The sequence below is a fragment of the Glycine soja genome, chromosome 7 (genome assembly GCF_004193775.1).
Source record: "Glycine soja cultivar W05 chromosome 7, ASM419377v2, whole genome shotgun sequence".
NCBI lineage: Eukaryota > Viridiplantae > Streptophyta > Magnoliopsida > Fabales > Fabaceae > Glycine > Glycine soja.
This window is the reverse complement of record NC_041008.1, coordinates 43,161,234-43,233,322: the sequence shown is the minus strand read 5'-3', so window position 1 is coordinate 43,233,322 and position 72,089 is coordinate 43,161,234. Positions and strand designations below refer to the sequence as shown.

Below are 72,089 nucleotides of genomic sequence, written 5' to 3'. Positions count from 1 at the left end.
AATTCAAAAAAATACTTCCTATCAGTATCTGAAGATCAATCGATGCAATGAGCATCCAATAAAACATTCAACATTGATTTAAAACCACATAATGGAAATCTGTTCAAACCTAACAGCAGCATCATTGCAATTTGCAAGTAACAAAATAACAATCTATAAAAATTTTCCCCATCTAATGTTGAAATACACACACACAGTCAAATACTAGGGCCACCTCCATGAACTAAATCAAAATGGTAGTGCATTGAAACTACTAGTAAGTAAATGCTAGAGACGACTTTGACTATCACAAGACTTAATATTGAATCCAAATAATCACAAGATTTTAATTACTGAATCCAGGTTACTAACAAAGGCAAGATAGAGACTGGCACTTGAACATTAGACTACTGTTAAAAGTTATGAAGACATCAATGTACCTCATTATTTTTTTTATTTATATTATATCCATGCACTCCTTTTCTGTTCTATATCAATTTTAATCACATTTTCTTCTTAACTTTTTTCACATCACATATATCACTTTTTCCTCTTCATCATTTCTCTTTTTCTTTCCATATCCCAGTTCTCAATTCAGCACCAAAAAATTTCCATTTTTCCTTTCTTTTTTGAGTGTGCAATTGCACGTATGTACATATTTTCTTATTCTTATTAGTAACTTAGTCATTTATACACACAACCACACTCCACACTCCACACATGACCAATACACACTAGGCTGAAGAAAAATTAAGCATGCAATTGAAATTATAATGTTTGAGGAGAGATATTTTAAGTGAAAGTGAACTTAGGGAAGATATTGGCACTTAATAGAATAAATAAGACAATAAATAAAAAACTATTCCTATTAATATATTTAATAATGTAAAATGTTAACATGATTTGAAATAATAGGCAACTACATAATAATATAATATATTATTATTTAATACTTGTAAAATGTTAATATTATATTCAATTTCAAATAATAGGCAAATTTTATACCATGAAGAAAGAGTTTGGTGACTGCACAAGACGCTTGAGCTTGTGCTTTCTCTTTTCCAACTCAGCTGGAGGATTCAACAAATCAATATCATTCTATAGAACCTACTAAAAAAAAATTTTTCATTTAGAAAATCTAAATTCAAATAAATGATATCACATTGTTCCATCTTCTAAACTATAATAACAGAGGACGGTCGTCTAAAAAACTAAAATTGATAATAAAAAAATATGATCCTTCTCTCTATCGTTTGTTTTTTATTTTTTTGCCATTTCAAGATAGAAAATTGCACACATGAATGGAAGAATGGAAAATTGGAGAAACAATTGAAGATCTAATGTGAAAATTAAGAGAGAGAGATAGAGAGATGAGAGTCACCATTGTAAGAAAGAAGCGCTAAAAACCTCAAGAAAAGGCTCAACCCTAAGTTTAGCAGCAGCAGCAGCACAAAGCAGCGAGGGAAGAAATGAAGAGGAGAATCATTTATAAAGCTCTCTTTATCACCAACAAAGTATTACACAAATGCTATATACAAGTATCTTAGCATCATCTAAAAGCTAAGAAGCCAACTACATAATAAAAGCTTCAAATAAATTAATAATAACATGGCGCAAGCCTTGATTTAAATCCACTAATGCCAACAACAAAAAAGAAGAAGAAATTCAGAAACCACAAAATATATTACACAAATGGTAGAAGAGAACAGAGCAAGACGGAACATACCAAGCGGAATCAAACAATGGCACTTCCACCTCCACTGGAACTCAAAGCTCCGTTCGAATTCGAAGAAGAAGAGTTAACCACTCTTTCTTCCTCATATTCCTTATCATTCGCCGCGCGTCGTCAAATCCCTAATCCAAAGCTGAAGCAGATCGCGCATCTTTCTTCTTAGATCCTCGTTGTTTCTTCCATGCGGATCCTTGTTGCCAGAGCGATCCTCCGCCTCATCGTGTTCCTCGAACTCCTCATCGCCGTTATTGTCATTGTTGTTATCGTTGTCGTTCTCCTCATCGTTGTCCCAGCCACCGAGCTCAATCCTGAGGAAATCGTTCTCTGTAGAGCGGCTTGGCAGCTACGGAGGCGGAGGTGACGCGTCGTCGTTATGCGTCGAATGAACAATTAGGCGAAAGACCTGGAGGAACTACGAGTCGAAGTAGGGGTCGTCGGAGGAGGCGGAGGGGGAGCGAGAGTGCGACGACTCTAGAGGTTAGGAGGCACCATTGTTTTTGTTTACTGGCTCTAGAGGTTGGGAGACGCATTGGGTTTAGAGGTTTGGAGAGAGAAAGGGAGAGACTGAAACAAATAAAGGGTTTAGAGGTTTGGAGTGAGGGGGGATATGATGGGGCGTAGATGTACTTGGCCTAATTTTTTAAAACAAAGATGGTTCTATATAAAAACCACCATTGTACGCTTTCACAAATACATTCTAAGGCGGTTTTATAAATGACCATCATAGAACAGCTTATTTAAATCTCAATATTTACAAAATGCCATTGGTATGCTTTTTAAAATGGTTTTATGATGACCGTCGTCGAAATCTCGTCGTAAAAAATAGTTTTTTTTAGTAGTGTAGGAATTGACATGCACTTTGGCAAGTCTCATTGAAACCCGAACTAAATTGAATACTTAATTGGGGTTATCTCTAGGGATAGAACAATCTTGGTTAAGCCTCGTTAATTCCCAAATGATAATGCTGATTGCTTGTGTTGGTTTGCCAATGGATTAAGAATCATGGCAAGTGATTTAGGGTTTATCACCTTAGGGATTAGGGAGAGAATACATTAATGAATTGGGGATGAACGATATAACGACGTAGAAGTGTGAGGAATTGCTGTAAATAGGGGGATTATGAGTACAATCTTAGCATCTCAATGTTATTGCTTCCATCTATAATTTAAAAGCCAAGAATATAATTATCTCTGCATTAGGCATGGATGAATACTTTAGAGTCTCAAATTGTAAGAATGCAAAAGAAATGTGGGATACATTACAAGTAACCCATGAAGGAACAACTGATGTAAAGAGAACTAGAATAAACACCCTAACACATGAATATGAACTTTTCAGAATGAACCAAAATGAGACCATACAAGATATGCAAAATAGATTTACACATATAGTTAATCATCTTGCATCATCAGGAAAGATATTTCCTAACGAGGATCTCACTAACAAAGTACTAAGATGTTTAAGCAGGGAATGACAACCAAAGGTAACTGCAATTGCAGAATCAAGAGATCTCACCAACATGTCTCTTGCAACTCTTTTTGGGAAGCTTCAGGAACACGAAATGGAACTTATGAGACTAAACCAACATGAAGAAAATGACAAGAAAAAGAAAGGAATTTCACTTAAAGCCTTATCTTCTATTCAAGAAGAAAATGACAAAGAGGACTTGAATGAAATAGAAGAAGATGATGATTTTAGTTTCTTCGTAAAGAGATTCAATAAGTTTCTAAGGAACAAAGGAAATCAAAGAATAACAAACTTCAATCCAAAGAAAAGAGGAGAAGATTCATCTTCTATTCCAAAGTGCTATGAATGTAATCAACCTGGACATCTAAGAGTTGATTGTCCTAGTTTCAAGAGAAGAATGGAAAAATCTGACAGGAAAACCTTCAAAGATATGAAAGCAAAGAAAGCTTACATCACTTAGGAAGATAACGATATGGATTCATCTGGAGACTCAGAAAATGAAGTCGTGAATCTAAGTCTCATGGCCAAAAACTATGAAAGCGAAGAAGAGGTAACATCTTCTAACAATAACTTATTTATTTCCTTTGATGAACTTCAAGATGCATTCAATGACTTGCATAAAGAATCAGTCAAACTTGCCAAACTAGTTTCATTTTCTAAGAAAACTATATCAAATTTAGAAAAGGAAGTTTTGAAATTAAATGACGAATTAGAAAATCTTAGAACTAAAGTCAAAACTTTAAAACCAATTGATACAAATCAATCTTCTACCATAAAAGTGACACAAGATAGTAATGAAAGATCTAACTCATGTAAATGTTGTAACAAGTTTAAAGAAGAAATCAAAGATCTGAAAAATTCTCTTGCCAAATTTACTATTGACAAAAATAATTTAGATATTATGCTAGGAAAGCAAAGATGTGTGTTTGATAAGGCTGGATTAGGATATTGACCTGGCAAACAACAAAAATTGTATAAAACCTTCTTTGCATCTACTCAAAAGAATAGTTCTCCTTTCTTGACATTTTTTACTATGGTAATAAAGGACATAGTGCATCTACATGCTATTTTAGGAAAATAGTAATAATATTAAAATGGTATGGGTTCCAAAAGGATCTTTTATCAAAACTAACATTCAAGGACCCAAGAAAATTTGGGTACTTAAGTCAAAAATATGATTATATGAATGAAGGATTCTTTGAAGAAAAGTTGGTACATTGATAGCAGATGCTCTAAACACATGATGGGAGATGCATCAAAGTTTACTCATATTTCTCCCAAGAATAGTCAACATGTGACTTATGGTGACAACAACAAAGGTAAAATTCTTGGAGTCGGAAAAATAGGTACAAATCCATCTACCTCCATTGAAAATGTTTTACTTGTTGATGGTCTCAAGCATAGTTTAATAAGTGTTAGCCAATTATGTGATAAAGGCTTTCTAGTATTATTTGATTCTCACAATTGTTTTATTGAAAATAAGCATGACAAGAATATAAAACATATAGGATATAGAACTAATAAAAATTACATGATAAATTTAGATAAAACATCAAATCATGTTCAATGTTTTTTAAGCAACGATAATGATTCATGGTTATGACATATGAGAATTGCTCATATAAATATGAAACTTGTAAATAAATTAATTTCTAAAGATTTAGTAATTGGGTTACCAAAATTAAGATTTGAAAAAGATAGATTATGTGATGGATGTCAAAAAGGAAAATAAGTAAGGGTCTCTTTCAAATTAAAAAATATTGTTTCTACCACTCAACCCTTACAACTTTTGCATATGGATCTCTTTGGTCCTTCTAGAACCATGAGTTTTGGTTGAAATTATTATGCCCTTGTTATAGTTGATGATTATTCAAGATTCACATGGACATTATTTCTTACTCACAAAAGTGATGTTTTTCATGCTTTTAAGAAACTTGATAAACTCATTCAAAACAAGAAAAATCTTAACATTGCATCCATTAGGAGTGATCATGGAGGAGAATTTGAAAATAAAGATTTTGAATTATTTTGTGATGAAAATGGTATTGAACACAATTTTTTTGCACCTAGAACCCGTCAACAAAATGGAGTTGTTGAGAGGAAAAATAGGGCTTTAGAAGAAATTGCCAAAACTTTGCTAAATGATATAAATCTTCCTAAGTATTTTTGGGCTGAAGTTGTTAATACTGCATGCTATATAATGAATAGAGCTTTAATCATACCTATCTTAAATAAAACACCATATGAATTGTACAAAGGAAGAAAACCAAACATTTCTTATCTTTATGTTTTTGGATGCAAGTGTTTTGTGTTAAACAATGGAAAAGACAACTTAGGTAAGTTTGATGCAAAATCAGATGAAGGTATATTCCTTGGCTATTCCTCAAATAGTAAAGCTTTTAGAATTTATAACAAAAGAACTATGATTATCGAAGAATCTATTCATATTGCTTTTTATGAGACTAACCCTATAAGGTCAAGAAAGGAAACACTTGATGATATTACAAATTCTTTAGAAGACATGCACATTCATGAGGAAGGGCACAAAGGCAAAGGAAATGGAAATGATGAAGACTCTCAAATTGATGAAACTAAAAAAAATACAGATCTTCCAAGAGAGTGGAGAACTTCAAGACACCATCTTCTTGATAATATCATCGGTGACATATCAAAAGTGTTAGACCAACGACCTCAATAACTTAAGAGGGATATGCTTAGAATGTAGAAGAAGCAGCAATCAATTTAATAATGTTCTTTAAACATGAAAGGCATAATTGATTGCAACAAAATAAATGAAATAAGGAAAGAGAGAATGCAAACACAGTTTTATACTGGTTCGGTAAATTTCGTGCCTACGTCCAGTACTCAAGCAACCCACTTGAGATTTTCCACTCCCTTTGTAAAAATTTGTTTACAATGTCTAAACCACACAGGGACAACCCATCCCTTGTGTTTAGCATTCCTTACAACTTAAAAGAAACTCGGTCCCTTAATCAATCTCATTGAATGAGAAGAAAGAAGAAGAAGTTTCTCTCTTTAAGAGAAAGATATTACAATTGAAGTCCATGGATGAACTCTTAATGGATTTGCAAGTGTTTGCCTAAGAGTTTCTTTTGAGAAAGCAAAACTCTCTCATTTTCTTTTTGAGAGGATAAGATATTTTGGACCAGCAAAACTCTTTCTCATTGAATTTTGTGTCCCCAGTCACCTATTTATAGGCCTTTGATGATCATTCAAAAATCTCTTGAACAGATGTGACTCTCAAGAGTTATTTTCTGAAGAGTAGTAACTCTTGGGAGTTATTTGCTGAATTTCTGAATTCTTGACTTGGATCAAACTTGAGAAGCGCTTATCTTTGGCATCATCAAAATCATGTATACATACATTCACATTCTCCCCCTTTTTTATGATGACAATCAAGTGATTTCTTTTCAACATCATCAAAACAATGCATGATCCACATTCTCCCCCTTTTTGATCATGACGCTCATTATCAAGCAAATTCTCTTTGACATCATCAAAACCTGCATGATTTACATTCTCCCTCTTTTTGATGATGACAACCACCTGTAGATTAGGAGCAACAACAACAAAAAAATATAAATTTGTATATAGTTTTACTCCTCCTTTGTTTTACAATGATTGCTTATATGAGACAGTTGAAGACTTCATAGCCTTCATATATAAAAAGTTGTCTCATAAAGATTTTATATATCTTTTATCTATCTCTCCCCCTTTGTCAACATCAAAAACAAATCATGAATAAAGAGGAGAAAAATGTTACCACTTGTTGCAATGTATGAGAATCGAGTGATACCAAAAGGCATTAAAACAAACTATTTTGCACCCACAAAAAAACAAATATCCAGTATAAAACAAGAAAAACCATCAAAAGTAATCAATAATCAACATAAACTTCAAACACAAACAAATACAATCAATCATCAAACATTTCAAATCAAATTAATTAAACAATCAACTAACTATGCACAATAATTTCTATTTTCAAATTTCAATTTTCAATTTTCAAATTACAAATTTAAATTTTCAATTTTCAAATTACAAATTTCAATTTTCAATTTTCAAATTTTAAATTTTAAAATTCAAATTCCAACTTCCAACTTCCATTTTCAACTTCCAACTTCCAATAACTTTCGCTTCCAACTTCCAACTTCGACTTCCAGTAACTTCCACTTCTAACTTCCAACTTCCAACTTCAACTTCCAATAACTTCCACTTCTAAATTCCAACTTCCAACTTCAATTTTCAACTTTCAACTTCCAATAACTTTCACTTCCAACTTCCAAATTTTAATTTCAAATTTCAAATTTCAAATTCAAAATTTCCTTTTCTAATTTTGAAATATTTTCTTAAAATATGAAACTAATTTGAAAAGTTTAATAGATTAGACAATCAGAAATTCAATAAAAAACAATCATAAAAAATAATCAAAACTCAATCAAGAACAATAATAAAAAAAAATCATTCAATATTAATCAAGCAAAAACAAGCACAATAACACATCAATCAAAAACACAATCAAACAGAATCAATCAAACACACAATCAAAAGCAATCATCAAAACACAATCAAAAACAATTATCAAAGACAATCTAAACTCAAGTAGAAAACAAGCATCAAAAGTAATTAATCAAAGACAAGTGACCTGTTGGTATCATTTGATATCACTTGTTGGGCTTGTTGATCAAGTGACCTTTGTTGTCTCCATAAATCACATATACACTTTTCTTGAGATTCACTTTTCTTGGGGAGAAATGTGGCCTATGTTTGTTGTCTTCATAAATCACATATCCACTTATCTTGAGGAGAAATATGAATAAACTTTAATGCATGCCATGTGTTTGGAGAAATTGCTATCAATGTATTGACTTTCCTCTTCTCCGTTTTCATAGTCTTTCATCATGATACCCAGACTTATGATTTTATTCTCTGAATCACTTGAAGGATGATGAAGGCCATGTTTGATTATGAATAGCTACTTAGCCAAAAAGCTGACCATATGTTTGAATGAATTATCCCTTGCACCCAGTTTGAGCTGAATGAATTGATTGATTGATTGAACCTGGAGCATGTTCAGTTGTATCTTATGCTACCTTATCTTAGGTTGTAGGAGAGCATCATCCATATAAACTGGGTTCAAAGCAAATTTTTCCCAAATTTGGGGTGGGCACTGGGTAAGGATGGAAATGGTAAAAAAAAATAGTATACACGCATTGTGTAAAAAAAAACTGTAACTACAAATGGAATTAATAAGTGTGTATGCTGCAAAATAATAAATGAAAGCTAAGTGCCTAAATAAAGGGCAAGTATGGGGTAGGAATGAATGAAAAGGTGAAGGTTATTCTATGGATGAATGTTCTCCTAGAACCTAAGCTTTTGAATCGTAGAAAAACCATGAATTGTTGGCAGCCTAACCCCATTACAAGCCTAGAAAGTCCTCCGAATTCAATTTTGTGTGTGCATTGCTGTATGATATGAGATGAAATGCAAAGGTTGGAACTTGTGTTGGTTGTTTATGATGGAATAAGCCTAAACACTTGAGCTTGTGTGAAACAATGACTGTGAGGTTTTGGTTTATGATCCTTCCTTGATTTCTGTCATGCTTACTAGCTTATTTCAACTGTGACTCTAATGCATATGCTCCTATCTTTGAAAAGCTGCATGTTTGTGAGAAGTAATTGATTTAAGCATTCCATGATATTCAGTTCATATAGTTGAATTCCTTTCTGAATCAGACACCATTTTCTTTTGATTGACCACTGTCTTTGTCACTTGATGACAAGTGAGATGTTCTTTCTTTGCTTGAGGACAAGCAAAACTGTAAATTTGGGAGAGTTTGTTAGTCGCCTTATACGACTAACTTTTGTATAGAAATTATTTTCCAAAACTTGTATAGTTCCCCAATTTATGGTTGTTTTGGAGTAGTCTTGTAAATAAATCTTGCTTTATGGTTAAAGTTGTCTTTAAAATATGTCCATTGGATTTAATGATGAAATGTGTGCATTTTCACGTGAAAAAGAGGCTAAGTCATGAAGTACAAAAAGAGACAATTAAACTTAGCTCAGCAATTGGGCTAAGCACGCATCCATCGTTAAGTGCAGCTTCAACGCGCTTAGCGCGAAGGAGAATCTGGCAGAGCATCAGCATCAAGGTCGCGTGCTAAGCATGAGATTAGTGCACTAAGCACATCAGGTATCTTCAGCCAGGCTCAGCGCACGACTGGCGCTAAGCTCGAATTCACTTACCCGCGCTAAGCGTGAGGGTGGCGCTAAGCGCAACATCGCGAATTCAGAGCTTATTTAAAGTCTGTCTTGTGCAAAATTAGGGTACACTTTAACACACACTTTTAGACAGATTGTAGGAAAAAGAAAGGTCACAAATTCCAGAGCACACCATGGTGCCTATTTGGGGAAAAAAGCCCTAGAAGCATCAAGAGGAGCAGCTTGTGCATTGAAACCTAGGTTTTGTAAGATTATTATTGTTTGGGTTTCTTTGTAATGGCTGGCTAAGCACCCTAGTTAGGGATTTCAAAAGAACAACTGATGTAAATTCCTAATATCTAATTGATTACGTTTTCTATGTTCAATGCTTCCTTCAATGCTTAATGCTTGTATGCTTTTGGTCTGATCATCCATTTGTGTGCATAGTTAGGTGACTTTAGCATTGGGAAATGTACTGTTGCCTTAGAACTTGATTGAAGCAGGATAGAAACTTAATCTTACAAGAGGGATCTACGGATTAAGTTTTGGTTTTAATTATGCTATTACAATAATGTTGTTTAGTCTAGGCCTAGTCTTACAAGAGGGATCTGCGGACGAAGCTTAGGCTAAATTAGGCTAAACTTTCGTAAGCTGGTTAAGCTGAGTCTAGTCTTACAAGAGGGATCTGCAGACGAAACTCAGTTTAAGTTAGTCTAAACCTAAGAGGGCTGTCTCAATTGGCCCTAGTCCAACAAGAGGGATATGAGGACGAAGCTTGGATTGATTCGGTCTAACGAGGGATCGAGGTTTAGTAATTTAGGCTACAACATAGAACATAAGAGCATGATTGATTAGAGAAATATATTTATATGCATCAGTTTGTTTGTGAGAAAGACCCAACATTTCTACCTATATTTATAGCTTGATAGAAGTTGATTGGATCATCCTCTGTTAAACCAACACCATTCTCATGTTCTTGGAGAAATATAATATAATCATTTGAGATGGCACTTCTCCTCTCTCTAATGGATCTCCTTAAAGGCACTTCTTGAGGTTGTTGAGGTTGCTCTAAAGGTATTTGAGGGAGAACCTCATTGTTGTCTTGTTCTGGAACAATGTTAATAGTTTGGGCATTGTCTTCTATTGCTGGAGTTGTGTCTTGAACATTAATAGGTACAAGGATTTGATCACTGTAAATAACAGGTTCTTCATCAAAGACAACATTCTTTATGTTCTCTTCCTTCCTAAACACAATTTCCTCAAGAAATCTCGCATTTCCCGTCTCGAAAAAGGATCTTAAGGTGGGATTGTAAAATTTATAGCCCCGAGAGCATTCAACATAGCCAACAAAATAGCAACTAATTGTTCTTGAGTCTAGCTTTCCTTCATATGGCCTATAAGGCCGTGCCTGAGCTGGACAGCCCTAAATGTGCAAATGTTTAATGCTTGTTGGCACCCTATTAAGGATGTAAACTGCGGTCTTTAAGACTTCTCCCCAAAGTGACTCTGGCAAAGAGGAATGACTAATCATACTTCTCACCATATCCTTAAGAGTTCGGTTTCTTCGTTCTGCTACACCATTCATGCTAGGTTTGCCCGACTTAGTGTATTGCAGAACAGTTCCACACTCTTTGAGGAAAAGCGCAAAAGGTCCTAGACGTTGTTCTCCTGATCCATCATATTTGCCATAGTAATCACCACCACGGTCAGATTTGACAGCCTTAATTTTCTCTCCAAGTTGAAGTTCAACCTCAGCCTTGAAAGTCTTAAAAATGTCTAGGGATTGGGATTTCTTATGTATCAAATATAGATAACCGTATCTAGAGTAGTCATCTATGAACGTAATGAAATATTGTTGTCCATTCCAAGAGGTTGTAGGAAAAGGACCACAAATGTCTGTATGCACTAGTTCTAAGACGTCTTTAGCTCTTTTGGCACCTAATTTCCTTATGTTTGTTCGTTTTCCCTTTATGCATTCAATACAGACCTCAAAGTCTGATAAATAAAAAGGGTCACGAATTTCATCCAACACAAGTCTCTGAATTCTTTGTTTAGAGATATGGCCTAAACGCTTATGCCATAAGGTGGCTGAATTCTCATTCAGTTTTCGTTTTGTACCATGTGAACTTATTTGCAGTATTTCATTATAGGAACCAACAACATCAAGCATGTAAAGATTATCAATTAAAGAACCATAACTAACCATATTTGAATTTTGGTAGAGACTAACTTTATTATTTCCAAATGAACAAGAAAATCCAAATTTGTCCAAACTAGAAATAGAAATCAAATTCCGTTTAAAGGACGGTACAACAAAAGTCTCAAATAAATCCAAATAAAATCTAGTTTTTAACTATAATCTAAAAGTTCCAATAGCTTCCACTGCAACCTTCTTGCCATCACCCACAAAGATGAATCTTTCATCATCACTTGGTAGTCAGCTCCACAGGCAACCCTGCATAGTCATACTTATGTGAGTAGTAGCACCAAAATCTACCCACCAAGTATGTTTAGGTACAAAAGCCAAATTAACTTCTGAACAAACTAGAGTAAGAAATTTACCTTTCTTCACACGCCATGTGGCATACTTGGGACAGTCTTTCTTCATGTGTCCCAACTTCTTGCAAAAGTAACAGACAAATTCCTCATCCTTATTTTGTTTCGTTAGCTGAGAAGTCATTTCCATAGCACCCTTAGTCTTCTTCCTTTTCTTATTATGAGAGGTCGAAGTCAAGTGAGCACTTTCAATCCTATCTCTCTGTAGCCTCTCCTCCTCTTGCACATAGTGAGATATAAGCTCATTAAGGGACCATTTGTCCTTCTGAGTGTTATAGCTCACTTTGAATTGCCCAAAGTGTACCGAAAGCGAGATCAAAACCAAGTGCACGAGCAGGTCTTCACCAAGCTCTAACTTAAGTGACTTGAGTTTTGATGCGAAATTGGATATCTCCATAATGTACTCCCTTATGTTTCCTTTGCCTTTATACTTCATGGAGATGAGTTTAGCCAAAAGGTTACTCGTCTCCGCCTTTTCATTTTTGGCAAAGTATTGCTCAATTTCCTCAAGGAATTTCTTTGCACTTTGACCTTCAGAAATAGAGCCCCGAAACGCCTCTGGAATAGAGCACTTCATGATCATTAGGCACATTCGGTTGGACCAATCCCACTTCTCAAATTTTACCTCATTAGAGGTTTTCAGAGTGGAAATGGGTCGTTCTGTCCTCAATGCCAAGTCCAAATCCGTACAGCCAAGAACAATTTCTACGGCTTCCTTCCAAACCTTAAAATTTGTCCCATTCAACATTGGGATAGAATTCACTTGGGCAGCATTTTCAGCACTAGTAATATTAACTAAAGAGAGAATAAAAATCATAACATGTTCACAAATAATCAAGCAAGCCATATAAAGTATATATATTACAAGACATGCAAATATTTTCGATAACAGATCCATCACAAGATACCCAGCACAACATTAATTCTAGTCTTTGGACTGAGAAATTAATTTGTAATTGGTACTCTCAATGCAATGATCAAATATTGACAATTAGTTCTGTCAAATAATAGCATTATTCACAAAAAAAAACTTTATAATTGTCACATATTTATCATCGTAAGTATGTTATTATTTGGCCAAATTGTGTCTTCCTTCGGGTTGATCACAATTCGCACAAATAATTTCATACTAACATCCATGCAATTTAATTAAATTAATTTACGCAATAGAGTTTACTTTGACAACATAATGGTTCAATCAATTTAATTAAAATTACAGGACACGCAAATAAATGGAAAGGATCCGTAATGGTTAAATTTGCACCCAATTGTGATAGCAGTAAATGTTTGGAAAACTACATCATGGTAAACTAATTACGCACCTGAAACAAACATATCACGATACTATCACAAATTTATACTAACCACATGAATAATATAAATTATCAGCTTATCATCGTTTCATGAAAAAAAAAACAGTTGGCAAAAAAATAATAAATTATTCATATAAGACAAAAGACCATTGTCTTATTACTGATTCATATAAACAAAAAAATATATATATTTATGAAATTGTGCCACGTACTAAATTCCAACACCAGATACGTAGAACCTTTATCCCAAATAGAATAATATGCCAGCAAATGCGACACAAACAAAAAAAAAATTGTACAACTTCGTAAATCAAATGCAGAGGCCTTTTATTAATTCTAAAGAGGAGAAAAACTTTATGGCCATAACACATAAATTTGGGGGTTTTACAATTTTATTGATCAAAATAGTTTCTCCCCAAAATAAAATTAGGGTTCATATAACTAAAAGGATCTAGATATAATACATATCAAACAAAGCTTTAAATCCCAATAATCTGACAGTAATGGTGGCTCTGATACCACTTGTTGGAAATTTTCAATAAACCTTATAAAATACCAAATGAACACCAAAACACATTACGTCAGATTATTAAGAGGTTTTAAGGAATACTTGGATCCATAGAGAGCTTGATCAACACGTAGCGGAATCTGAGAGTGGTCACGAACAATTGGTTTAATGACCTTCCTCAACCAAATCACCTTCTTCCTTATGGGACCTTCGTTTTCTCTTTAGATGGGAAAAGGAGAAACTGTTTATTGATTTGGTGTATTGGGGACCATAACCATGCCTTATGTTTTAAACCTACTAGGGTTCTCATTATCCCCTAATGGGCCAAACTAGTTTCCGCTCATTAAGCTCATATCAATTTTCTGGCAGTCTAATGGGCTCACTTAAATAGATCTCTTTATATTGAACCCATTTAAATGTAAATAACTAATATAAATGTTATAATATAATATGTAGCCCATATTAATTAATTAGGAATTATAAAATTCCTAACAATTCAGACCAAGTAGAGGGTTGAGGTAGGGGGATCCTATCTCCCCCTACCTATTTATACTTTGTGCTGAAACATTGTCAGCTCTGATATCTAGATTTGTCCAAGCAAGAGCTCTACACGGCATTTGGATATGCCCAGCAGCTCCAGCCATCTCCTATCTCCTTTTTGCCGACAACAACATCATCTTTAGGAGGGAAACCACTAAAAAGGCCAGTCATGATGCTATGATCCTAAGGAAGTATGAAGAAGCTTCAGGCTAAAGGATTAATTTCCATAAATCTCAAATCTCCCCAAGCTGAAATGTGCCAACTACCAGGAAGTGGAGAGACATGCTAACTATCTTGGACTCCCAACTCTCATTAGGAGATCGAAGTCACAAATCTTTAACTGTTTGAAGGAAAGAGTTTGAAATAAAGTTAAGGGATGGAAGGAGAAAAGCCTTTCACAAGCTGGTAGGGAGGTGCTTATTAAAGCAATTGTTCAAGCGATACCAACATATATTATCGGGTGCTTTCAACTACCAGTTTCAATTTGTAACCAAATAGAAACCATGACTGCAAAGTTCTTCTGGAGTGGATCAACAGAAAATAAGAAGATTCATTGGGTCAGCAAGCAAAGGCTAACAAGATCAAGGGACGGTGGTTTGGATTTAGAATGGTCAGGGCTTTTAACAAGGCCTTATTGGCAAGCCAATGATGGCGCATAATAAATTTTGAAGATTTTCTAATGTCAAGAGTAATGACAGCCAAGTACTTCCCTAGAGTCCCTCCTCTGGAAGAAAGAGTTGGCTGCAATCCAAGTTATACTCAAAGAAGTATTATGTCAGCAAATGATATAATTTAGGGAACACTAAGGAGAATTGGTAATGGTCAACAGGTCAGAGTCTAGGGGGATAAACGGATACCAGACACATTGGACAATATGCTTCATCCAAATCCAAATAATCAGCTTGATGTGAATATGAGAGTGGCAGACCTTATAGAACCTGATTCTAGCCCTTGGAATATTTGGGAGATTAGTCAGATTTTTAGCTTAGATGAACAACTAAGATTTACTCCATCCCTTTGTGTCAAGGTCAGCCATTTGATAGACTGATGTGGAAACTCTCATCACATGGTTGTTATACTATCAAAACAGCGTATAGATTGGCAAAAGCTAATATGGATGACAAGCCCACTTCAACTAGCATCATATGAGGGGAGATATGGAAGAAAATTTGGAAGATAAAGACCCTCCCTCATTGTTGTCATCTGGTTTGGAGAGCGGGTCAAAATTCCCTTCCAGTTTACATAAATCAGAATATAGGAATTCTGAATAATGCCAACTGCCCAAGATGTGGGACTCACGATGAAACTGTAACTCATGCATTGCTAACATGTGAAGAAGTTAAGAGATGGCGGTTCGCTTCACCGCTAGCTATTAGAATTGACATGAGTGAAGAATCAAATTTCATGGAGTGGTTTGGAAGAATGTTGTCATTGGCGGATGGAGAAATTGCTGCAACAATTTGTGAGTTTCTTTATACCATATGGCAAGCACGAAATTTGATGGTTTTTGAAAACAAGAACACCTCCTTGGAGCAAATTCTGTCAAGAGCTAATTCCTTACGCTTACAAAGGAGTCCTATCCACCAGAACAATGATCATCATTTGGGGAGATGGAAGCCCCAAGAGGAAGGGAAATTTTGATGTTCAAAAAGGTAAAGTACTGGTTTGGGAGTTATATTTCAGGACCACCAAGGATAGGTTCTGATAGTTACATAGAAGTGTTCCTAACAGTTGCAACGGAAAAATTAGGATCTATGTATCCAAACAACAATGTCTGTTATCAATTCTTTGATGAGTTGAACTCCAAAAAAATCCTCTTCCTACTTTTGAGGTCTAAAACTAGACTTGAACTTTTCTAGTTTGTGTTTTGTCCTCAGGTAAACATTTCTATATATAATGTTAAAGAGATATGGATTTGAGCCTTTTTTTCAAAGAAAAGGAAAGATTTAAAATATTTCCATATCTCTTTATCTTTATAAAAATAAACATTATCTCATATATTATTTTAAGAAGTTTCCTTATATAAGAAAAAGAGATAATTCACGATTAATCACATAACTTATGATAATTAATCACATTCGTGATATGTAGCAATAGAATATTATTCTTATTTTATGGACAACTTCTGCATTTATAAAAATAATACTCCCCTTTTTATATTAATTATATTCTTGGTGCTAACAAAAAAATATAATAATATTTCACTAAAATATTTATTTGATTAAATTAAATTATCTAATTTAATTATCAAATAAATTATTTTCTTTTGCAATGTAGGTTCAATAATACTAAATCGGAAGTAAATTAATCATAATTAATTTACTCATCAAGATATGCGTCTAGCAACACAACACTCATTAACGTCCGGATAGCATGAAGTAACATCTTTTACCTTCAAGAACCTACAAAAGAATAATGTAATATTTTCTTTCATCATCTAAAATTAACTCTAGAGTATAGTATTATTGTCAAACTCTAATGAACTAACATATTTAATCAATGAATGACTTAAGAAACTCTTTTCTTCTTTCATCCAATTGTCCAGACAAAGGTCTTAATTCTATCCTATAGCTCAAACTTATTACCTAGAGTTGATGGATTCTTTTTTGATTAATCATTAATTCTACAAGTATTTAATTATATTTAATATTCATTCAACTAGTGTCCTAAGGTATTAGGTGTCCGAAATTAAAATATAACAAATAACTTGTTAATTACTATGATAATCTAGGGTCAAAGGAAACTAATATATTTCTTCTTGAGAACTTCTTATTCACATATCAAAGTAATATTAACTATTAGAAATTCTCAATTGAGTCCGTTCAATAATGACATCCACGTATACATCATTTATATATGCAATTTAATAAATGAGATCTATTAATCTTTATCCAATAAAGATCAATACATATACATTGATCTATCTGGATTATTGATGTGTTATTCACAATAATCCTATGATAAAAAATAATGTAGATTAAAATTATAAAAGACTTGCTTCTCATTATTATAATCTCTATCGTGATAACAAGTCTCTAATTTTAATTAATGACTTGTCAAATTAACAATTTAATAAAATAATAAATATGATAATAAAATAAAGAACAATTATTTATTAAAATTGATAACATGATCGATTGAATCTTGGGCATACATATTTATCCCAATAGGTTCTGGCTGCTGCCACTTTCCTAGACAACCACTCTTATCAGCCTCAAGTAGCAGAGAGCTTAGCTTTTAAATGGAGCATTAAAATGGCACACTATCTTTTGTTGCAGAATGTTGTTTATGAAACTGATTGCCAAGACCTTACAGATGCATGAAGCAAGTCAAAGAACCAGAACTGCACACACCATACTACTGTTTTGCAGGAATGTTGTGATATGTTAGTGAATCAACATAATTTTTGTTAGTTCATACAAAGAGAAAAGCAAATTCTGTTGCACATAGGCTTTGTAAATTAGCTTTACTGCAAGTGAAAGATATTGGGTGGAGGAAATTCCATCTCAGTTATTTTTTGATGTACAGCATGATATGGATCTGTTTTTGGATCCAAATAGTTAATGATATGCTATCTTTTACTTCAAAAAAAAAAAAGAACCAACGGTGTTATGCACTGGGAGAAGAAGAGTAACAAAGAGCTTTCTCTGTCCCAGTGGATGGTGGGGTGGTGATATTTTCTGAAAGAAGAGTGTTGTGTGATCAAATGCCGTGCTAGTGGCATAGAGTGATTTTTCTTTTATTTCCTTGTCATTTCACTTTTTTTCATATATATCTTTTCTTTAAGACTATCTAACACTTAGTTCAAAACTTATGTTTTGGATACTTTCTTCTTAGATGTGATTCTTTGACGATATAATATAAGTTTTCTATTAAAGTAGTAGTCTTATTTGTTTGTTTAATACATGTACACTTGAAAGATCTCGTTAGCTTTTCTTTTATTGTGATTTAGTTATATTTACGTTTGTTATTCATCAAAACTAAGATACTAAACGATCGTATAGACTTAACATTACATAGTTTCTTGTGTTGTGTGTATATTATTCTTAGATGCGTGGCTATCTCATTGTCTATTGTGGCAAATGTTGCTATATATTATTCTTTTTCTTTGTTAAGGACACTCTAGATGTTGAGGTTTTGTGCTAAAGCTTGTGCGTGCATTCCAGATGTTCAGGTTAAGGACAAGGGGACAACTACCATATTAACATAAATATGTGTTTCTCATATATAGCTGCTTATGGTGGAATATGAGTGCACTCCAGTTTACCACTAATGCTAATAATTTTATACTACCGCTTACCGGGCCCATCGCTTAAATGGTGAGAAACCGCTGCTTAAGTGATGGCTTAGCAAAATTCTTCCTTGTTTTTACAAATTATGCAAGCATAAAGCTTTATGCTTTTGTTGTATGAAAAAGGGAAAAACAGAGTGGACTATATTTTCATCTTATACTTTTTTTCTTGCTAATGTGGTAAAATACTTTGAAAAGCTACTTTGTGCATTAGCAATCCTAAACAGATTAAATGATTTATGATAAGAGGACAGGAATAGTAATCATATTCATTTAGTGAAAGACCGATTTAATGATTCTAAATGGTTTGAACATGCAATATTGAAATCTCATTGTCGCTAACAAGACCTAAAAACATGCACTATATACATATTCAATATTATTGTTGCGGGCCGCATCGGTCCAAATTGCAGTGTGATTTTCAATCACAACTTAGCCGTGGGGGAACTGCAATGGAGACTTAACATTGATCTATTCCACTTTTTTGTCAAAACTAAATTAAGCTTAGATTTCAATCATCTATTTTAAACTTCTAAGTGGCAATGGTCGAATAGGTTTGAAGTATGGGATGATAGGGAATATCAAATCTTAAAATCAATAAAAAGTTATATGATATTATAAATAAAAGATATGCAAATAATTAGAATAATGAGTAAATTATATGTATCTCTTCTAAGATTTAACGAAATTATAAATGTTTTTTTTATAGAAAAACTTACATATGTCTCCCCTAAGGTTTAAGGAAATCAATATGCTTCCCCTGAGGTTTAAGAAAATTACACATGTCTCCCTTTTATTTTTAAAACCTACACAAATCCCCTAAATATCGTCTAAGCATTTGATAGTAGCAAATCATGTGTGTTGAAAATTTTGATAAAAAAAAGACTAAAATATATTTTCCATCCTCATAAATATGGAAATATTTCAAATCGATAACTACAAAAAAATTTGTCTATTTTACGTCCTCGTAAAATTTAAATTTGTTACTTTTTTGTCCAAAGCTAAGTTCAAGTACATCCAAACCTTTATGTATGCTATTGTAAAAAAGTGTCAAGATTTTAATTTTTCTACATCGATTATATGCTCGGAACTAAGTTTAAATACATCCAAACCTACATATATGTTGTAGAAAGTATTAGGTTTTTCAACTTTTTTACATCGAAGTAAGACATTTAAATTTTATGAGAATGAAAAATAGATATTTTTTTTGGAAATAATGGATTATGAACATTTCCATATTTATGAGGATGAAAAACATATTTTAGCATTTTTCATTCAAAATTGTCAATGTATATGACTTGTTACTATCAAACGTTTAGGCGACATTTAGGGGATTTGTATAGGTTTTAAAAACAGAAGGGAGACATGTGTAATTTCCTTAAACCGCAAGGGAGACATATGTAATTTACTCTAGAATAATTGTAAAATTATTTTTTACATATAGTAATTTTACACCACACAACCACAAGCCACATCGCAATATCCATAATGCCCATAATCATAGTAGCAATCACAACCACACTTTAAAACCATGATACTTAACTACTTGATAGCAATTATGAAGAGAAAAGGGTAAACTAACATTTTTTTTATTCATAAGAATTGAAGACACTCATATATTATGTTCAACCAATTGAGTGAGACTCTTTTGATGAACTACCATTTAACCATGCCACAAAAGTGAAATACCAAATATCACATTAGAAATGGTGGGTTAAATAATGTGTTAGATAAATATGAAAATTATTTCTCAAAGAGTATGGTTTTCTCACATAGATATGTCAAAAACAATGTTTTGAGTGTATTATCCAATGAATGGAAAAACAACTTCGTTAAGAAGCAGATATAGACTATCGTCCAATGCTGATAGAACAATGTTTTCACAAAGACTTTCAAATACAAACTTATGTGATGAAGTGTGTCAAAATATGATCACGAGAATACAAGTTAAAATAGACTTAGAGAGAAGTAGAACCACTTAAGTTTATATTGGTTCACTCAAACAACTAAATTACGTCCAATTCTCCTTTATAATCCTGTAAGGGGTTCTACCAATCAAAAATTGATTTCAAACAAATATTTTGTCCTATCACTTATTGCTACAACTGTATTCTCTAGGCCAATTCTGGAACACCTCTTAGATTCCATCTGAATCTAAGAACACCCAAGTATTATTTAACACTAAGTCACTCTTGTCTTTCACAAACAAAAAAGGTTTGAAATGAATACACAAATTTAAAACACTCAAAGAGTGGATAAGCAATTAAGCGCAAATATAATCAAATAACTTTATAGAGCAAAGGATAACAATTTAAGCATAATATTTATAAGAGCAAAGGATAACAATTTAAGCATAATATATATAGTATCATCCAATGACTTGACAAAATCTCAACACTTTAAATTCATTTGCTTGTATTTCTCTTGGTTTTTGTGTGTTGATGGCAGTGCTTGAGCTACCCTTTATAAACCTCAGAGAAGAGATTCGTTATGGAATTAGAGCCTTCCTTGATATGATCGTCTCACAGCTGGCACCTTGTGCAACGTGTCACTTGCTTGAGGTGAGAAAAGAAATAAAAGTACAAACAACTATTTGTGCTCCTTTCTCCAGCAATAACGACCTCTGAGGAATATTCTCTTCTGATTTCTTTTATTCTCTTCTATTTTATCCTTAAATACTTGAAATTCAAACGTTAACATTCAAAGCAAGAGAGGCAAAGTGAATGGTTTAAGGAAGTTGGCACAAGCACTTCTTTTTTTAGCTAACGTGAATCCAATACGATGTTGGTCATCACTTATACTTAATATAAAATGGATTGTTTAAGTGAATAAATTCATTGGACACGATTATAAAGACACAATGTAAAGACACTAGTTTTCACAAATGATTGGATGCTTGTTTACAACAATGTGTTGGACCCTAAATATAACTCTATTAAAAATCAAGTTCTAGTTATAAATGGACATAACTAATAAGAGCATTAGGATAGAATATCATTATCGTGTGTGCTCATATATAATAAGTCATGTTTCACTTAAGAATAAATCATTAGTCCATCAATAATTTATATCTTTGTAATTATCAAAATATTGGATTTGAATGAATCGTTTAATTATGAAACGTTGGACCGTCTAGACCTAAAAAGAAACACAATTTTACCAAGTAGTAATAAAGATATTTTTTCATAGGGATTTTATTGTCAATTATTGAATACTCATAATTTAATTATCTAAACACAACTCAATAATACAATCAATTGAGTTAAGCGATTTGGACTTAGCTAGCAAATAAACATTACAAATCTAGCTCGAACATATATAATTTTAGAAACTTATAGACTTTTCAGTTCAACCCACTATAGCTTTTAACCCTCATCAAGTTTTAAATTTTGAGCATGGATTAAACTTAAACACTTTTTGCCTAATCCGATTATAGCACAACTTGTGCTTAACATGCAAAAAAAAAAAAAAAAACTATATAAATTGGACTTTCAGTGGGCTTAAACCTCATTTTAAAAATTCAAATCAATCATGAAACTGTTAACTAAACTTGCGTGACTCACATCAAACCCACAACCAACATAACTCAAAGTTGTCCTTGAATTTAGACTTAAATTTTGAATATGAATTAAATCTCTTTCTAACTTTATCTAATCATGATCTGATGTATACTAACCTGTAAAAGTCCACAAAAATTATCTTTTCTTTTATGTTCAACTCTTCATATCTTCTCATCATATCCATGCAAAAAAGGTCACATCTTTATAGTAAACTATTGAAAAAATTAAGATTGACAAGGAAAAAAAACTGATAAATACAAACTAAAATTTTAAAACTAATTTTAATTTTTAAAATTTAGAAACTAAAAACTGAAGAAATGAAGTATCCTAAATTTAACAACTGAAATCCACCAAAAACGAGGCCCAAGAAAATCAAGATAAAGATGAGGAACTTACAAAAGAAATAAATAAATAAAATTCAACACGATAAGCATTGAGCAATCTACTACCATCTTTCCTAAATTTATTGTGAAGTGAAGTATCTTAAAGTGATTTGCTATTATTGTTCTTTCTCAAAATAATGTTTGATTGTAATTGAGGAAAAAATAATGATTATTTTGAAGGCAAATTGACGATAATTTTTTGTCACTCTTAAAGATAAGAATAATTTTTTATTGTAATTGTAACTCGAAAGTTCATCAATGATCAATTTGCTTATTGATTTCGAGAGGCTTCCTATATTGCATCTACTGGGTGAGGAATTAAATAGAAACGACTTCTAAAAACTATTTTAGTCTGAACGATGCAATGTCGCTATTGGAGAAGTCAATACAATTTGGAAACAAACCAAAATGGATGGCCAACAAGCACCGAAGACAGATGGGACATTCTCGTGCTCAAATTAATGCAAAAACTCTTGTCAAATTCTTCTACCGTTTGCGTTTGCTTCAATCATGATTATTACGGTGCAGGAAAACAGGCACGGACACAACCTTATCCCTATGGAATGACATGCTAACTTTCTAGTAGAATTAACATTGCTATAACTTTCAAAGACTTTGAAACTGCAATACAACAAAATGAGCGGTTCTTTTTGAGGGTTTAAGGACCCTAGAATATTAAGTACCATCTCAAAGTCTCTCAAGCTATGTATGTAAATTAGAGCTCAGAAAAATCATGAGTAAAAAAATGCATGGCATTCCAACAAGCCTTGTTACATACACTGGTGGCATACAAAAATTACACTTGTTCCGGTTGGTGTGTATTCATTGTTGGTGGTCCTGGTCCTATTGCAAACTGCAGACCCCTACGCTGCCCGGTTTGTAGAACAAAAGCAACTTGGGTTGCCGCTAGTGCTGCCGCTTCCTGTTTCACCGTAACATGAAAACCATGAGAATTTCCTGGAACATAAATAGTAATCCATCTACTTGTGAGTATTTGGTTGAACGTTCACCAAATTGATTTTGAATGAAGTTTATATTGTAAAATTGATTTTCAAGTGGGGTGATTTATGTTTGAATGCTTTTATCTTGAAAGCAAGTTTGCTGAAATTTAGTATAAATTTTTCAACTAAACACAAAAACTACATTTTATCACTTCTAGTCAAACCAAGGTTTTGAGGCATAATCAATTTTATATCTAACAACCAAACATCTATACTTTTATAAAATCATTATTCCCATCAAGAACAAACACACTATACATGTGCGTTGAAGTTTCCCAGCAACACAACCAAGAGATATGAACAAAGTTGGAGCCAAGAAGCATGATTTCAAAACAGAACAAACCAACACCGAATTAGAAAAATCAGAATAAAATTAGTCAGAACCAAGACTGAAACTTACTTGTCTTTGTCGCCGGCGTTGCAAAATACTGATTGCCCAAGCCATGATATAGCAAGGTAAAAGAAAACCAGCAGCTCGAAGCAAGAAAAGCTGCAGAGAATGGCCATGTGATGAGGTTAGCCCAATGATGTATTTGAAAGCAATACAACTACTATATGAACCACTTATCCCTAATGAACTAAAGTCACTCACAGAGAAAAAAGTGGATGGATCATCTTCAGCTTCAGAATCTGTGACAGAAAGTGCATGCCTTAAGAGTAAAAGGGCCATTAACTGCACCGAATAGAATGGATTAGGCTTAAAATCATGTCCAAGTATATTAGCAATTTAGCGTACTACTATATACAGTCAATGTCACTATAAGCCTTAAAGATCATATTCATAGTGAAGCAAGTACAATTGATTTCCTTAATTTTCTACTACAAATATGCCTAAAGCTTATAATACTACTAGAATAGTCAATGTTGCTATAGACCCTAAAGATCATGACAAGTACAATTGATTTCCATAAAATTCCAAACAAATATGCCTAAAGCTTGATACTTCTGGTGTTATATCTACTGTCAAGTATCAAACAACATGGCCTCTAGAAAATAATGTCTGGTGAACATAAATATGACTGAATTCTACAGATAATTTGTTAAAAATGATTTCTTACAATCAATGCAACTGAACGACAAAATGCAGCTCCACTGGCATGAGAAGCAGCATATCCATCGTATTCAGCTTCCAAGAATTGACGTTCAGCCTCTGCAATTGCTAAGAGCCGGGTATCACGCAAGTCCAATGGCATGCCAGAGATTGTCCAGCCTCCACTGCCAAAACAATCATAACTAATGAGTGAAACAAGACTTTGAAACAACAAGGCTTGTATTCAGAACTGATATACTGAAATAAAGACTTTTAAAACAGGAACTTTTGGCGTACCCTATATCAATGGTAGTTTCTTCAGGCTGAGGACGAGGTGGCGGGGCAGTATAACCAGGTTCATAGGACTGAGAATTACATATATAAAATTGAAAGAATTTAGTACACACCACTGAGACACACAATTGAACAAAATAATTGTTCAATAAAGCTTACTAGTTAAAACAATGCATGACCATATTAGCATTATCTAACCATCACCACAAATTTAAAATACCATAAATTTCACAAAAGTAAAAATCACATGTATAAGAACCATACCTTATGACATATCTCACAAATTATGTCTCCTTTCTCATTGCACCAACGCTGAACGCACTTTCTATGAGCATACTGTTCATGAAATTTCCAAAAAATCACCAATCGTTAACACAAAATGGAAATGCAAGCATATTAAAAGAAAAAAAAAAAAAAAAACAAAGATGCCACATAAAAACAATGTCCTCTCCTTATTCTTTCTCATTCTCATCACCCATAACACACCAAACAGATTCATAATTCATATTATCACCAAGAAGATCTCTCTCATTTCTCAACAATTAACTGCATGTGTGGATTGTAGTTAAGAGAGGTCAGAAATACTTTTACTCCCAAAGCAACAATTTTTTAATTTTTTTCCTTCTTCATTTGTGAATCGGAATTCGTAATTGTGCAATTGTACATTGAAATTCGCAAAAATACTTTCTCAAACTTTAATCCAAACATAACCTTAAAACTATCCGATTTGATCAACATAGCTTCATACTTAACAACTAACAACGTCGTTTCATATCATAAACATAACATGACCAACATAGCATTTTATATATATAAATTTTGATAAATTCACAGCTTCATATAACAATTAGCAAGGTTTTAAAAAAACGATCCATGACCGTGATTTGGGCCGCAACATCATGGTTTTTTTATCTGTCCACCACAATTGAAACCGCATCGGTCTGTCCATGATATCAACAAAAGCGACAAAACCGAAACGCAACCGTCACCGATATTTAAAACCTTGACAATTATTAATTATTTTTTAATTTTTCATTTTTAATTTATAATGGGAATGTACCTTAAGACTACCACTGCAGGAGCAGGGGGTCTCCAAATCGCTGACGCTGTCCTCCTCTTGGCAAATGCGACACTCCGCCAGCTGCAGCAGCGGCGCGTCCTCCCCGTCGTCGTCTCCGTCGTCCTCCGCAGACGGAGACGACCCGGAGGGACCCGCCACCGCGGCCTCATTGACGGGCGTCACGGGCTCGGGGGGTTGTTGGGCCAGCGGCTCGACCACCGGCACGGGCCGCACCAGATGGTCCACGAACAGCACCAGATGATCGTTCATTGATCCTATTTTTTTATTTTTTTTCGAATAAAAAATTGAAAATTGAAAAGGAAAAAAGGGGTGGGGGAGGGGGGGGGGGGGGGAAGAAGAAGAAGAAGAAGGAAGAGGAAATGGAAGAAGGGGTTGAAGAAGAAAAAAAAGAAGAAACCCCGGGATCGCGCGGTGAATCGGCGGATCCCGAGAAAATGAGGGTATCTGAGAGACTCACCGGAGAAAAAGGGGAACTTTTATTTGTAACTTGTTAGAAAGAGAGAAAGGCTTGAGCGAGAAACAAGGAAGAGAGAGAGAGAAATGTGTGTAAAATGGCGTTGGGCGAATATATAGGGAAGGTGGTGTTGGTAATGGGCTTCGTTTTGTTTTGTTGGTGGCTTTGTGGAATTAAAATATGTTGTTGGAATTTTGGAACGGAGAAACTAGAAAGAGACATTATGGTCATTTTGGAAAAGATGATGTCGTTGGAGTCTTGTGTTGCCGAGCAAACGACCCGTTCAAATTGGGGTTTGGTTCGGGACCCACGTCTCAGGTGTTCGGACAGATTTTCTTCTTAGTCGGGGACAGCCAAACCTTTTTCTTTTTCCAACTTTTTGTTTTTGCTATGTACTTGGAGTTAGCTTTTTTAAAATAAATTACGTTATGTTTTTTTTTTTTATCTTGGAGTTTATGTTTACACATCATTTAATTATAAATCATCATTTATTTGTATGACTTTTTTAGAATAATTATCATTAAAATTAATAAATTTATCATATATGATAAATTGTGACGGTATAAAATTAACATTTCTTTTAAAATATATTTGGATGAAGAATTTTAACTGAGAAAAATAATTTATCAGAAAATTTGAATTTCTGTCATTTAGAATTCATTATTTGGATATATTTTGTGAAGAATTTAAAATTTTGGAATTTTAAAACAGAATTTTAAACAACTAAAACAATCTGGAATTTCAATTTCATTCTAAAAGATGAGAAATTAAAATTCTCTTCTTACGATTTTCTTCAAGAAACACCGTATCAGAGTGGAACATCGATCGGGTCTAAGCGTAGAGAAACACGTATAACTAACACACCAATCATATCTTTTCTTTTTTTTCATTTATTTTTTTTTCACCCTCATAATTTTAACTTTTTTTTATTCAAACACAAAATTTTGAAAATAAAAGAATTTCAACTGAGGTATTTGAAATTCTTAAAATTTAAAATTTCTCAGAATTTTAAATTCCTCCTTTCAAACAGAAATTAACTCGAAGCATTTCATTATAAATTATTCGTGTAATGCAATTTGGTGAATCATAATAGATAGAGGGACTAGCCTCATCTAATGTTGCTTTAGCAAAGGCTATGCACAACACTATTTGCTTGTCATTTAACAAAACTTATGGAGAAGTTTGGATACCGGGAAAGAATATCTCTATAATTTCTTATGATAGAGCCCACTTATGAAATGTCAATGGTGCCATCAACAATCTTATCATGCACTTACATACTAACAATCTTGAAAATAACATGAGACATCTCTATATTAGTTGCCCACTGCAGTGCCTAAAGCATTCCACAAGCCTCTCCTTCAATGATAGAAGGAGAAGGCCTTGACCATGAAGTTTTGCCCACCAAGAATCTGCCAACATTGTCACAGACACAACAAGCCCAGCTGGTTTTCTGGTCTTGGCTATGAAAACCTGTGTCAATGTTGCATTTGAAGTAACCTTCAGTTGGCTTAGACCATATCTAAATAGATTCATGAGGGGTAAAGGGTTCGGAATTCCTTACCACATTCCTAGCTACAGTCCAATCTACCAAAGATTGTCTAGCAAGTGTGGTCGTTCCTTTAGCATTGTGATTCTTACCTTCCTATATAAGATTATTTTGGCATCTCCATAGACTCCACAAAATCATGGCAAATAAGGAGCGAAAGTGAGATTCCAGAGACTCAAACAAATGAAAACAAGCTTCTCTGAAATTTTTAAAACAGTCAATGGTTCTAGAAATGTGATGCCATAATCCAACTTCTTTCCAACAAAACTCACTAGATTGGCGTGTAAAGAAAAGACGCCAACTATTCTCCAGACCCTCATTGCATCTACTACAAATAAAAGGACAATCAACACCCTTATCCCTTAACCTCATCGGAAGCGGTAATCAATCCCTGCACAAGCGCCAAAGGAAAACTCTTACCAGATGGGGAACTTTTATGTGCCAGATAATGAAAAGGATCCTTGAATTCGACATATCCGCTAGCCTCTCCATGACTACTCTGTAACCATATTTGACTGAAAACCTCTTGTTAGATGCTTCTCCCCAAATTCGCATATCTTCCATGCTTGAATTAATCAAGGGATTTGCCAAAATTGCTTCTACATCAACATCATTGAATAGATTTGTAATGAGGTCCATTTTCTAGTCTCTAAGACCTGGAACCAATAAATCTTGCATAGATAAATCATCAAATTTTGGGATAAAGGAAGTGGTTATTCTTGGATGATTATTCAATCTCAACCAGAAATCAAACCAAACCTTAATGTCCAATCTACCAAAGAGACGGGAAAACAAATAGATGCTCATAGCATAGGCTAGAATGGCATGAGCAACAAATTTCAGAATTATTTCCCTCATTTCCATAGATAGCTTCTTCCCCCTCCAAGAATTCATATTCTTCCACATTCTATCCTTTATGTAATTGAAAGTTTGCTTCCTACTACAACCCACCATAGAAGGAAGGCCCAAGCTTGTACCTCCAAAGTCTCCAAAATCGCATTCTAAATTGATTGAGAGGTGTTTTGGCTAAAGAAAACTTTAGATTTTTTGTATTTTAGAGCCCGGCCAAATGCAGCTTCCTAATCACAAAGGATATTCTTCAAAATAACATTATCTTGCAAATTTTCTCTAGAAAACAATCATCCACGAATAATAAATGCAAAATCCCAGGTGCTTTCCCACAAATCTTAATGCCATGAATATCCCTCCTATTTTCAACCCTTCTCAATAAAGATGTAAGACCTTGAGCTAAAATTATAAATATAAAAAAGGGAGAAGGGATCTCCTTGCCAGAGATCTCCCAGGGGAGATAGGATCAACCTTGTCATGATTCACTACCACTACATACTAAACAGTTTTGACACACATCATCATCCACTCGGTCCATTGATTGCAAAATCACAACTTGACAAGGATTGCATCTAGAAACCCCAGTCAACGAGGTCATAGGCCTTACATATATCAATCTTCAGGCCACTTATCCATTTCCCCCTCTGGTCTTGGATTTAAGATAGTGAATGATTTCTACTGCAATGAGCACATTGTCCAGAATCGATCTCCCTTCGGTGAAAGCAGATTGCTCCTCCCCAACACACTTCCCAATAAAGCCTCTCACCTTGTGTTGCCAAAGCTTTGAACATAATCTTGTGTAAAACATTGCAAAGAGCTATTGGTCACAAGTTACGCGTGGATTTGGGCATCTTACACTTGGGAATCATTGCAATGTTTGTAGCATTTAGTTTTAAAGGAAATTTACCTTCCTGCAACCACTTCGAGTAGGCCTGTGAGATTTCTGAGCAACAAAGGTTCCAGAACTTTTGAAAAAAAGTTGGATTCAGGCCATCAAACCTAGGGACTTGTCCGGATGCATAGCAAATAAGGCCTCCTTAAATTATTCCTTTGTAAAATGAGCTACCAAAGGATCTGTTATCCTCCTCCGAAATACATGATTGAACTGAATTAGTAACAGGCTCATAGAGGCCAACTTGGCCATTGAAAATATGCCTAAAGTAATAAGCCACGACTTCTTTTATATCCTCCTGAGAAGTCACCTCAATGCCATCATCTTTCAACAATTTATCAATGTGGTTCCTCTTCCTTCGAGTGGTTGTTGAGGCATGGAAGAGCTTCATGTTAAAGTCCCCACCATCCTTTAACCATAAAGTTTTAGATCTCTGCCTCCAGTAAGTGTCGTCTTGCACCATCAGCTCTGTGAGCCTAGCGTTAACCTCATTGAACTTGGAGATAGAATGCTCATTCCAACCACTCCTCAACATTTCCAAGTCTCTCTTGCAATGGGCAATATCATCACGAAATTTAGATTTTACCTTCTTACCTCAACTTTCTAAATCATCATCAGGACAACATTGCAGCTTTGAGGTAACATCTCCATAGGGATTACTGGCCCAACTCCCTCAACTATGGATGTCAAGTCCTCCTCCACGAGCCTCGAATTTTCAAAACGAAAATCTCTGGAAGTCGACATTTTCACAACACAACAAAATCGGGTTATGATCCAAGATTTAGGGGATAAGGTTCTTCAACCTCACTTCTAGAATAAGATGCAACTATAAGGGGATTCACTATTGCTCTATCTATTCTCTCTTCTACTTCATAAGTTGTCCCCTTACTACGGGCCCAAGTGAATGGATAACCCTCTAGCTTAATGTCCATAGTGTTGCAATCTGAGACCACCTCTCGAAAGCCTTACAAAAGCCAATGGGGGGTGCTCAACTCGCCTACACTTATTATCTGGAGAGAGGATGTCGTTAAAAACCCCAATTATGCACCATGGGAGACTAATATTAGCAACCAAGGAACAAAGCATGTTCTAGGAGTCGCGTCTTCGAACTCTATTAGGAATACCCTAAAAAGGTGTAAGATACCACGAACCACGCACAACATCCTCGATTAGAACATTAATAGTTTTGGGGAAAATGCAGCACCTTACAGTTGACGTTCTCCTTCCATAGCAGTGCTAGACCCCACTTCTGCCATCCCTATCCACCATAAACGCATTAGCAAACCCCAAATTAACTCTAACCTCCTCAACCTTTTGTTGGTGAGCCAACAATTTTATCAACACAATCACGTTTGGTCTGTTGGACCGAACCAAGCCTCGTAAAATTGGAACTGCACGGAGGTGACCCAAGCCTCTTCAGTTCCAGCTCAAGATGATCATAACTTCTAGAAGCCTGGGATCTAGGGCCTGCCAATACAAAATTTTGCTTGTTTGCTTCATGGATTGCATGGTTTTTTGGGAAGGGTCTATGCTATGTCAAGGTCCAACTCCCCACCTTTACTTTTTTGTTCGACCTATTCCTCCTCATTTTTTTGTCAATACTGATATCCTAAAAGTTTTTCATATCCAAGTCATCAAATTTCGGTGGATTAGTTCCTCAAATCATATCCTTCATGATTGGCTCCTCCATTAATTCCTTCCTACCATTATTACCAATGATTTCCTTGTCCCCACTTACCAACCCCTCCAACACATCCAAATTAACATTAATTGTATCATTAATTTTGCCTGCAATTCTGCTTCCCTCCTATCAAGATTCTCCTCCACTATCATAAGGAGTGACATCACCAGACCTTCCTTCCTGGATCCATTTGCTACCATCCACTCCTTCTTTCCTTCAGTTGTCTACTCGCAGATCAGCATTCCACCCCCTTACTCCTTCATCTTTAGCCTTCTAAAAAAGAACAGGATAGAACTTCTCCCTGTGGCCAATCACATCGCAGGCAAAGCAAAAATTACCTAGTCTCTCGCAATTAGATTGAATCATCTGCCACTCTCCTTCAGGTTTCCTAAGCTTCTTCCCAGTTTTGAGTGGATTCCTCAAGCCAACTAGCACCTTAATTCTCATAAACGGTCTCGAACCTCCAGTGTTGTTCTTAGAGTCATATTCTAAGAACTCCCTAATGAAATTCTCCATGTGTTTCCCAACCATTGGCGTCACAAAACCTGTTGGCACATCATTCAATTGTACCCAAAATGGAATATTGAACAGAGGAATCTGTGTCAACATGTCCCCTGCGCTTAATCTTCCCAGCACTAGCATGTGGTTGTCAAACGACCATGACCCACTTTCTACTATGCACTCCACATCCAACCTATGGTAGAATTAGAACATATGCATCCCTTGTGGGATCTCTGTGATTGTCACTCCCTTCATGACCTCCAAACATCCGCCATCCTCCTTCATTATATGTCCCTTGATCGATTTATCTGTCAGGAAGTGTCCAGCGAGACAAAGGGAGATGTCTGTTGTCGCCTCATTGGCTTCTTCTAGATTGAAGGTGAAACCCTCCTCCTCCTCCACCACTATCAACAGTCTCTCAAACTCGTCCTCCATACCTCCTAATAATACTTTGCTCCCTCTCTAATATGGCTCTTAGAGTAGAAAGGAAGACAAAACCCTAATCTCTCATGCAAAGAGAAAACAAGACTCTAGCTGGCATATTTTTATTTTATTGATTCAGAATTTTGTTGAATGTTAAAAGATTTATGCTTAATTGAACGTTAATAGTCGTTAGTAATTTGAAATATACAATAGTAAGCCATCTCCATGGTGATAGTAGGAGTATGGTTGAGTCGGGTTAAATTTAACTTCAATTCAACAAGATGAAATACACTTTGTTTTATTTTTGTTTCTGAAGTTTTTTTTATATTTTTTAATTTTTTAATAAGTGTTTATAAAGAAATTTGTTTAAGTGGAACTTAAATATAACAAGTTGAGAAAGTGAGGACCAGGTAAACCTTTGCTTTATTTTATTGCCTACTATAATGTTGATTTATTATGATGAAACCTTATTCTAAAAGTTTGTATCGTGATAATACTTAAGAATTAAAAGATTTTTTAAAAAAATTAACAATAATAATAATAATAATAATATAGTTCATTGAATATAGTCCATTATAAGAGTATGATTTTTTATTCTTATAAATTCAGACTTTAAAAAATCAATATTATCACATATGTAAAACTAATATTGTCAAAATGATTAAAAATTAATCATTTTAACACATAAATTTTATTTTTTACAATGAAAAGTTTAAAAATATTAAATACAAACACACAAAAACACAAGTACATGTAAACATAGTATTCACAATGGCAAAAAGGATACTCAAATTTAAATAATTATAAATTTATATATATTATATAATTTTTTTAAAATTTATACAAATTTACATCACTATTGTTACTTGGATATAAATAAAAAAATCATAATAAATTTGAATAGACTTCATATTTTTCAAAAGTTTTTAATGTTCTTCAAAAATAAAATACATATTTGTTATTGTTCTTATATTATTTTATAAACTCAATTCATTATACTAATAGGAAAATTTATATTCAAAATCAAATTTAGGACAAGTAATTGATATACTTTATAAACTGAATTTTTTGAATTTGGGTTAATTTGATGAAATAAGAAATTTAGGCTTGTTTAATTTAGTTTTTTTTTTCACAGTCTATTTTGTAAATCAGTTTTTGAGAAGAATGTTAAAAAAATTGTATGGTAATTTTATTTTGAAATTTTTTATAGAAACTAAAAAAACCAAAAACAATTGTTTGTTAAAATTGTTTCCAATTTTTTTTTAAACTAAAAAATAGAAAACTTGTTTTGTTTGTATTGAATTATTATGAAGTTTTTTTTACTTTTTTTAAAGATGAATTTTAACTTATTAAAGAAATTATACATGGTTAATTAAAAAAAAACATTTTTAGAGAAAAAAAATAGCCTAAAATTGTTTTACTTCTAATCTTAGAAGTTAGAAGTAGATCTCATAAAAAGAAAGAAGGGTACTTAGGATGTATTTCCACAAGCCAGATCATTGAATACGTTGAGAAAGAAAGAGAAATTAAGGTAAGATCCTCCATACAACAACAATAAATGGTTGAAAAGGAAAAATACAAGCATCAACTTGAAAGTGCTATTTTCCCCCTCAAAATGAGCACCAAAGAAACATTTTTAAACAGACCATGTGCCTAGCAAACTTAATGTGTAGCCATATAATCTCATGTGACACAACAAAAACATTTGGAGAAGGATAAAAATCAACTAGATAATAAAATTCAAATCCCTTCACACAAAAGCAAACCCCATATAAGAGAAGGAATCATAAAAATCAACTGGATAACCAAATCCAAATCTCTTGAAAGAAAAACACATCTAAAGCCATGCCCGTCTCCTATCTCTAGACATAGCAAGAAACATCTCCTTCCACTTTGGTTCAACCCTAAACTTATCCAAGGCTTTCAAATAGATTGCATCATGAAGGTTTTCAAACGCTTCAACGATATTCACACACTTGATAAGAATAGTAGTCTTCCTTGTTCACAATCTTCCTATACGTCTCAGCCTTTGCCTTTGATGCTTCAGCCCATGCTGCAAGTGAATCTCCCATTTCATCTGTTCTACACCTTTTCTTAGATTTATGCTTTCTAGTACTTGTGTTGTGCTCTACTTCTCGCATGTCATCATTTGAACTAGCATTATCATCATTTGGACGACTGCAAATGTTAAGGTATTAACCTTCAAGCTCATTTTCTTCATTTATTTTGGTGGGTCTTGGGTAGATGAATGATGAAGTACTCATGTTGCAATGCTTTTGTTGAATATGACTCCTAATATCTTATAATGGTCCAAACATTTTTTTCTTTTGAAATTGAGCAGCTTTATCATGGGTTTGAAAATAGTACAAGTAAATAGTCAATCCATAAATAGTTGTTGATAGTTAAAACTAATCCAGAAGATTACAAACAAAAAACATTGACTACTAATTAAAACCTTGCGTGCTGCAAGAGTAAAGAGAACTCATGATATAAAGCTTGTAACCTATGTATTTTTGCCTTTAGTTGTTCCTTTTTGTAGGAACAATTGGTTATGGAATTCAACCAATAGGTCATTGAGTTCCATATTCTAGAGTGAAACCCACCATTTTGCATGTTTCCTTTTGTGCTTTCTTCAACCATTATATCAATGAAATTTTTCACTGCAGTCTCAGGACAAAGTTTTGATTCCATACATATTGTTAACATTAGTTGTCATCATCTCCTAAAATAATATAGTGAGTATACATAGTAAAACAATTATATGTAGCAAAGTTGAACAGTGCATGCTTAATGAGCCCTCTCTAATGATATTGATAGAAAGAAAATTGTGTATATACTTAAGGAATAAAACTGAATTTAGTTTTTTGGGACATCTTAAAATCATATCTTAACATACTAATTTAGCTTTGATTTCTATCTTAGCCTTTTGGGTCTTAAATCATATTTTTAACATGTAGCTTAGCATTTTATCAAGCCTTGAATTGCCTTCTAAGAAAGGACAAAAATATACCAAATTATGGACTCAAGAAGGTACCTTGATTTGCATAATTATGTCGAACAATGAGTAGTTGTGTGATAGATGAGGAAATGGGTATGTTAGGAAATATTCTTGGAAGAGCTAAGAGCCTTAGTAATTGGCAGTTAGTTATAATAGCTAAGATAACTAAATATTAGTTAGTTAAGAAACTATAAATAGTCAATTAAAGGGGAATTAGAGGGAATGGGGGATTAGGAAGTAGAGGGTGGTGAGACCTCGAAAATCATTTGTATTCTGTCTTAGGTGTTGGAGGCACAACAATAATAATACACACATTTTATTTTGGTCCAGTTCCATCAACTGGTATTAGAGCTTTAATCTAGGAGCTTGGGATCATTTAATGGTGATGAAGGCAAATTAAATGTGAGAATGGAGACATGCATGGAAGCCATGGAGAAGGCGATAGAGGAGAATCGCGAAGCAATGGAGATGCAATTAAGCTTGATAAAAAGGATGATACAATGATTAGCGGTGGCATAGGAGAAAAACCTCCTGAATCGAACGTTCACGTGGACGATTCATTAGGAGCGAATAAAGGGAACGCTACGCAGAGCTGCAATTTGTGGAGAATTCTTGAAATGCCAATATTTGAGGGAGAAGATCTGATGGGCTGGTTAACAAAGACAGCAAGGTATTTTCGGTTGCTGGCTGTAAAAGAAGAGGATACGCTTGAAGCAGTGATGGTTGCCATGGATGGAGAAGCTCTAGGGTGGTTCCAATGGTGGGAATCTTGGAACCCAAACCATTAGTGTTCAAGATCGCAATCTCCCAAAGGTTTCAAGTGTCTAACCTAGGGAATCCTTTTCAAGCATTGTTTGCACTAGAACAGGAAGAAACAATGCAAGAACTCATAGGCCAATTTGAGAAGCACATTAGAATGGTGAAGGGGATGGAGGAACCATTTATGGTGGAGGTGTTTCTTAAGGGGCTGAAAGAAGAGATCAACACTGAGGTAAGGCTCCATGAACCAAAAAGCTTGATGGAATCTATGGTCAAGGCTCGTAGGGTGGAAGATAAGAATTGAGTCTTAGGGAAGTTACCCGTGAATAATTGTAAGGGGTATAATTTTCAGAAACCCAGTTATTTGGGTCAAAGATTTGTAAAGGATTGACAAACAACAAATAGTAAGGTAGTTGGTCCTATTAATGTTGCTAAAACAGGATCCAGTAGATGGCAAGGTAGAAGAAACTTCCATAATTTGTCACCCATGGAAGTAAATGAGAAGATGAGAAAAGGAGAATGTTTCACCTGTGAAGAGAAGTATAATCCTGCTCATGTGTGTAAGAATAAATAGTTCAAATTGATGATTATGGAAGAAGAGGAGGAATGGGACCCTTGCTAATGTAAGGCAGGTTGTTTTTCCTCGACATGACCTTGAGAACAAGGTCCATCTTGAAGGAGGGGGTGTATTGATAGATGAGGAAATGGGTATGTTAGGAAATATTCTTGGAAGAGCTAAGAGCCTTAGTAACTGTCAATTAGTTAGAATAACTTGGATAACTATCTGTTATTTAGTTAAGAAACTATAAATAGTCAATTAGAGGGGAATTAGAGGGAATGTGAGATTAGGAAGTGCAGGGTGGTGAGAACTTGAAACTCATCTATATTTTGTCTTGGGTGTTGGAGGCACCACAATAATAATGCATACATTCTCTATTTCTTGTCCAGTTCCATCATTGTGCTGCAAAATTATGCAGCACCCACTAGGAGTTTCTTCCTAAGCAAGTTTAAAGTAGAGGCCCTAATTGCATGACTTTCAAGGGTTGTTAGCCACTACTAATCCAAGGGACCAAGACAAGAATTGAAATAGAAAGAAGTTAACTTTGCTTCTATATATTTAGGGTCTTAAATCTGACTTTTAAGGGGTGTCCAAGAAATCATGTTTTTAGGTGACATTTTGTCAAATAGTTTGAGTGTGTAACATAGCTTTCCACATTTGGGAATTTCTTCTTTCTCTTCACTCTCACTTTCAACTTTCAAATGACACTAGCATCAACAAATCAAAATGCATAACTATTATCCCTTTCAAAAAATAAGCAAAAACCACACTTCCCCCAAACTCAAAAATCAAATCAAAGCATGTACTCATTTAGCAAATGAAGAATTACCATTACCATTAACACAACACAAAAACAATCTCAATACAAAAACAAACAAAACACAAACCACAAAACACAAAACAATTAGGGGAAGAGAGCTACCTGAAGAGGTGGATTCGATTGGACACTGAGATTGGGGATTGTAAACAAACAAATGTAGTGTGACTTACAATTTTTAAAGTGATTAGTTTTTGCCAAGGGTCACAACTTTTAACATGGTTCTTCAAGAGCCATCAAATGACTATAAATATGTGACCATGACACGAATTTTTATGCACACTAATTAACACTAATTCTCAACATCTTTCTAAGAGTTTTTGTTCAACACTTGCTTTGTCAAGAAAAGTTCATTGGGCAAAAACTTGTGCTATTCTATTTTTCTTCCTCTCCTCCATTCTTACAAAAAGCTTTTCAAGAGACCTACTCTTGTGACTGTTTTCAAGAGAAGGTCTTCTTGGTTGCAAACACTGAACACAAGGGACCAACGTTCCTTGGGTTCATTGCAAGAAGTAGGATTTTCTTCTTGGTTAATCACTAGACACAAAAGACCAACGTCATTTGGGTTCATTGCAAGAAGTGAGTATAACTTCTTGGTTGTTATCACTTGACACAAGGGACCAACGTTCCTTGGGGTTCATTGCAAGAAGTGGGAATAACTTCTTGGTTGTAATCACTGAACACAAAGGAGGGAAGTCATTTGTCGTTCATTGCTTGTAAAGGATATTACAAGGATAGTGAAAATCTCAAGCCGGTTGCTTGGGGATTTTACAACGTCCCTTAATCTCTTTTACTTTCTGTTGTGTTTATATTTCTTTAAGTTTACTTCTTCTTATTTGTTATTCGAGTAACTTATAATTAAAGAAATAATTGAATCTAGGGAATATCTAAGAAAGAGAAATTTTCAATTAGGAATAGTCAATGAAATCTTAATTCAACCCCCGCTTCTTAAAATTTCTGAGGCCACTTGTCCAACATTAAATACATGTGAAATTAAGTATTATATATATATATATATATATATATATATATATATATATATATATATATATATATATATATATATATCCTTTTTATTTTTTACTTTATTTAACCCTTTGCCACATAATTATCATGCCAACACATAAGGGTCACATTTGTATTAATACACCACATTAAGGTCAATGTTTGACTTTGGATGGTCAACTAACGAAAGGACTAGAATTACTTATTTTAAAAAAATAGGAGAGTAAATGTCTTGATTTAGTAATAGGGGCACAAGAGTCATGAATTTGAAATTATAAGAGGACCAAAATTATAATTTAGCCTAAGTAGTAATTTATTTTGTAATTAATTCAATTTCAAATAGGTTAAATTCGTCTGTAGGTCCCCATAATGTAAAGGCAAATATCACACAATGGGAGAGGTTGAATTGTGATTTAGGATAACTGTAAAAAAGAATTTCAAACCAACAAAGATTTTTGGGTAACTTTGTAAGAATAGATAACAAACTTTATTACAAGAACACTTCAAACGATGAGAAAAATGAGTTTGTAAAAATGAAAGATATCTTAAACGGCCAAAAAATAGTTCAGACCGTGGTCAGTTAAAAACAAAGAGAAAGGAAAAAGTAAACAAACACAAAGAATTATACTAGTTCGTTTCTATACCACTGAAACTACGTCTTGTTCTTGACAAACCAACAAGTGAAGCTACATCGATCACTGGGTTAAGGGATTTAAAGACCCTAGTGTCAGAGAAAACGCCCTTTGCAGCTCAAAGGTAAAAAATTATCATTCCCTCTAAGACTTGTTTATATTAGTTTTTCATGCATATTCAAGTTCTAGGAAAATAGTTGATTGTTTTTAAGATAAGAGTGCAAGAATTTAAAGTTCAATGCTAAATAAGCATATAAACAAGGCAAATTTCAAACAAACAAAACAACACTTTGAGGGCAAAAAAAGGTTCAATGTAGATTTTGTGGAAATGTTGCATGCTTGGCTCACCAAAGAAACTTTTGATGTAATGTTAATGATTTTTAAGCATTCAATGTTATTCCAACTATTATTGTAACCTACTAAGATACTTTAACAATGATTCTATATGTGAAAGAGCATAAATCACTTGATTCCACTCCTAATCCCTTAGCAAGCTAAACCAAGTGATTTGATTAAGAGCAATGGTTTATAAAAAAAAGGATAATCAACACTATTTCATCCCTAGATATGAGTTAATTAGAAGCACCTTTCAGTTCTTAATGTAAAAGCATTTCCCAATGAAAATTACACTATAACAAACATGCACATAGGTGATCAAACCATAAACATGGCAATAAGCGTACAAAGGAAGCAATAACAATAAAATAACATCAAATGGGTAGTAAAGATAATTACATCACAAAGTTTGTTGACACCTAAGCGCCCAACAATGAGTAAACAAGAAGAAAATACAATGGACAATAAAGAAAAATGGCAGACAATGAAGAACAATGGCAACCCAAAGAGTCTCAACTGCAATCCACAATGCCCTAGCATGATGCCCATCAATCCCAATGAAAAAGAGGCTTAAATAGGTTCAACAAGATTGCACTACCGTTTCTTCATAATGCCATGAGCGCTTAGCCTAGCATGTCATGCTAAGTGTGCATGTAATAACAACATCGGACTAAGTAATTATGTGCTAAGCCCGAGGTGGTCACTTTGTAACACCCCATTTTTCATAAAATAAATAAAAATGGTTTTATTTAAAAATTAATAGAGTTTTTAGAAATTAAATAACGGAGAGAAAATGGGTTTTGTTAATTAAAATAAGGGTTTCATAGTATTAGAAAATAAATAGAGTAAAAAGATGTTTTAGAAAATAAAGAGATGTTTTAATTGGCTGTTTGTTTAATGAAATAGTAAAATAGAGTTCATTTTTATAAAATAATAAAATAAAGAAAAATAGAGTAAATAATAGGCTCAGAGTACCCTAACTATAAATAGAGACATATTAGGTCATTTTTTACATTTACGATATGTTTCTATACTCTTTCTTTCTCCCAAATTCGTTTTCCTGTCTTCCTCTTTCAAAATCCTCTATTTTCCCGCATACACCCAAACCTATCACTGTAAAATCATGATTTCAGACATGTTAGCCATTGGATCATCTTGAAATTTGGACACCACCTTTAGAACTAATCTTATCACACTTGCACCATTGAGATTTGTGAAATAACATTTGTAGAGAGAGAAATGCCCCTTGAACAGAGACGGTGAAATTAAGGCTCCAATCCCTACTCCTTCTCTCTAATGCTTCAAAACTCTAGCAGAGAAACCAAAGGAAAAACTTGAGGAATCTTAGGGAAACGCTAAAGATGAAGCTATTGCTACCAGACTACACACTTGAGCCAGCTTAGAGATGATGAATGAGTTTATTGCAATTGGGGTTAGAGTGAACATGTGTAGGGATCCTTAGAGGATCAAAATGGGGTTAATTTTGAGATGTTTTTATGAGTTTTAATTTTGTATATACAATGATAACTACGAATTGATCATGTTTGACAGGTCAATTGATGCCCGAATGCGAATTGGGGGCTTTGGTTGTTAGCAACCTATAAATTTGGGAATTCTTGATTATTGCATGTTTTGTCAAAATTGATTAAGGGGTTTTGTTCCCATGATGTGATCATATGTTCTATGCTATTCGTTTGAATTTGGGTGTGTTTTGAGGTTTGAATTATGCCTATTTTGCTTCATGAAACGGAGGTTTGTCACGAAGCAGGACCGTGCTTGATGAGAGCACGCTCGTGCTTAGTGAAAATCATTTGTTTTAAGCTCGTGCTACTTTCCTAACAACATGAATTAAATTATAGCCTACAAATTAATAAGAAAATTATTGAATTAGGTTTTGTGGTCTTTATGAAAGTTGTAGTCCTGGGTGTTAGCTAACAAATTTCATTGGTTTCACCCAATTCAGAGTTGTATAGCCCCATAGAACATCAAATTACTTAGCAAAGGTCGAGCTGTTAGGATACAATGTTTACATTAGGTTTAGACATAGTTAATGATCAATCAGATTTTATGATCAACATAAGAGTTGTAGATAATTGTCTTAGCTTTCAAACAAGATAAGTATGAACTTAATAGGATTAGTACATCCCCTGTACTTGTAATTTTACTTTACAAAGGTCATAGTAACTTAGGAGGAAATGTAAGGATATACTTGTTTACTATACATGTACATGTGGTTGCTATTAACCGAATGAACAAGTGAATGATTATATGCCTTAAATGTTGGAATATTTCTATTGTATGATATATATATATATATATATATATATATATATATATATATGTGTGTGTGTGTGTGTGTGTGTGTGTGTGTGTGTGTGTGTGTGTGTATGTTTTGTGCCATGTAAATATTACTACCATGTGATGTGTATATGATTCTTGAGGCGTAATGCATGTCATTTTAGGATTATGAAATTGTGATTGAGATTGAGTATAAGTTGCAAGTTAAGCATGTGTTAATTTCTTAGATACACATGAACATATGATGGTGGATTGTAACGTTGTGAGATGTTAAATTATGGACATGGGATATGGTTATGAGTGTTTGGTCAATCCTTGACATGATATTACTTGTGTTGTGAATTGTGAATTATACAATAATCTGACTAGTGTTTACCTTGAGAAAAGTATTTATGCGCGAGGTGTTAAAAGGAAAGTGTAGGGTTCCAAGTTAAATTGTAGTGCAATGTGTTAAACATATTTACGTGAGGTCATGGGTATTGTATAATTCATGAGCAATGTCTGTGTGCAAAAGTTATTTTAGGGGTTGGACCTGAATCAGGAAGGTGAGGCCTTAATGAATTCTTTGGAGCCTAGACCTTTTGGGTAAATACACTCAGTTTGAGTACTCTTTTAAGTTTATGTTGATCCCATATGGTTGGAGCATTCTTGCAAAACAGAGTGACCATGACTGGTCACCTTATGATTTCACTTAGTGAGAGTGACCTAACATACCCATTGTGTGGCGTGTCTTGTTATGTACTCCTAGGCCTTCTGATGTTATTTTTCACTTACATGGTATCACATAGCATATAAGATTGGGTCTTAGTGTATCTGTTGCATAACACCTGTGTTATGATCAATGTGACTTGTTATGTGATGATGTGCAATAAATTATGTAAGTGTGAGATGCAGTATTGTATTTGAGATGTGTTGTCTTGAATATGCCATTAATCGTGAAGGTGTGGAATGTGATTTGTAATTAAATTCTGGATAAGTGATGTTACATGTTGAGTGTTGAAATGATGCGAACTGTGCCAAAGTTGAGCCTTGTTATACCTATATTGTTGTTATAATTATATTATTGTTATATTTATATCATACCTGTATGCTTCCGTTTATCTCTATTCGTTGAGGAATGTGATGACTCACTCCCCGTGTGTTGTTTGTGTTTGGATCCTATGATGATCTCAAACCTTGTGTTCATAAGAGCAGAAGGCTTGGTGGATTGCTTTAAGGAACTTCGTGTTGGAGGACGCCAAGACACAATGCTTTGATAGGATGAGACATTGGGGCATGGGTTTCTGTTTTAATTGCACGATGCTCTAAACATGTTATTTTACTCTTTTTTATTTTGTTGCATAACTTGATTTCTTTTGTAAACTTGAACGACTTTGTTTTAAGCCAGAAATTTTTCTAAGTTTTATTTGGTAACAGTGAAGCAAATGTGGACCTTTTAATCACGTGGATTTACTTATAATTTTGTTGAATAAAATTGATTTAATTAGATTATGCATTTTATACGTTTTTCTCATTTATATGTATGCTGGGGTAGAGGGTGTCACACACTTGGCCTAAATATTTGGCAGTAGAAACAATTCGCTTAGTGCGCACCTTCATGGTGAATGTGCACCAAGCATCAGTTATGCCCATCACCCACCAGATGCTTTCCACATGGCCTTCCTAGCTAGACTTCTCGTGCTAAGCGTGTATAGGCGCGCTAAACGGACCCTTTAAACTTCAAGAATCTTTAAGTCCATTGTTGATGCACCAAAACTCTACAAAACACAACTAAATCTATATTATTTAGAAAATTTAAAGAAAACTAAAAGTCCTAGAAAAAAAGGCTTAAACTAAGCACCAATTATGGAAAATTAAGATGAAGTATTATGTAAAATTAATGAGAAAGTAATGATTAGCACTTATCAGACATATAAGCAATTGGTGGTTAAAAGATATTCAAATCATGTTCCCTTAAAAGTTGGTAGTGGTTCTTCTAGCAATTTGAAGTAAAAAAAGCGTAAAGAGTGAGGACCTATTAGATGTTTTGTAAATCATGCCTAAAATCTTGGAGAGGTATCAACCATTATCTAATAGATGGACCCATCATAATCAACTAAATTTAACTACCAACTAACTGAATTAGTGTCAGATTAGATGAATAAGGAATTCGAGCTATGTTTTGGTAGTTTTTTTTATCAACAAAATAAGGTATATTAATCATAAGTACTAGGGGTGGGTACCTAAGCCAAAATACATGAATTCAAAGTTTGTATATCCCACCATAGTGAGTGCAGCCAAATGTTATACTAAATTTAAATGCAGATCATGCATGTAGAATAGCCCAGGCAGTTAAGGCATCCAAGAATTAGGGACGACAAATTATCCCTTATCCATGGATTTCGCCTCAAACCAACCCCGACGTTGACGGGGAATACCCACTTTGGCCGGATATGGTACGGTACGAGTATTAACAAACACTTTAAGAAAGGATGGAGATGGAGATGGGTATCAAATTATAGTCGTACTCACACACCATTGCATTTTGTTTTATAATTCTTTTGTCACGATGTATATATACATAATATATATTAAAGATTTTATTATTATAATTTTCTAAAATTGTTACCAACCAAATTTTGCTACAAAATTCAGCTGTTGAGGATTCAACAAAATGACTGCTAGCTAAGGTGAAATTCGACTAACTTTTATGTCAACTGAATGAGATGAAGGCTAGTTTTGTTGAATACAAAATTGACAACTTATCAATATTAGTCAAACAAGAAGGATAGTAGAACATGGACAAGGTCAACACGTCTACCTACAATGTTAGCTGGATTTGTAGAATTTGGCTAATTTTAAGGTTAGCTGAATGAGTAGAAGATCAATTCGGCTATGTTTAATATTAGCTAAGAGGGAGATTCATATATTTACAATGTTAGCCGAATGGCAGATTTCAACTTACTTTAAGCATAAGAAAATTAGCTAAATTAAGTCAGATTTAATTTAATAAGATAAAATGATATTTTCCATGATTTTCTGATATTCAAATGGCTTGTAACGGTTAAAACTAATAAATGATAGTGCTCCTTAAAAAATAGGAAATGGTTGTAATCTTCTCCAATGTTCAAAATAACTTATCAGTTGGCTTGTGGAAAGAGGAGAATGTGCCTAGATTTTAGGAGTAGTCACCAATAATTACCAGAAGATAAATCTACCTTAGAATTAGTTAGCCGAAATGTTAGTTGAAACCAACTACTACTAGCCGAAATTAACCGATGCTTGCTGAATTCAACTACTAGAATTAGCTGAATTAGTGTAAAACTAGCCAAATGACCCTTAAACCTAGTTGTCTAGCTATCAAACCACGTTCTAGGAAGTTATCAAGTAGAAAAGTGTGGTCTAATAAGGGATTTGAGTTTGAAGCCTATAAATAGGCCTTGTACTTCAAATGTTACACACATAATCAATCAAACACAACCCTATTTTATCTTTTATTTTTATCTTCAACCTTTATTGCTTTCCTTTATAGCCTTTTATTTACTACTTTCCTTTATCACATTGATTTATTGCTTCCACTTTATAGCATTCCATTTACATTTTTCCACCTTTGTCTTTCACGAAAAATCCTATCATCTCCCTTCTTCTTCATTCTCCTACACCAAGTGTTTTTCGGAGTTTCTTCGGAACCCATAGTCCAAAAGAAATTTCCCTTCATGGCACAAATTGTTTGATTCTTTTGGGATCTTGCTGAAATAAGGTTAGCTGAAACATACTGTGGCTGACTTTGAATTTTTACGGGACAAAAAAAAATATAAATCAGTTAGCTTAATAGTTAAATGATTAAATCACAAAATTAAAAATATACATTTAACTAAAAATATAATTAAATTTTTAAATATGTATCTTTAATTTCTTTGTTATTCATTATATTGTTTGAATTAAAATATAATAAAAAACTTAATATCTAATTTAGTTACAAATATATAAGTAGATTAAATAGCAAAAAAGAGTGTAGTGGGTTATTGGCAAGTATACCTAAACCCGACAAAGATGGGGATGGGTATTAAAACTTCACCCATCTTTTTTTATACTCAAACTCGTACATGTCCTGCCTATTGCGGGCACAGGGATGGGGAGAGTCAAACCCATTCATGACCCACCTCGTTGCCATCCCTACTAGGAGGGATGTAATCCACATCTAAAATATCTACTCCCTGGGTGATTGATCCTTGTGGGTCTCATTTAATTTGTAAACTTATTTTTAAAATAGGTCTATTTTAAAACATATTACTGATATGTGTCTATTTTTATCAAGCAGCCTCTGAGCCTTTGTAGCCTGCTCAGTGATTTGCCTCTAACTCTTCTTGACAAAAGTAGTTTGTGGACGAGTCTGTTAGGACTGGACTGGACAAGAAGGTATGGATTGCTCATGTCTTTTCTTGGTCCTTTGCTCCTTGGACATAATTTCTTCTTCCTCTTCTTGGTGTTGGGCTTGCTTTCTAGTATGAACCTTGCACTGTTGTTCTCTGAGAATCCTTTGGAGCTTTTTAGCAAGTCCAAAGGTCTCTAAAGCTTTATCTTCATCAGCTACAATTTTGACCAGTTTCTTCTACCTCCTCTGTTGGATGTCATCCTGAGCAACAGATGGAATGGTTATGAGAAATGAGGTTAGGCATTCATACCAAGTTCTTGGAGCTTGCTTAAGTCCGTACAATGCTTTATGAAGTTTAAAAACATGGTTTGAAAACGTGATACTCTCAAATCCAGGGGGTTGTTCTACATATACTTCTTCTTGTATTGCTCCATTGAGAAATGCACTTTTTATGTTCATTTGATATAGTTTTATTTTTGTTTGAGCTACAAATGAAAGTAAAATATGTATTGCCTCTAAGCAAGCAACAGTAGCAAAAGTTTTTGTATAGTCTATACCTTCTTGTTGTGAGTAGCCTTTTACAACTAATTTTTCCTTGTTCCACACAACCTTACCTACCTCATCCATCTTGTTTCTGAATACTAACTTAGCACCTACAGCTTTATTTCCTTAGGGTAGTTCTACAATTTTTCAGACATCATTCTTCTGAAATTGTCCAAGTTCCTCCCTCTTGCATGGCTTTTACCCAATTCTCATTTTCCATTGCATCATCAATGTGTTTGGGTTGCAGTTATGTTGCTTGATTGGACTCGTCTAGTTCTAAAGATTTTGTCAGTGGTCCAATACCTTTATCTAGGCTTATATCTACAAAAGATTCACCCAACTTTGATGTTTTTGTATCAGGCTTTGTGTCATTAAATCTGACATGAATAGCTTCTTTCACAACTGAGGTTCTAGAGTTGTAGACTTTGTATGCCTTAGATGTTTCAGAGTATGCAAATAATGTTCCATTATCACACTAGGAGTCAAACTTTCCCAAGTTGTCCTTAGTGTTAAGTATAAAGCACTGACATCCAAAAGGATGAAGGTATGAAATGTTGGGTTTTCATCCTTTCCATAGTTCATAAGGAGTCCTCTTTAGAAGAGGTCTTATATAAATATTGTTTTGTAAATAACATGCAATATTCATTGCTTCAACCTATAAATGTTTAGGTGTAGAGTTATCATTGAACATGGTCCTAGCCATTTCTTATAATGATCTACTCTTTCTCTCAACAACACTGTTTTGTTGAGGCATTCTAGCAATGGAGAAATTATGAAGAATTCCATTTTCTTCATAGAATAGATGAAAGCTCCCATTTTTAAACTCTCCGCCATTATCGCTTCTGATTCAAGTAATGCATACTCCTTTTTCATTTTGAACTCTTTTGCAGAATTTAAAGAATACCTCCAAGGACTCATTCTTGTGAGCAAGGAACATTACCTATGTCCATCTTGAGGAGTCATCCACTACTACCAGACCATATCTCTTCCCACTGACAGAGTTTGTTCTAGTTGGACCAAATAGATTAATATGTAACAGTTCAAGTGGTCTTGAGGTGGAAACAGAGCTTTTGCTTGAAAAAGAGGTTTTAATTTGTTTCCCCTTTTGACATGCTTTACAAAGTAAATCATTTTGTATGATGTCCTTGGTAAACCTCTCACAAGGTCATGTCTATACAATTTTGAGATTAACCTCAAGCTTGCATGTCCAAGTTTCTTGTGCCATACCCAGGGATTTCCTTTGATAGATAATAGACATGTTACATCTTGATTTGATAGTTCACTAGGATTAATCTTATAAAGTTTTCTTTTCCTCTTAGCAGTAAAAATTTGGGTCCCATTTTCGTGTTGGATGACACACCCACCTTTGCTGAAGGAAACATCAAGTCCAATCTCACATAATTGACTTATGCTAAGCAGATTGTATTTAAGTCCTTTAACAAATAGTACATTCTCAATGGGAGGATAGGGATCAATACTTATCTTTCCTACTCTTTCTATCTTCCCTCCGAAAATGATTGCTCCACCATGCATGAGGGTCAGACATTGGAATATACATTTTTCTCATGTCATGTGATGTGAGCAGCCACTGTCCAGGTTCCATGATTGGTGTGTTTTTGTTGTGGTTGAATATATCCGCAACAAGAATTATTTTCACTTTAGGTACAACAAATTTCTTAGGTCCTTTTTGGTTAGTTCTGAACGCATTAAACAATCTAGTCTTTGGTAGGTGACTGCATTTGGATGTCATATGTCCAACCTTTCCATAGAAGTAACATACTATGGTTTCCTTGTCATGAACATACTTCTTTCCTTTATATCCATTTCTAGATTTTTCAGTTGGGCATTTTCTATATCTTAACATTTTGTTAAGTTTCTTAGTGCTTCCAACAAATTTGGATAGAGTTTGTCTCAGGAATCCAATATCTTGTTGAAGTGTGACAACATCTTGAGATTGCTTTTGGAGAAATTCATACTGTTCGAGTTTATCATTTTAGAAATTCATGTTTTTCTTATATCCTTCATATTCAACCCATAAGTTATGTTTACTCAGCTCTAAGTTTTCTTAATTCTTATGGACTTGTGAATATTCTTTTAATAGATTACACATTTCCTCATTTAGGCAATCATGAAGTTTACTGAGTGTGGCATACTCATTTTGTAAGCCTTCCAAATGATTATTCAACTTCTGAAGGTCTTCCAATAAACTATATTTTTCTTTACAAATTTCCTCATTTTCAAGGTGAAGCTTTGTTGTCTTTAGCTTTAGACTTTCAAAGTCACCACATGGTTGAGTGGAAATTTTTGAAGAATTATTTGTCTTTTCTTCATGTTTTCCTTGAAATTGTTTGTAATCTTTTGAAAGACTTTTAAAGTCCTTTCTCAGATTTTGATAATATTTAGACATAAATGAGTTGGAGAGGATTCATGATATGCTGATTGAAGAGTTTCAAGGTTGTTTATATTTACCTCTTCATCTGATTCAGATCCTTCTGTTGTAGTGTTTGCCATTAGACAGAGGTTGGCTTTTTCTTCTTCTTCCTCCTCATAAGACAATATGTTGTCCAGTTCTTCCTAAGTACTCATAAGTACTTTCTTGTCTTTTGGCTTGAAGTACCTTTTCTTGTGATCTATCTTATCAAGGTTAGGACATTTTGACTTGAAGTGTCTTGATTTCTTACACTTATAGCATATGATGGAACTTTTGTCCTTGTCTTTTCTTTCTCTATATGGTTTCTTGGATCCCTTCCAGTCTAATTCATTCCTTTTCTTCCACATGTTTCTTATCTTCCTTCAAATAAAGGCTAACTGATCATCTCTGTTTGAGTTTTCATCATTAGACTCATCATCACAAGATGTATAAGTGTTGATAGCTTTGGATGAGTTTTTGGGCACGAGTCTTGATGAGGATTCTTTGCATGTTAGAGGAGCTTTGGCCTTTTATGTTGTTAGATCCAAGGATTTACCCTTTCTAAACTCTTCATCTTGTTTATGTTCTTGCTCATGGACCTTTAAGGTTCCAATTAGTTCTTCAATAGACACAGAGTCTAGGTTCTTTATAGTTCTCAATGTTGTCACCTATGGTCTCCATTTCTTGGACAAATTGCTTAGAATTTTGTCAATGTTATCATAATTATCAAATGTTTTATTAAGGCAGCGTAGTTCATTTAAAATAGTTTGAAAACATCCAAATTTGTATATCTTGACCTTCTTCCATAGTGAAAAGTTCATACTTATGTGTCAACAAGCTGAGCTTGTTGTATTTTACCTGTGGCAATCCTTCATAAGTTAGCACTAATGTGTGCCACATTTGTTTTGCACTTTTGTAGCTATGGAGCTTTGTGTATTCTTCTTCAGAAAGGGCACATAGTAGAGCATTTTGAGCTTTAGAGTTTAGCAGGAACCTTTATTTTTAGGTGTCTATCCAAGAGGTTTTGGAGACTTCATTTAGTTGATTGTCCAATGGTATGTTGTTGCCATGTTATACGACATCCCAGAGGTTTATATGAATAGACTCAAAATGAGCTATCATACGTTCCTTCCAGTAGTCATATTTGACGCCTTTGAATAATGGTGGATTATTTATGGAATATCCCTTTTCCATATCTTTTCGACTTTAGGATCTTTCCTTTGTATTTGTGAAAATACTCAACCCAAGAGGTCAGGCTCCAATGCCAACTAAAATAGCACAAATCACACTAGAAGAGGGCTTGAATAGTGTGTTAGTCAAAATATAAAACCTTTTGAAAATGGAAGATGTTGAAATAGCAGTTGGTAAAACCCTTGTCCAATGACAAAGGTGGGTTGTCATCCAGTGAGTTGAAGGATTGTCTTTTAATGGTAAATCTTATGTGCAAGGTGTGATAGTGATAGACAATGAAATATTGTTAATAAGCTAATGAAGAATGGAAAAATTATTTCATTTTATACTGGTTCACTCAACCTGAGCTATGTTTAGTTCTCCTTTACTAACTAGTAAAGGGTTCCACTAATCAACCTTGATTACAACTAGTATTCTTTCCTGCCACTTCTGGCCTACAAGTATTCTCAATGCCACTTTTGACACACTTCTTAGACTCCCCCTGAATCTAAGAACACCCAAGTATTATTTTATCACTAAGCCACTCTCCACTTTCACAAACAAAAGTTTGAGGTAGAATCAAAGATTCTTTTACAACACTCAAAGAGTGGATTTACAATAATGCTCTAATCTCTCACTAATGTTTTGCATACACAAAGGATAAACTCTCTTAGGCTTAGTGTGTTTCTCAACTGTTGTTCTTCTTTTTCTCTTGTTTCTTAAGACGTAGCTCTTTTTCTTTCTATGTACGTTCGTCAACATTCTTCAATCCTTGTTGTTGTATTTATGACTGTTGTGCTGATTGATCCTTGTTTCTTGAATTAAGCAGATGTATGCAAGTTATCCATTTATGGATAGGTCTATTTTGGTATCGTTTCTAGTCATCGGTCATGTTGGTTTTACACACAACAAATTAGTTAACATAAATTTATATAATTGTTTTCATCAAAACCATAAGAAATGTCTAGGTCCTCGAGTGATGGATCATCCAGTATCTAACATTTAGAACTACAACCGATTGAGAGTCATTAATTTGGATGGATCTAGGTGAGGAAGACATGGTTTATAGGATAGGTATGATTGTTGTTAAGTTAAAACTTTTGATACCATATAGTAGTATAAAGAGGATGAACGAATCTGATTTATTCAATGAAGGAGTGTACTCTTTATATAGATGGAGAATACAACTGAATGATAAATGATCATTACAATAATTGAAATTGAGAAACAATAATAATTATCTTCTTTTAAAATAACAATAATAATTATTTATTATTAACAATTTATCAATGCATAATAATAGGAAGATATTATTAAGTCAGAGCTTATCCAATATTTAAGAAATAAATTAGGTCGAGATTTTGTGAAAGTGTATTTAGTTAAAAAAAATCATACTTAATAAATTTTATTTGAAGACCAACTTACTTATATAAATATTAATAGTATATTTTTTATCTTAGTGTTACTATATTATTATGTTTTAACACTACTTTAAACATCAAACAGTAAGCATGTTGACTTGATAAACAATTAAGCCTATAAATATTGAAGAATAAATTTATGTTTAGGGACATTATTACAAAATAGATTTTTAATTAATTAATTATCGTGAAAGTTATACTAGACCTTAAAATAGACTTTTATCACATAAATTAAATTCCATCGTTATAAAGTTAACCTACTTCCAGTTGTTCTATGCCTTGAGTAACAATGGTATCAATTTTCAAACTTTATATATTGTTTTACATAGAATTTTTCTTTCACTGAACAGTCAGATAATTTATTTCACGATAAGTTAGCCCTACATATCTTAAACTTTGTAAAGAAATAAGTCTTTAAGTAAGCTAACGTGTAAAGTTGTTTTTTCTTAAAAAAAAAATATTAAATCAAGGTTTTAAAAATCTATAACAAGTTGTATGTCTGACTTAAGTTTTGAATTTCTTTTAGATAGGTTAACCCCATTTAGGAATAAGTTAACCCTCTCTAAAAAAAGCCTTTGAATAGGCTAACACATTAACTTAGTATGTCTTTTAAAATACCAAATCAAGCTTATTAAAAGTCTATGATAGGTAATAGACCATACTCGAGCTTTGAATTTTTAAATATGCCAGATTTATTTAAGTAAAACGTTATACAACCCCCATCCTATTTTTTTCCAATTATTTTCGATCATAAATCAAGATCCCTGGACCATGTTTGGAGGGGTAATGACCCAAGGCATGCACATAACTAAAATGGCCCAAAAATAAATAAAAAATGTATATAGGTATGTAGTAAAAAAAATTATATTGTTTTATATTATTTCCACAAATGGATTGGAATTAAATTACTAGTACTCATAAAAAAATTACCAGTTATGTGACTAATATTAAATAGTAAGAAAAATTAAATTTATTTTATGAATCATTAATATGGTAAAAATGTAGTATAGATCTTAGCCAAATTAATATTATGCATTTTGGTCAAATGCATTTTGGTGGATGGTGGTACGAGATTATTAGTAACAGATATAAGATTGATTTAATGGTAAAAGAAAAAAGAAGAAGAAAGAGAAAAATAAGTTGTAGGTTTGAATCTCAAAATACATTAAGGAAAACATAAAATATTGTATAATAATGATGAAAAAACCGTATTCTATAATGAATATATGGTGAAGATAGTTTAAAATTAGGGTTTAAAGAATAATAAAAATAAGATTTTAGATAGTATTTAAACAACACTAATGATAAGATGAAAATAAGACTAATAAATATGGGTATAAGATAAATGTTTATCGTTTTTTTTTTATTTCTCATCAATCATCTTAATTCTTAAGTGATATTTTATTGAAAAATATGTATATATAATTCTAGAAATATATTTCTGAAAAACTTTTCTATATTTCCGGAAAGTAAAAGAGGTGTACTTATTTAAGAAAAAAGGTAAAATGGTTAAGGGGGTATGGGGTGCACTTAGAAAAAATGGGAGGTGTAAATAACAAGAGCCTACATTTATATGATTTGACACATCATCGGTTTGCTGCCACAAATTAAGCATTTGATTGCAAGAAAAATCATGCAACAATGCTTCAAGCCTACTCTACGCTTACCTTAGTCCTGGAATCATCTGGTGACATAATGCTCACGACATTATGTGTAATTAATCAAGTTTGAAATAAAATTTTGTTTCAATAATCTTCAATTATTCTTCGGTGGGATGTTGACAAGTTCCTTTTGTTTCTCTTTTTCCGATTCCTTGAGGCCACACACATATTCTTCTCATCTTCTTTCACTTCTGCTTTTGGATTTGTGAGATCTCACCCCTGATGGGTCCATTAAAAGAATAATAATTGATAAGGCAAACTTTGCTTATGTGACTTTTGATTCACCGGACCTTCTCCTACTGATCTAAAATTCCTGGAATCTCCTTTACGTGTTTTGGAATATATTAAAGTAAGAAAGGAGCTCAAAGTACATCAGCATGTTAAAGAGAAAGGTACTAGCTACTACAATAACTCTTCCCTTTCTTTCTTGTTTTTCAAACATTTGGGCCACATATCATAAATAATAAATATTCCTTTCTTTGAATATGAACAAAGCCTGCCACTAAGCAAGTGTATTTCCAGACAGAAGTTGCATATGCTTGCAGATGAAGAATCAATAACCTCCCCCACCCCCCGTGCTGTTGCTGGACCCACCAAGTTATACTCTACTGTTAAAAAAAATGTTTAAATATTTTTTTGTTTTTATAATTTAGTATTTTTTTTTTATCTTACTAATTATATTCGTTTTAGTTTTTCCTTATAATAATTTAAATAATATTATTTTACTGTTTAAAATACTATCTAAAGTGTTTTAGATACTAAAAATAAAACAAACATAATTTACAATAACTAAAATTAAAAAAAATTAGAAGGACAAAAACAAAAAAATATTAAATACAAATGTAACAAATAAAAAGGTATTTAAACAAAAAAATTATGAAATAATCACATTGGTATGTGTTGGTTAATGTTAGTTTCCATTTCACTGGTTGAATTTTGGATAGTCAAATAACAGTGCACAAACTTTTTTTCTTTTCTGATTAATGAGTATCCTAAATACATTATTTAAGAAATTAAAAAGAAAAAGATTTTATTGAAAATATGGGACTCGAAGTGCATTTAAAAATCATAGGAAAATATATTTTTCTGCGTCTCAGTAAAAAAAAAATTCCTTTTATTTCTTTAACCAAGTTAACATTTGTCTTTTTTTTTTTTATCTAAAGGAAAGTGTAGCTCTTCGAATTTTTTTTCCTTACCAACCAAAAATCTCTACATTAGGTAATTATTCTAGGGTTGAATAACATTATTAGGACATTTCCATTCTAGCATCTCCTATATATGAGTTTTTAAGCGGGTCTTACTAGTAGATATCTCATTTTTATTTTTTTCAACTTAAACACTTCATAAACACTCAATTCCTCCAACTCAACCACCTAAAGAAATATTGCTAAATAAATTTCATCAATAACCTCTCATCCTTACATTTTATTAATAATTTATTTATTAAATTACTTTTACTAACATTGATGCAAAAGAACACTTAAGCATCAGTGCATCTACAAGCACCAGATGTTTGTACAAGATCCGCTCCAATGGTTTCAAAAGAGTAAGCACGAGTGGTGCTTACCTCTTTAAGAACAGATTAAAGGCATCGTTGGAGATAATGTTACGAGTGATAATTTTTTTTTAAAAAAAATATTTAATATAACTGTATATCTTAAGTTTGAATTTAAAATTATTAGTTAAACTAGAATACTTTTGTCTCAGTGTATCTCTTCGGATGGCTCTCTTATAAAAATGAAAATGATTATAACGGTTTAAAATTATGGGAAATTATTGAGCCAGGCATACTAGCTGGGAATCCATGGTGCTGAAGTGGCAGTGTTTTGAGGACCAATCATTGAATTTTGATTCTAGTGATCAAACTCTACACCGCAACCCAAGAAATTTGAAGAGTGACTTGATCGAATTGGCTTTTAAAGATTTGTTGTTGGCCATTATAGCCTTCCTTTTTCTTTTTCTTCTTCCTTTTTTTTATTTTTGGTGAAAAATTCTTTTCTCCTCTTCAGCTTGGATATAGATTGCAGCATTAAAGCAAATATTCCCTTTGGAATAATTTCTTTATGCGACTTTTATCCTGAGTGTGCCCTGTGGATTGCTTTCATATTAAAGGAAAGTGCATGGTCACACATTTTGTGTTATTAACATCTCATTTAAACGGGTATTATTACTTTCACATTAAATTTCATTTCTCCTTTTTAACCATAGACTCATATTAGGCATGTTTTGGTTCCATCCCCTGATGGAATAAATCTTTGCTTTGTTGGCTCTTATATAAGCATCATCCTAACCTAATGATTAATATAGGGTTAGTGCTTAGTTAAAATAGGGTCCCTTTTATGAACTTTGGGGTTGAAATTCTTTTGGTGGTAGGATAATATAAGAAATTATTATGAACTGTTCAATGTCAAGAACGGACACATTTTATTATTGTCGTTTTGATAAGAGGGGTACGAAATTATCTCTTGACACGGTTGAGTAATTAGTTTTCTTTCTTCTAGTAATGCTTTCTTTATAAAGGACACGGACAATAGGTCCATAAATCTAATCCTAGATTCTTTGATTCCCCCATCTCTACAAGGAACAAAAAGAATCTGCCAATCGCATTAACACAACCTTCTCATCATAAAAGAAAAACCAAAATTAAAGTTTGTTAAAAAAAGGGAAAATGATATTTGAAAGAAAGAAAGATTGAGTAATTTAGTTTTCACTTTCAAGCAAGCAAGCATAATATCCATAATAGCAATTTCCATAATTTTTTTATTACTATATTTTTACCTGAAAGCTTCTCACACAGCATTTAAGAAAGTTGCACCCATTATTCATCATGGTGGGGCCTATCCAATTCCTTAGGGAATCAAACTTATGTTGAGAGTTAAGTGGGAAAACAGCAAGATAAAAACAAACCATACACTTTTTCCTCTTTTCTCTCCTTTTAAGACTCAAAATTGAGCTGTTTTCCTATCTTTGTTTTTGCTGAATCAGAGATTCTCTCCACCACCCTTTTCAAGTCAAAGAAGGAAGGGTAGTGAGGAAAATTAAAAATGAAAAAAATTTAAAAATGAAAGAAAGGAAAAGTTGGTATGTAATGTGAAGAGATGAGAGAGGAAGAGCCATAGCTCATGGCATATATTCCGCCAACATAACCCCACTTATGCTTCCTTATATGGGAGTGAGATCATACAACACCTCAACTACTCTCCCAATTTATAAAGAGAAACTATAGACTATAGTCTATAGCTGCCACACATTGACACAATAGCTAAAAGCATCAAAAGTATATATTTTATGTTTCAGTAACAACACTACCAAAAAAAGGCAAAATGGATCTGCAAAATGTGCAAAACCATAGCATGATGCGTTTGGTTCTGTCCACTGATGCCAAGCCTAGGCTGAAATGGACTCCTGAGCTTCACCAACGGTTCACTGAAGCTATTAATCAGCTTGGAGGTGCAGAAAGTGAGTACCATTAATACAATACAACACACACACTTAAAAGGAAGAAACTTTACTACTTTGACATTAGACTTTATATTTGTATCTTGGCTAATGTGTATTAATTAATTGTTCACACCGTGACATGTGGCAGGGGCAACTCCAAAGAGTCTTATGAGAGTGATGGGGATTCCAGGGCTCACTTTGTACCACCTCAAGAGCCATTTACAGGTATATCATAATTTGTTGCTTTCCCTGAATCCAAAAAAACCATGAGTTTGATCTTATTTTGTGTTTTTGGTCACAGAAATATAGGCTTGGGAAAAGCCAACCGCTAGAAACCTGTTCTGACAACAAGCAACAAGGTGACTCTTATAGTGTGTCTGGTTTAGCAGTAATGGCATGACTAGTTGTAGTTTTCTCATTGGGCTTTGGCATAACCAAACCTTGATGCTCTTTATTGGTTCAGGTTACTGTGAAATCCAGAACAGTGATGGTCATTTCAGCAAGGAAATCAGCATTGGGACCCAGAATCAGATGACTGAGTAATAGTTATAAACTGAGCAAATATTTGAATGTCTTTTATTGATGTTGCATGTGAACAGTTATGTACTTATTTTATGCCTAGAATTTTCATTGAGCAAATGTTGTGTTTAACAGAAGCTTGAAGATTGCTGAGGCTCTCCAAATGCAAATGGAAGTACAAAGAAAACTCAATGAACAAATTGAGGTAGCATGACACAATATTATTTAACTTAGTCATATATGAATTCTAGTTTTTGTATAAGGACATGTTAACCGGTTTGGATCATGATTTTAGGTACAAAAACATTTGCAGCGTAGGATTGAAGCTCAAGGGAAGTACTTACAATCAGTACTAACAAAGGCACATGAAGCACTTGCAAGACACAGTTCTTCCACAACTGGTATGGAACTTGCAAAAGCTGAACTTTATCAGTTAGAGTCAATAATCAACAATGCATGTCCAGACTCTCCCCTTTCAGAACTGACAGAAACAAGAGGGCTCAGTTTGAACTGTGGAGAGAGGAAACAAGACAGAGGAACCATGTGTTCACTTGAAAGCTCTTTGACATCATCTGAAAGCTCTGAACAACACACCATGGATGAGGCAGAAAACCCTCAAAAGTTTAATGGTGTTTCAGTTGAATTGCCATTGATGTCCATTCATCCAGAAGAAGATAAAGCATTCAAGGGAGATACAAGTGATGGTAGAAAGAGAAGTGCAGCAACTGATTCTGATCATTGTGTTGATCAACCTTGTGGAAACAAGTTGAGGAAATCTGAAGTGTCAGAAATGCTTGACTTGAACTGCCAATACCAGAGAGACATTGACTCAAGTGTGAAAGAAATAGATTTAAATTTCAGTTCAAGCTTTTAGGGACAATAAAGATGTGTCTGGTTATATCAAAAGCATATAAAAAGTCATTCTCAGAAGAAAATATGTTTATAAACAATGTATATTTTTATAACGAGAAAGAAAAAAAAAATACACATATATGGCACATATGTCTCAAGTCTCAACCCTCTCATTCTTCTCTTAATCTTGTTGCTGCTTTTGGACCACGGTGTAACCAATTTCTACTGTCACAACTTTGTAATGGGCAACCACTGGTTTGATTTATTCTCCTTTTGTGGCTTCTCAAGACCCTACTAGAGTTTCAGTGACACCAAAGCAAGCAAGATTCTATTGTGAACCAATTTTTACCAACATATACCTAAGATACTAATGGGTAGGACATATTAGTCACAATAACTTTTATGTGTGAAAAGCAATGGGATATTTAATCTTATGAAGTAAAAAGCTTGCTTAGAAGAACGCTGTTAGTATTTCTCAAACATCCAAAGGTGAAAAACATCACATCCACAACATCGCTGTTGCTACCAAAATATGAAGAGTGAAATATGTTGCCTAGAGAAACAATGATTTTGAATTTTTAAATTTCAATCCATTGGTATCACTAGCCAAGAGAGAACCAAAAGTTTTTATAGCTCAAGGTTTTAAATGGTGGCCGTGATTGCAGTTGTTGATATTGTGAGAAATTGCAGACAAACACAGTCAATTTGATTGCAATTCCAGTCGCAAAAATTCTAAAAAGCTGAACGTTGCAGTCAAAAGTACCATAGACCAATTATATTATTAGGGAATATTTGATTCATACATACATAATTTTGAGCATCATATTACTCATCCCATGAGATATGTCAAATTTATGGCATCCCAATTAAATTAACTGGAATGACGGCTTCTCATTCTAAATTTCTATAATATTTTTTTTTATTAAATCATACATTGCTGTATACTAGACTTTCTAATTCCTCTACAAGTTTGCCTAAGATTTGAAATATAATCGTGATCGGCGATCGCGGGCATATTTGTGGTATAGTCCTTACAAGTTAATTATGTCCTTCCTTACAACCCAGTGAGTGCATTATCAAATGTAGTTCTTTTGTTCAAATTTCGTTTTTGTTTACCTGCGGGGTCTAAGCCACAACTCGTTTGATTGTATGAAATCAAGGGTTTTGATTTGAATTTTGATTGTATGCAATAGACAATGGCACCTGACTTGAACGTTGATTGAGGAAATAGTAGTCAGGTCTTATTATTATTAGACTGTAGTTGGGAAGGCACATGTAGTTGTCCTTTAGGTGAGGTAGGCTCCAATCCATGAACCATCTTAGCCATTTTGTTCCATTAAAAATATTTCAACTATTGATCTATGTTACAAATATTCAATCAAGTTTAACATTAGCTACCAATTCCGATTGCCTAATACAACTCTCTTTAACCTTGGCAAGAAACCAACTGTATAAAGATTTACGACAAAATATGACACGAACAGAGGAAGAGTTATTTAGCAAGACACAAGAAGAAAATGAGAGGATCTTGAAGTGTGCTATTTGCGAATTTGTGGAATCTAGGTAGAAAGTGCGGACAGGGAACAAAGGGTCCGGTTTGGATGAAGGAGAAGAATTGGGTGGAAGAAAAATAGAGAAAGGGAATTAATGAAAATACGTTGGCAATAAAGTGGAGACATAAGCTATTTAATGGAAGAGAAACGAAAAGAAATAAGAAAATAGTCTGAAAGATGAAGGAAAATATGGGTGATGAAAATAATGTTGATTGTTTGGTATGATAGAAATAGATTGGAAATTAAATGGTGACCAATAGTACTTTTCCACTTTATTATTTCAGCTATTTTCCTTCATCTTTAAGGAGTACCTACTTGAAGCTCTTGTGCTCTGATTATCACTTGATGAAAGCTTGCTTGAGAAACTTCTATTGAGACTGGATCTTTGAGCTTCAATGAGGTCCTTCAATGGTGATTTTCAGTCATGGAGTTGCAATGGAAGATAAAGGAGAAAAGGTGAGAAGAGGCGCCATCTACTAGAGAAAAAACCATGGAAGGAGAAGCTTTACCACCAAGAGAGTGCCTTGGATAAGAAGCTTAGAGAGGAAGCTTCAATGGAGAAAAAGGGTGGACAAAGACCTATTCACTACCCCTCTGTCATAGGCAAATTCTACATGAGGAAGATACTCATCCCAAGACTTATAGTTGTCTTTTAGAAGAGCCCTTAAAAGGGTGGACAAAGACCTATTCACTACCTCTATTTGGCCATCAGTTTGTGGATGACAAGTGGTAGAGAAAAGAAGCTTAGTTCCTAGCTTAGCCCATAAAGTTTTCAAGAAGTGGCTAAGGAACTTAGCATCTCTATCTGACACAATGGTCCTAGGCAAACCATGGAGTCTCACAACTTCCTTGAAAAAAAGTTTTGAGATGTGGGAAGCATCATCCACCTTGTGGCATGGTATAAAGTGTGCCATCTTGCTAAACCTATCCACCACCACAAAGATAGATTCTACACCTCTTTGGGTTTTAGGAAGCCCAAGGACAAAGTCCATACTAATGTCTACCCAAGGAGCAGATGGGATGGGTAAGGGTGTGTATAGCCCATGAGGCATCACCCTAGACTTGGCTTGTAAACAAGCCACACACCTAGTGCAATGCTTATGAACATCTTTCTTCATATGGGGCAAATAGAACTTTTCTTTGACTAAGACAAGGGTCTTGTCTATCCTAAAGTGGCCCTTGAGCCCACTCTCATGGCTCTCTTTCACAAGTAATTTCCTGATGGATCCTTGGGGTATGCAAAGCTTTCCCTCTTTGAACAAATATCCCTTAGCCAAATAGAATCCATCTTGGGCTGTTTGCCCACAACTCTCATAAATGGGAGTGAAATGTTCATCTAAAGCATACAGGTCCCTAATGTTATCAAATCCTAAAATTTGAGCTCCTAGGGAGCAAAACAATGTGTGCCTCCTAGAAAGGGCATCAACTACCATATTTGTTTTTCTCTTTTTGTATTTGATAACATATGGAAATTGCTCTAGGCACTCTACCCATTTTGCATGCCTTTTGTTTAACTTGCTTTGCCCTCTAATGTACTTAAGTGATTCATGATCACTATGAATGACAAATTCCTTGGAAACAAGGTAATGTTCCCAAGTTTGGAGGGCTCTTATTAAGGCATAATGCTCTTTATCATAGGTGGGGTAGTTGAGGGTGGCACCATGAAGTTTTTCACTAAAATAAGCAATAGGGTGCCCACCTTGTAACAATACATCTCCAACTTTGATCCATGTGGAGCTTGTAGGCCTTGGATCTTCTTCATCAATGAAGTCCTTTGCTTCTTGAAGTTCAATGGCAACGGAATGGAGAAGGAAGAAAGATGATTGGAGACGCCACTTCAAGGAGAAGATGAGTCAAGAACAAGCTCATCACCATAGGAAGCCATGGATAAGAGCTTGAAGATAGAAGAAGATGAGTGGAGGGAGAAGGAGCACAAAATTTTATGCCTCAAATAAGGTATGAACTTTGAAGTGTAATTCTCAAATGATCAAAGTTGAAAAAATGCACACACATGTCCTCTATTTATAGCCTAAGTGACATATAAAATTTAAGAGAAATTTGAATTTCTATTCAAATTTCACTTGAATTTGAAATTGAATTTGTGGAGCCAAATTTTCACAAATTATGATTAGTGAATTTTAGCTATGGTTCAGCCACTAATCCAAGATCAAGTCCAAGATTCTCCACTAAATGTGCTTAGGTGTCATGAGGCATGTAAAGCATGAAGGACATGCACAAAGTGTGACTGTATGATGTGATAATAGGGTGTAGCAAGAAAGTGCTAACCTCCCCCTCTAAAATTTAATTGGATTGGGCTTCTCCCAATTCAATTAAATTTATTTCTCATTACACACATCAAATATTCACTTAATGCATGTGAAATTACAAAATTACCCCTAATACAAAAACTACACTAGGTGCCCTAAAATACAAGGACTGAAAAATCCTACATTTCTAGGGTACCCTACCTACATTATGGAGCCCTAAATACAAGGCCCAAAAATAATGAAATCCTAATCTAATATGTACAAAGATAAGTAGACCCAACCTTGGCCCATGGACTCAGAAATCTACCCTGGGGTTCATGAGATCCCTAGGGCCTTCTTCTGCAACTCTAGCCCAATCCTCTTGGAGCCTCTTGCTCATGGCTCTAGTGACTGGTCCCTTCCTAGGGAGGATTACATCACCCCTCCTCTCATTCTTTTCCTTCATTGAAGTTTCCTTTCTAAGCTTCTTATCCAATGCACTCTCTTGGTGGTGAAGCTTCTCCTTCCATGGCTTATTCTCTAGTAGATTTCGTCTCTTCTCACCTCTTCTCCTTTATCTTACGCTGCAACTCCATGGCTGAAAATCATCATTGAAGGAACTCATTGAAGCTCAAAGATCCAACCTCCATAGAAGCTTCTCAAGCAATCTTCCATCAAGTAGCCCATCACCTATGAACTTCACATGTATGCATGCTTCACTTGGAGTAATTATGGGATGAGTGACCTTCTGGGAAGTTTCTAGAAAAGCATGAGTAAGGACAAAGCATGCTAAAAAGTCTTATGTTGGTTTGTGGGAACAATCATTGCTTATGAAAGCAATCAAAGCAAATTGTCGAAGTCTCGAAAAGGGCTACCTACAGAGGGTTCTGACCAGTGGAAGGTTCTGAACAAGAAGGATGATGAGTGAAGTACCATGACATGAAGTGTCATAGTGTGAGAGCAATCGAGAAGCAAAAAATCAGGGATGTTATAAATGGTATCAGAGAAAACCTTTCTCCTAGTACGGTGTGATTTGACGATGAACCAAGCAGAAGCTGATGGGCATGTGATACCCTAAATGAATCACATTGGAATAAGAGAGATCTAGAGGGTGTGCAGGTATGAGACTATACAATTGAGGATGACTTAAAGAAATTAATTAGTATTACCTATACTAACAAAATGCATTTACTTTTCAGTAGCTCATCACTTAGGAACTCCATAGTTAAGTGTGTTTGGCTTAGAATAGTTATGGGATGGGTGACCTTCTGGAAAGTTTCTCAGCAAGAGTGTGAATGAGGACAAAGCACACTCAAAAGTTTCATGTTGGTTTGTGGGGTTAGTCATTGATCCTAGAAGCAATCAGAACTAATTGTCAAATTCTCATAAAGGGCTACCTATGGAGGGTTCTGACCAACAAGGATGTTAAGTGAAGTGACACCGCATGAAGTGCAGTAGTGTGAGAGTCATCGAGAAGTCAAAAATTAGGGAATCAATCTTTTCCAATTCATTCTTTACACAAGCAAGTTTTCCACATTGATTTCTGAGTCTCTTTGAACTTCTTCTTCTTCTTCTTCCTTTTGCCAAAAGTTTTCCAAAGTTTTCTGGTTTTTCTAAACCTTGAAAACTTGTGTTATTCATCTTTTTCATTCCCGTCTCCCTTTGCCAAAAAGAATTCGCCAAGGACTAACCGCCTGAATTCTTTTTGTGTCTCTCTTCTCCCTTTTCCAAAAGAACGAAGGACTAACTGCCTGAATTCTTTTGTGTCTCCCTTCTCCCTTGTCAACGAATTCAAAACGACACAGTCTGAGAATTCTTTTGATTCTTCCCATTCCCTAATACAAAAGTGTTCAAAGGACTAACTGCCTGAGAATTCTTTTGTATCCCCATTCACAAAGTATCAAAGGTTTAACCGCCTGAGATCTTTGTCTTAACACATTGGAGGGTACATCCTTTGTGGTACAAATAGAGAGTACATCTACTTGGGTTTGACTGAGAACAAGAGAGGGTACATCTCTTGTGGATCAGTTCTAGTGGAGGGTACATCCACTAGGGTTTCAAAGAGAACAAGGGAGGGTACATCCCTTGTGGATCTTTGCTTGTAAAAGGATTTTTATAAGGTTGAAAGAAATCTCAAGGACCACAGGTCACTTGGGGACTGGATGTAGGCATGGGTTGTTGCCGAACCAGTATAAAAACTCTTGTGTGTTTGTCTCCTTCTTCCCTACTATTTTACTTTCCGCTGTGCATTTTAATTTCCGCTTTTACTTTCTGTTAAGTTTCTCTTCTACTCCTTATTCTCTTAACAACATAGTAAAAGCATTAGAAGAGTAGTTTTTAATTAGTAAAGGTTTAGGAATAATTAATTCAACCCCCCCTTCTTAATTATTCTAAGGCCACTTGATCCAACAGTATTGTTCAAATTAATTAATTGAATGTTGAATTAGGTGATAGTTATAGTTTGAATTAAGATGGACGAAGATCAATCGGAATATTACAGTACAATGTCTAAAGAAGTTGATATGGATTTTAAAGATGAACAATATTGTGGTGTGAATGAAGGACATGCTGATTGTTCAGACGCTTTTAATACTTCTCAGGTAATCATGTCGATCAGTTTGAGTTGTTTGGTTTAATGTATGATTTGTGTGAAAATTAATATGTCGTGGTTGTGTCGTAGGTCTTTGCAACCCGAGAAGATGTTTTGCAGTGGGCTTGAACGGTTGCCCATGAAAACGGTTTTGTTGCAGTAATTATGAGGTCTGATACATATACTGGTAGCAGAGGAAGAACTTCATTTGTGTTAATTGGGTGTGAAAGGAGCGGTGAGTACAAGTGTAGGAAGAAAGAATTTGTTAGAAGAGACACAGGCACTAGAAAATGTGGTTGTCCCTTCAAGATTCGTGGAAAACTAGTGCATGGAGGTGAAGGTTGGACAGTGAAGCTGATATGTGGGATTCACAACCATGAATTGGCGAAGACCTTAGTTGGACATCCATATGCTGGGAGATTGACAGATAATGAGAAGAATATCATTGCTGATATGTCGAAGTCGAATATGAAACCAAGAAACATCCTGCTAACGTTGAAGGAGCACAACGCCAACAGTTGCACCACAATCAAATAAATCTACAATGCAAGAAGTGCATATCGTTCTCCAATCAGAGGAGATGACACTGAAATGCAACACCTAATGAGAACGTGATCAATACATTCATTGGCATAGATTTAAGGATCAAGATGTGGTGCGTGATTTGTTTTGGTGTCACCCAGATGCAGTTAAGTTATGTAACGCATGTCATCTTGTTTATTTGATAGACAGTACCTACAAAACAAATAGGTACAGGCTCCCATTGCTTGACTTTGTGGGGGTGACACCAACCGGGATGACTTTCTGTGTTGGGTTTGCATATCAGGAGGGTAAGCGCGTGAACAATCTTGTATGGGCATTGGAACGGTTTCGAGGCCTTTTTTTAAGAAATGATCGCCTCCCTGTTGTTATTGTCACAGACAGAGACCTTGCCCTGATGAATGTTGTGAAAGTTGTGTTTCCGGAGTGTACGAATTTGTTGTGCAGGTTTCACATAGACAAGAATGTGAAGACAAAGTGCAAATTGCTAATTGGTCAAAAGAATGTCTAGGACTACGTAATTGATAGCTAGGGTAATCTGGTAGATTGTCCGTCAGAACTAGAATTCCTTGAGCACCTTCAAAGGTTTCAAGTAGCGTGTTCCCTGTGGCCAATGGTGCATCAAAAGCAACAACCAAGGGTGCATGAAAAACAAAATCACCACATACATATATAAACCTTAAAGCCTCAAACAACCACATAATACATATAAGTCACAACTTAGGTTCGTTAATAAAAAATTTGCCTTATACAATATATGCATCTAATTCATATATCAAAGGCAACAATTTCTCATTTCTCATATACATACACTTTGTAATAGCAAATAAAAAAAATAACTAATAATATCAATAAATTGGTGGTTCATACATAATTTTCAAGAAAAAAAACCAATATACAGCAAAACATGGTCCGCGGAAGAAGGTTCTTCCGCTTGAAGGAGAGGTAGCCTGCGGAAGAAGGTTCCGCAGGTTCTTCCGCGAGAATCCGCGGGCATTTGCGGAAGACAAGGTTCTTCTGTGCGTTAGAGTCGGTTCGCCTTTCACCTGCGGAAGAACGTTCTTCCGCTGGATCTCGCGGAAGAACCTTCTTCCGCTGGATCCCGAGGAAGAACCTTCTTCTGACACCCGTGGAAGAACACCTTCTTCCGCTCGAACAACCACAGTCCACTTTCACACTCGCGGAAGAAGGTTCTTCTCCGCGGAAGAACCTTCGTCTTCAACCTCAAGCACCACACATGTCACTAATGTCATCTATCCTACGTCCATTTACGCGATTCACAGAGATACGAGGTTAGAACACTAACCTGGATGGCGGAAGGAAACGAACAAACGGAGGAAGAACCCAATGGAGGATGCCAATGGAGGGGAAGTCGGGGAGAACGAAAGCCAACACGGAGGAGAAGAAGCCAAACGAAAAGAAACAAAGGGCATGGAGGAAGCAAATTTGGAATGCAAATGTTGGGTGCACGTGCAACGGAGGAAGAAGAAAGCAGGCCGCGGAAGAAGAAAAGGTTTTTTTAAAAAAATATATTATCTTCTATTTTTAAATGAAGGATAATATTGGTACTTCATTGAATTGTTGGGTGCACTAGCAATTATAAATCCATCAGAATAATATAATCTTATTCTGCATGGATCCAAAACTGTTCTGCACCCCTGCACGGAGGATTTAGGCCCATATTTACAAGAAAGTTAATGCACAAGGTCTATTAACAACAAGTTCAATAGTTAGTTCACAAGACCCAACACATCTAACGAGTTCAATAGTTAGTCCCCAAGATCCAACACATATCTAACGGATTGAGATTTTTTTTTTTATATTAGTTCAAATTAGTGGGACATCCAGAAATTTTTTAGTGAAAAGAAAAATATAATTTACAATATTTTCATACTAAAAAACATCACAAACCTTCATAAAATAAATAATTTCATGAAAAAAATCTAAAACACCTATGCTTTAATAAATTATAATTGCTATCTACATATTTTCATATTTTAAAATGTTGTATGTTTTTTCATTGTCAATACAATAAAAATTAGAAAAATAAAGTGATGAAATTAATATCAATACATTTTCTATTTTATCTCTTAAAAAATTTTATATTTATTTTTAAAAAATTATTTTTTATGAGAGCAACACTACTTTATTTATGGAAAAAATAAAAATTGATAAATATTTACTATTTTAAGAAATAGAATCTAGTGGGGCCAATTGCTCCCATATCTTCAAGGTAGATACGCCTCTGGTTCGAATACATCCATGATCAAATTAGAATTATAGTATCTGACACCAGTCTATTAAGCAACACATTACAGAACTGACGGAATTCATTTCCATATGCATTTGTCATTCCTCACCAAGTAATAATCACTACCATAGTATAGTATAGGAGTTTTAACAACACACTTCCCTCAATATTCATTTTATTATTAGTTGAAATTTATTGAGAATTATAAAATTATGATAAAAAAATCATTAAATAAGATTTGGAATCCACAATTAACATTTGTGATAAAAAAAAATATGAAACTGCAATTGTTTATAATTTTCTAAAAAAAAGGAAGATGTGGTCAAAAGAATGTGTTGCTAAAATTTCAAATACCACACCAAGTATAAATACTAAATAGGCCCTAAAACATCAAGCACTAAGCCAAGCACCACATCAAGTTTCAAACACCAAGCCAAGATCACTTGGGCACCACTTAGGGAGGCTTCATGTATAGCCTAACGAGCATCTTCCTTCTCTGAAAATGAGAAATTGTCACGTCCACTCACTAAAGATAGTGAGGCGACCTCGGAAAAGGAAAAACACCTCAAGTTTATTTTGGGAACAAGTTCTTCCCATCTATGCGCAAAGCCAAATGATTCATTGGAACAATAATAGGAAGATTTGAATACCAAACTGATGAAATCATGGAATAGACATGTTAAAGAACCATTAAAACATACGATGACTGGGCTGAAGCATAATTGACGCTAATGTTACCAAGTTATCAACTACTACAAGAAGGCTAATACTTATGACCAAAAGTTTTTGATATATCTATAACGCCATTGGTAAGACCATCTTGCAAACATATGTCTCAATCAAAAATAAGGATGTTGATTACTCTTTTTGAAAATCAAAGGAAATAAATTGTAGTAATTTTTTTGTCCTAATTATAAGAAACACACAACCAGTTCCAACTATATTAATTATTAGTTTTTTTATATCCTTGATTTATTGTGAAGTTGATAAATGAAAAATCATCCATTTCTCATTAAATTTATTGAGCTATTAACAATATAACTCTTTCTTATTGGTTGGAAAAATATTCCTTAGACTCTAAGTAGGTTGAACCCCTAAGAAAAACAAGTCAGAAAAATTCATTCTGATCAAAAGTTATTGTTCATTGACCAACTTCAGAAGACTTTGAATAAGTTCTTTGAAAGATTTTTCACTTTTGAGGAGTGGGTTTCTTACAAGGCAAAATCCTACCTTGATTCTTCAAGTTGCCCCTATGCAGCATGAACAACCTCCTCCACAAAGAACAACTACTATGTCTTCATCTTCCTCGTTCTCTAAAAATTTCTCTCCTCAAAAAGAAGATTAATAGCCTCCATTTATGTTCTCTTGTTGTTTTTTTCTTGATGACAAATGGGGAGAAAACTTAGGAGTGACATAGGAGAGAGACAAGAAAATTTGGTGTGATGTAGATCAGCTTTGTAGGATTAATTTTTATATAAATATGTTGTTGTTGCTAATGATATCTTTTTTTATTTGATCCTATGTATTTATCTTTTGATAATGATTAATGGAAAAACTAGTCTATATTGAATGATTATACCTTTTTTATCTATTTTTTATCTCTATATTATGATATGTGCTTATACATGTTTGATCTTTCACATAATGCATGAATTAAAGGGGAGTTTCCCAACCACCTGATAAAAATCAAAACTAATGCACACTACCAGTGGAGTTAAAAATGGAAGGTTCAAAAAGATATTGTCACCCCTAAAATTTGCTCTTAAGGGTTTGTCATTGTAAAAAAAATGAGACATTGTTAAATTCACATCTTTGGTTTTAATTATGATAAATCATTAGCAATGCAAATTTGTAAGGATAATGGAATATGTTATGATGACTAACAAATTTGGTAAGTCTTTTAGTGATATATATGTTAAATCCATATTTGAGCAAGCATTCTGATTAGTTTAGAACAAGATCATAATGGATGTCTCGGTTATGCAGTCAAGTAAGAAGCCTCAATATAATTAAATGAAGCACAATTGCATGAAGTTACCGTTTTCCTCAGAAGACATAAAGAAGACCTTAACCAGAAAGATCTATCAAATGCTATATGAGCAAACAACATCATAATGAAGTTGCACTAGAGTCAGCATCAAAATAGTGTATTGATGGACTCTGAGAATGTGAACCTTTGAATGATATTCTAAAGACGCAAACTAGAATCAAGACAAGAAAAATTATGAGATGACTACATTAGAATGATGTATCAAATTCAAGATGATGAAGTACCTATGCATTAGAATGATGAAGCAACTACATGTCTTCCATATGTAGTCATATATAGTTGACTCATTAGAAGACTAGAGTTGACATAAGAATAACAATACAAAGCAACAACATGTGTTCCTTATGAAATCACATAAGATAGTTGACTCGTTAGAAGATTGAGGTTGATAACATCACATCTTCCATATGTAGCTACACACACTGTACACACATTGAGGGTTGAGACTTGTCCTTGAAAAGATCTAATATGCTACATCAGAATGAAGGATGAAGAGACTTTGTGAAGTTTGAACTAAGGATATAATACTGTTTACACTGGAATTTGGTAAACAACCGCTAGTCTAAGTTAATTGCTTGCGAGATCAACTAGTGAATCTCAGGAGCATGTCATTTGTGTGTTTGCTTTAAATGCGAAACCGTTAATGTTCATCATTGCAATAAACATTTACTGGTTCAAAATTTGCAAAAAAGGAAGATTCTTTGACAGAATCGAAATGCTGAAAGTAACTTGACAAGGGAAGATAAATTGCAGAATGTAAAGGAGCAGTGAGTTCATTCGATCGAATGAACCATTTGAAAGGCAGAAATTATAAAGTGAAACGTAAATTGCATTCGAAATGTAAAGTTTGCAGAAACTTAAAATGGTTCACAAACAAACATACATTCTCCTTGTGTACTCGTTTCTCTCTGCGCTGGGTACTTTGAGTGTATAAGGATTTGTATAAATGAATTGCGACCTTGAAATCTGACTAAAAAACTGCTATATATAGATATTCGAAAATAAACTGCCCTAACGGTCGAACACTATCCTAATGCCAAGTGTCCTGCCACGTACACCTTGCATGCACATAACTGCTCCTTAGAACGGTTATCCACATTGCTCGAAGTCGAACTGATTTTGTAAAGTTTTGTCAGAAATTGCGCTAAGTCCAGAAATCTGGCTGCCTCGACTTCGACTCAAGTATACACCAGTTCAAATCGCCCAATGATTCGAAGCCCTCTTTCTTGTCCTAGCCTTGTACTTCGCAAATACTTCCTTGAACCTGGGAATCCCTTTCAAACGACTCTTCTCTCTTTTCGATTCGAACAGGTCCTGACCAAACTCGAACTTAGAGCATATTTTTAGCTCATCAAAAATATGGGCTAACAAATTGCCCCCAAAAAATGTCTGCTTCGATTCGAGATCGAAGGAAGATGAGAAGTTGACATTTTTTCCTTCTTCTAACAGTTTCCCTGGAATGGCAACACGATGGCACGTTTTAATGGTAACCGTCGCCTCGATTTCCCACTACCCATCATTGATTCCACCTTTCTAGGCAGAGTGGGACACGTGTCACGCTGGGGAGTTAAAAGGGAAATCTGATGTGATTGATTTCTGACCCTTGATTCTTATTATATTGTTTTTTCCCCTTTTTAAAAGCGTAACTCCATAAATAGCGCCAAAAAACCTCAGAGAAACCCCTTCAGCTTCTTTGCTTTCCGAAACCCCGAAACCTTTCTTCTTCTTTGCTTCTGAAACCCTTCTTCTTCTTCGCTTCGTATCCATTATCTCCGGCGAAGCTTCCTTACTTTCAGATAACAACTTGCTACTCCTTTCATCATCAAACTTCACCGAATCTCTGAGCTTTGCCATTGTTCTTCGTGAGTCCAAGCTTTTACTCACTGATTCCATCAGTTATCAAACCCTTCACGAGAAAATCGCCCCTTTTCAGATTTCTTACAATGTCGCAAGAATCAGTTCCGTTTGCTGGGAAATGGCACCGTTTTACAGTCAGGCCTGATGGAGAAAAGGTGGTCCCAGAACCACATGGTGACGCCGAACAAACAGAGACCTGGGAATCAGAGGTGATGATCCCTTTTGCAGTGGAAAGGACAGTTTACGCTTTCGGTGGACCTCTGCCAGACCAAGAGTCACTCTCGAGTTCAATGAACAAGGTATTTCCCTGCTACCCAACTTGCGAACCTAGGATTTTTGATAGTGAGCCTTACAACTTCAATTGTTTAAGCAAACCCCACAAACTCTTTCGATCCGCCCCGTCAATAGCCCATAGGGATTACATACCTTGGCTTGATCGAGTCGAACAAGCGTATGAGGATTTCTGGAAGACATATGGCATATTTGACTTGATACAATTCTCTCGATTTGGTCCTGAATACCGACCAGAAATGCTGATAGCAGCTATGCACTTTTTCGAGTCTTCTACCAACACCTTTCAATTTAAATGTGGTATGATGACCCCCACTCTCTTAGACGTAGCCGCCCTCACAGGCCTTAGGCCTAGCGGAGAAACTTATGATCCCACTAAATCTAGTGATAATATCAAGCTAGTATATAAGGAGAACACCTTTTCCAAATATATAGCTGAACACAAAAGATCGGTCGAAGAGGAAGTTTCTGATGAAGAGCACGTAGCCTTCTTAACCCTGTGGCTATCTCACTATGTCTTTTGCACGAAATCCTTGCAAGTAGCCAAAAGATTTATTCCAATGGCATTACAAATTCATGAAGGTCAGAACTTTGGATTTGGACGCCTCTTGTTAGCAGTACTATACGAATC

General features: G+C 34.4%; 2 protein-coding genes across 2 annotated transcripts; one reads left to right on the top strand and one right to left on the bottom strand.

Annotated features, from left to right (window-relative positions):
* Window positions 1–22,895: 22,895 nt before the first annotated feature.
* LOC114419878 lies at window positions 22,896–26,560 on the bottom strand. The gene is made up of 8 exons (XM_028385678.1): window positions 26,414–26,560; window positions 25,936–26,210; window positions 25,140–25,211; window positions 24,879–24,946; window positions 24,610–24,766; window positions 24,144–24,224; window positions 23,952–24,041; window positions 22,896–23,472 (listed from the first exon to the last, which is right to left on the bottom strand). Exons 2-8 carry the CDS (start codon window positions 26,203–26,205, stop codon window positions 23,347–23,349), a joined length of 864 nt encoding a protein of 287 aa, XP_028241479.1. The 5' UTR covers window positions 26,206–26,210; window positions 26,414–26,560; the 3' UTR covers window positions 22,896–23,346.
* Window positions 26,561–56,270: 29,710 nt separating this feature from the next.
* LOC114419876 (myb family transcription factor PHL8-like) lies at window positions 56,271–58,211 on the top strand. The gene is made up of 6 exons (XM_028385674.1): window positions 56,271–56,727; window positions 56,858–56,934; window positions 57,011–57,068; window positions 57,173–57,248; window positions 57,364–57,433; window positions 57,524–58,211. The coding sequence occupies exons 1-6, from the start codon at window positions 56,592–56,594 to the stop codon at window positions 58,100–58,102; spliced, it is 996 nt and encodes a 331-aa protein (XP_028241475.1). The 5' UTR covers window positions 56,271–56,591; the 3' UTR covers window positions 58,103–58,211.
* The last annotated feature ends 13,878 nt before the right edge of the window (window positions 58,212–72,089 follow it).

What these genes read in the sequence shown, in the direction of transcription:
- LOC114419878 (XM_028385678.1), bottom strand. Translation starts at nt 26,205, where the DNA reads ATGAACGATCATCTGGTGCTGTTCGTGGACCATCTGGTGCGGCCCGTG. An exon ending in TTTGTGAGATATGTCATAAG is followed by an intron (nt 24,947 to 25,139) that starts GTATGGTTCTTA and finishes TGTAATTCTCAG; the next exon opens with TCCTATGAACCTGGTTATAC. An exon ending in GTCGTTCAGTTGCATTGATT is followed by an intron (nt 24,225 to 24,609) that starts GTAAGAAATCAT and finishes TATTCGGTGCAG; the next exon opens with TTAATGGCCCTTTTACTCTT.
- LOC114419876 (XM_028385674.1), top strand. Translation starts at nt 56,592, where the DNA reads ATGGATCTGCAAAATGTGCAAAACCATAGCATGATGCGTTTGGTTCTG. An exon ending in TCAGCTTGGAGGTGCAGAAA is followed by an intron (nt 56,728 to 56,857) that starts GTGAGTACCATT and finishes GACATGTGGCAG; the next exon opens with GGGCAACTCCAAAGAGTCTT. An exon ending in ACCCAGAATCAGATGACTGA is followed by an intron (nt 57,249 to 57,363) that starts GTAATAGTTATA and finishes TGTGTTTAACAG; the next exon opens with AAGCTTGAAGATTGCTGAGG.